Raw genomic sequence first — 72,089 nt, 5'->3', positions numbered from 1 at the left:
ATTCGAGCAGAGAGGAAAATGGCCCACATGTGGTCAAAATACAGTTTATAAGTCCAAAATGATTCATATTCCAGGCAAATTTAGGCTCAAAGTTACTTTGATTCAACAAAAAAGTATTTAATTTTACCAGAAATGATACTGGTATTTTCCAAAAGTTAAAGCTAGGGTTGGCGATTTTGGAAAGCAAGCATTAGTATGTAGCATCTCCCCAAGGCTCCACCTAGCTAGCTCCGCCCAGCTCCCACCCCATTGGAGGAACTCCCGTTGGGAGCGGAGACGTGGAGACGTTCGCGGCGCGCGTAGTGCGCGTGGCACTTCCGCGTCCAGTGCGTTCTGGCATAACCTGTCCTCAGCGCTTCGTTTCCTGATTTGCACTACACCAAGTTATGGCGCACTCAACGGTATAAAGGCTGGTCCATGCTTCAAATGTACGCGTTTCCGTGTCCGCTTTGGAAGCTCCGCGCACCACCGATGCGGACGCGATTTCTCCCAGACTACATTTTAAGCTCCGCTGTGCGCGTCTCATGCAGGCGCGGTGATCCACGCAGCCTCGAGAAGCTTTTCCAGCACTACAGACTGATTATCTGCTCCTTTATTACGGATTATTTAGAGAAAATTAAGCACATACATTGTCAGTACATTATCATTTAGTATTAAAGTTTATTTAGCCTTTTTTTTCCCTGTTTCTGAATCGCGGGGCGCCGCCGGAGCGATTAGTTGCTTTCACTTCTGTCTGCAGACCTTCTCCTCCCTCCAGACAGAGTCTGCTCTCTCTATGAGTTTTTCACTCTTTCCGTGTCTTTAAGTGGAGTCATCAGGCTGGAGCTCTGTCTACTTTCACTTTTACCGTCATGTTTTGTTCGCTGTGGTGCTCTGGCGCATGCGTACACTTCCACTACCTGCGCGCAATGTGCAACGCGGTCTCAAAATCTGGCTGCTGCGCGGACCCAAACATTCGTCTCCGCCATTCTGCAACGACGCTCCGTCCTACACGCGCACTGAACCAGGGTCAGTGCACGCCATTGACATGTACGCGCAGGGGGAAGGTCGAACGGTGAAGGGATTTGTTTGGTTTAAAAAAAGGTGTCCCCTCAAGACTATTGGTTGCTGTTTCTCCCGTTTTACTCCTGCTGTAGATAGCGGATATTTTCCACTCTACTTTAAAAACACGCTATGAATTGCTTCCCATCGGGTCATAAAGATCATTTTAATCAGTATTTAAAAAAATGTATCTCATTCAAATCGCCAACCCGAGCTTTAATAAGATTATGGACAAGAAGCACCATTGTGAAAAAAATATTTCTCAGCTTTTATTTACAATTGAATAAATAGTGTCACCTCCAGCATCATTCATATCCTTCTCAATAATCAATAGCACAGCCTTCATTAGCTATTACGGTGATCAACCTCTTCCTATGATCACTGAGCAGCTTGTTTCATGTCTGCACTGAGATTCTTGACCATTCGTTTCTGGCAAAAAGCTCCAACTCTTTTATTTTAAAGGGTCTTAAGGCAACTTTACAAAATTTACCTCAGTGCTGCCGCGATAGGCGCTGCGGGTAACTGCAGCCACCAGCCAAGGCGGCACGGGAGCGTGCACAAACATTTTACAGAAAGTCCGTCTTCACAGCACTGCAGCAGGGATGCTCCTGCTGTTTACTACGTCGTGGTTTACTGCAAGACCACAGGGTATATGTTATGTGATTTTTGTCAGCATCCGTTTTCACTCCCAAATGCAGCTGAAGTTCCTCCATGAATCAAACGCATATCCACTGATTATTCGGGTGCCTGCGGCTTAGGTCTTTTTTTTTTTGTTTTTTGACTCACGAGATAACGCTGAAGTCCTTTTTTTTCTCCGTGGTGTTTTTTTGTGGGCTTTGAGTGGCTGCAGTTATCCGATTGTATGGGGGGGGGCACTCATGACAGCCGAGGCTGACTCAAAGTGCTTCTCTGCTGGGGCGGGGGGGTGGCGCTCGTGCTTCGATTCACGGACCGGGAGCAAATATATAATATTACCGGGAGAGTGGACAAATGAAACTACAAATAGAACTACAGATGAACTTTCTCCTGTTGATTCTTGGTTTGTCAGCAAGTGAGCAGCGGCGTATTTGCTCACGTGCGATTCATTTCAAGTGTGGACGGAGTGGTGTGGGTCTCCTCTCTGCTCTGACTGCAGGGGGCGCTGCTGAGACTGGCCGCCTGTGAGTGCTTTGGGATGGGGAGGGGCTCACGCAGCACCCGCTGCTTGCTGAGGACAGCGGAGACGTCCTGTCACGTCTCCAGAGCACCAGAAAAACTCGCTAAATTTGTCGCTAGTCGCTTTTGACAAAAAAAGTTGAAAAGAGGCTTCGGAAAGTCGCCAAGTTGGCAACACTGCCCGCCCCTGATCCCAGCAGTGTTTGAGTCCGTGTCCACGGCGGCCATGTTCTTCCTGTTCGGCAACGCGCATACAGCGTCAATTTACGTCACATTTTCACGATTGTGCGGGAAATTCGACCCCGAACAGTAACAAATTATTTGGCACACAGCCTGTATAAGGCAACAGACAGATACGTGGATTGGCCTGTTATTTTAGGTTTTTAATGCTTCACGACCCATTAGCATTGAATAAAGTGGAAATGCATGTGTAGTTTTTCACAAATCCTGCCTTAAGTCCCTTTAAACATGTCCTCCATTTAGCCCTCACAGCCTGTCCCTCTGAAGAGACACCTGTCTCCAGGAGACACTACCAGGTGGATTTCAGGGTGTCTCCTCTTCAGACCTGAGCACAAAATGACCTGTATGGTTTTGTGACTGTTCAATAAAAAGTCTGTTTCTCCAGTCGTACTTTGTCATTTTAGTTTTCTCAAAAGTAAAGAGGAAATCTCGTCTTGTCTCATGATCTTGACACGATTATCGTCTCGTCTCGTATCGTGAGCCGAGTGTCACGTCACATCACGACTAATGACCAAACTCCGGTCTCAGAAAGAGGAGAAATCATTTAAACAGGTTGTTAATCTTTACAATGAAGAGCCGTTTAAATTAGTATTGAAGCTTGAGAATGGCACTAAGCTGCTGTGTGTGTGTGTGTGTGTGTGTGTGTGTGTGTGTGTGTGTGTGTGTGTGTGTGTTCTCGTATTTCTATCCTTGTTGGGGCCAAATGTCCCCACAAGGATAGCAAAACGTGGAACGACGTGCCTTGTGGGGACCTTTTTCCGGTCCTAAGTAGGAGAAACAGTGTTTTCTTGACCATGTTGTTGTTACTGAAAAAAGTAAAAGTGCAAAACCATTTCTTTAGGGTTAGGCTTTGTTGTGGTGTGGGTTAGGGTTAGGGTAAGGGTCAGGGTTAGGGGCTAGACATGAATGGGAGTCAATGGAAGGTCCCCACAAGGATAGAAATACGAGACTGTGTGTGTGTGTGTGTGTGTGTGTGTGTGTGTGTGTGTGTGTGTGTGTGTGTGTGTGTGTGTGTGTGTGTGTTCAGACTCACAGCAGAGTCTTCAGGATCCAGCTGGTTGTCTCTGAAGAGTGACAAATCCAAAGACGAGCCACCAGTCTTCAGTGCTGAACCTGGACCTTCAGACACAAAGTAAGAAACTCTTTTCTTTTCTTTTCATCACTTCCAGTGTGTCTTGGCTGTATTGAGGCTAAAATCTGTTCATTACACTTTTGAAACCGTTGACAGATTTGAATCCAGTAAGAATGGAGACACTTTCTGATTTTTAATCTAAAACTGGGAAAAGTGACGGAGTGGACTGACCACAGCTCCAGATCCATTTAAAGCAGTGGTTCTCAAACTGTGGGGCTGACCCTGGGGAACATGCTTTTTTTCCTCCTGGACTAAAATAAAGTGTAATTGCACGTCCACTCCAGTAGGTGGCAGTGGCGCTCTCATTGTCAGAGTGTGCAGCTCTATGGTGTAGGTTTTTTTTTTTTTTTTGCACAGAGCTGCGATGTGAAGCAGTAAACAAACCCTGAGACAACATGAAGACATTTTTAACAGGGATGAAAAGAAAGGCGGAGAGACAAAGACAGTGAGTCAAGAGAGAATTCTGGCTGAGTGTAGAGAGGCAGGATCCACTCTTCGGGCATTATCTATGGGCATTATAATTCCTTTTGCAACATCTCACCTTTGTGAAGCCAAACCTCGCTCTGAGAAGCTGTGCACTGCAGAACCTGCTCATTGTAGCCAATAATCCTGGCTTCCTCATTTTGATAAAAAAAAAAGGAAAAAAAATCAGCACAAATTGTTTTTTTCCCCCCATCAATCGATTTATTGAACTTTTTACATTTTATCAAACACGGGCTTCATATACAATTCCAAATGTATAGAATATCAAAAGGAACGTAGCGCTGCCCACAGAAAAAAAGAAAAAGGCCAGACAAAATCAAACAGAACCAGAACATAAATTATTCACATATACACCCATAGATGCATATACAGAGTATATACACACACATATATATAAACAAAACACAACCAAAAACAAAACAAAAAACAAAGACACACAAACAAAAAAAAAAAAAAAAAAAGGGAAGCGAGAAGATTACCTTGCGAAATACAAAAGCTGCGAGTGAGGTGATACTGGATCAGGAAGTTGTATCCTTAGTCAGGGTCAATAAGGAAGTTCAACTTCTTGGCATAAAGAAAGAAGGGATCCCAGATCAATGAGAACTTTTCGCTCGGACCCTTTAACAAATATCTGATCCTTTCTAGTTTGGCATAATGTCTTTGTCATCTCTGACCCAATGAAGATGACTTGGTGGTGGAGCTGATTTCCATCCCAGGAGGATCAAGCGTCTGGCTAGTAGGCTAGTAAAAGCTATAACTGACCTTTCTGCAGGTGACGCTTCTGAAGTGAAAAGAAGGTGATTTGAACTTGAAACATGAAACAAGGCATCATAGCTCAGAACGGAGCCGTCGGCCGCAGAGTCCTTCTAAACAACACGATGATCAGTGAACAACACACAAACAACAACAACAACAACACATAGAGAACAGGGAACAAGAAGGCAGAACCCAGAAACAAACCCTGGAGCAGCGTCCACAGTCCTTTCTGCTGCTTGTCTCCAAGCCGCTGCTACGATATGAAGGACATGTCCTCTCAGAAGTGGACTGTCCGTCACTGACAGCCTGTCCTGTTCTGTCTGGCGTCCCGCCCACTGATGCTGGAGCATCAACACTAGCTAACAGCTAAGCTAGCAGCTAAGCTAGCAGCTCACTGGTGTGCTAGCTAAGCTAACAGTGCTGCTTTTAGGGAGTGAGTCCCTGAAGGCATCACGGCTCGTAGAGCACAGCAGGTTCTTCTCTGACTCAGAGGGTTTCAAACAGGTCCTGGAGGCAGTTTGGGAGGAGCTGGACTCTGACAGGGTCCTGGACCCAGTTCCTGCCTCTGTCCAGCAGGAGCCTCATCTTCACTATCATCTGACGTTTGGCTCTGTGGGCCATGAGTTGCCTACCACCATTTGACTGACTGAGCTGACAGTGGGAAGGGGGGAGTCATGATACATGGTCTCAGCGACAGTAGCAGCTCAGACAGATTTGATGCAACAACTGATATTTCAGCACTTTGCGTTGTTTTTATAAATATGAAAAGTGCTATACAAATAAAGTTTGATTTGATTTGATTTGATATTTAACCACAGGAGCATCAGCAGAGTTAAGAGATAACGAGAGCAGAGAGACTGGTGGAGTCCATCACTGAGGGGAGTGTGTGTGTGTGTGTGTGTGTGTGTGTGTGTGTGTGTGTGTGTGTGTGTGTGTGTGTGTGTGTGTGTGTGTGTGTGTGTGTGTGTGTGTGTGTGTGTGTGTGTGTGTGTGTGTGTGTGTGTGTTCAGACTCACAGCAGAGTCTTCAGGATCCAGCAGGTTGTCTCTGAAGAGTGACTGGTCCAGACATCAACCACCAGACTTCAGTGCTGAACCTGGACCTTGAATGAATGAATGAATGAATGAATGAATGAATGAATGAATTTATTTGTTTCAAACATGCAAACCATAATTCAAAATTGAAAAGTCATCTAAATAGCGACTTTGTAAAGCAGACATCAATCAAAACAGACATCAATTCAAACAAAATATACCAAACATAGAGAACATAGATGCCATCCTGCATGTCTGAAAAGGAGTGGGAAGAACCTTCAGACTCAAAGTAAGAAAGTGTTTCTGAGATTTCATGGAGAACAGAATTAATTCTTAACTTTCACACACACCTCTGAAATCATGCAGATCCTCCTGTCCTCCTGTCCTCAGAGTGTGTTGGCTCTCTGACAGTTCTCCTCCACAGAGGACATGGCAGTGGAGGGTCCATCCTGTCCCTGCTTCACCAGACCCTGTCTTCTCTCCATGGTCCTGGGGGACATGAGGACCAGGCTTTATGGTTCTCCAGTGTTTTTAACACCATTCAGACAAGAATCCTGAGAGACTGACTGAGTGTGGAGCCTGATTTACCAAATGGAGAGAGCCCACTGTTGGGGTTTAACTTTATAAATTAGTATTAAGTTACTAGAGTATGGATTACTGAAGGTAATTGATCACTAAGTAATTTTATTCAATTATTAGTTTGAGTAAATTTTCATTTACTAATAATTTGTATTTAATCATTACAGATCATGAACTGTGAGTCACTAATAATCATTACAGAGTAAAAAAAAGTTAGACACAAAAGTAATTTATCTGAAGTCAATTATCAGAATAAATTGTTATTTATTCATGATTAATGTCAGACAATCAGGCATGTAGGAATGAGTAAATCACAGCAATTTCATCATGAAATGATTGATTTTTGAGGTGTTATTGATCAATCAGCAATGGCATAAAAGACTGATTTATAGAGCTGAGAGGAATTTAGAATTAGGAATTAAATAACGTTGTGATGTATTAATGAATAATTCTGGGCTCCACCTTGAAGACAAGGCCAATGACCAAACTCCAGTCTCAAAAAGAGGAGAAATAATTGATAATAACTAGTTGTTAATTTTTAGAATAAACAGATGTTTGGATCCTCTGAAGGGTTGGGGGGCTCTGCTGGTCTGGAGGTGTGTGTTAGTGATGGGGGGGTCTGCTGGTGAACTGCTGGAGAACAAAATGAGGAGGAGAATGAAGTCCATCCTCATGAACAGCAGCAAAACTCTTTTTCTCACCAGAGTCAGTCACACATCTGCAAGTTTAATCCCTCCTTCATGAATACAAGTAAAAATTCTCACTGACAACACTTTGATCACTGTTTCATATGAGTCCAGGATGAAGACACCAGTTTCTATCCAAGATGTTAAAGGTGCATTAAGGAGTTTTACAACCTTAAAAATACTTATTTTCCACCATAAATATGTTCCACATTTTTAATGATGTGTACAATGTGCCCTGACAGATTCATTACAAGTACCTCTAACAGCGCTAAATTGTCACTTGAAAGTCACAGTGCCGGTCCGGCACCAGCATTTTTTTGGGGAGAATTTGAAAGGAATGACGTAATGCGCACTCCGGCTGGTTAGGTTTCGATTTGTCCGCCATTACTCCGTCAGATGCTTAGTGAGCAACAACTGAGCAGGATCTTCCAGAAAGTAAGAACAGACTGGTTTCCAGCACTGCCACAGCTCCACACAGACTCCACCAGGTAGAAGAAACTTAAATCTTACTTGAGCGCTTCTAAACGAGCGAAGACAGAGTCCCCCTCTTCCATGCACGCGAGCCACAAGGACGAGTTTTTCACTGAGCTGCATTACGCCCAAGGCCTGCAGGGGGCGCTGTTTTGCACAAAACGTGCAAACTCCTTAAGGCACCTTTAAACATGTTCTGTTTCTGCTCGACATTTATACGTTGTTGATATGTTTGGCAAAGTTTATTTCATGTGTAAATGCAAATGATGACAGTCGTTTATATATGATTTCAGAGGAGTGTGTGAGAGTTAACATGAATTCATTCTAAAACCGATCCTCTAATTAGTTTTCTTTGATTTCCTCCAAACCAGAGTGAGAGATGTTGAGCTCCCTTTCAGATTCAGCTCCAGGATTGTGAAGCAGTGTGAGAGTTGAAGCTGGATCTTTGTGTTGTGTTGCTCAGAGTAAATGTTGCTTGGTGTCCACAGAAAGAGGAAGAGGACTGATGTGTGTGAGGAGCAGCCAGAAAGATCCAGAAGCGCCGCTGCACTAAGTAAGAGTGGACATGTGTCTGCTGAGGGACTGGTCTGTCTTCACTGGACTGGTTGTTGTGTTGTAGAGACATGAAAGCTTGTTGTTTGTGTGCAGTGTGATTGTTGTTGTTGTCTGTGAGCAGGTGTGGGTCTGCAGCAGCTTCTAGAAGAACATAAGAAGAGTGTGAGGAGGAGATGTGAACGTGTGACTGAAGGAAGTGATGAAGCAGGAGGAGGAAGCCTCCTCAACAGGATCTACACTGAGCTCCACATCACAGAGGGACTCAGTGAGGAGCTTCAGAGGGAACCTGAGCTGAAGCAGCTGGAGACAGCTTCCAGGAAGGAGAGCCTCCATCACACTGCCATCAGGGTTCAGGACATCTTCAAAGCCTGGGCCCAGCAGCACACACACATCCGAGTGGTTGTGACCAGCGGCGTGGCCGGCAGCGGAAAAACCTTCTCGGTGCACAAGTTCAGTCTGGACTGGGCCGAGGGCCTGGAGAACCAGGATGTCAGTGTGCTGGTGGTGCTCTCCTTCAGGGAGCTGAACCTGCTGGGAGAGCGGCCGTACAGTCTCCTCTCGCTGCTTGCTGTTTTCCATCCCACGCTCCAGAAGCTGACGGCAGAGGAGCTGGCCGTCTGCAAGCTGCTCTTCATCTTTGACGGCCTGGATGAAAGCAGACTTTCTCTGGACTTCGGCGGCGGCCGGCGGCTGCTGGACGTCTCCCGGCAGTCTTCGGTGGGCGAGCTGCTCACTAACCTCATCCGGGGGGATCTGCTGCCCTCGGCTCGGGTCTGGATCACTTCCCGACCGGCGGCGGCCCATCAGATCCCTCCAACATGTGTGGACAGACTGACAGAAGTGCGAGGCTTCACTGACGCCCAGAAGGAGGAGTACTTCAGGAGGAGGCTGAGTGATGAGGAGCTGAGCAGCAGAATCATCTCCCACATCCAGACCTCCAGGAGCCTCCGCATCATGTGTGGAATCCCAGTCTTCTGCTGGATCACTGCTACAGTTCTGGAGCACATGTTGAGCAGCGAGCAGAGAGGAGAGCTGCCCCAGACCCTGACTGACATGTACTCCCACTTTGTGCTGCTTCAGACACACAGGAAGAAGCTCAAGTACCATGAAGGACCTGAGACGGGTCCACAGGAGCTGACGGAGGCTGACAGGGAGCTTCTTCTGAAGCTGGGCAGGATGGCCTTGGAACATCTGGACAAAGGAAACATCCTGTTCTACCAAGAAGACCTGGAGCAGTGTGGTCTGGATGTGACTGAGGCCTCGCTGTACTCTGGAATCTGTACTCAGATCTTCAAGAGAGAGTCTGTGATCTTCCAGAAAGCCGTCTACAGCTTCGTCCATCTGACTGTTCAGGAGTTTCTGGCTGCAGTCTTCATGTTCCACTGTTTCACCAGCAGGAAGACAGACGAGCTGAAGACCTTCATTGGAAGGTCTTATAATACTTTCTCATCTCTTGACAACTTCCTGAAGATCGTCCTGCAGAAATCCCTCAGAAGTCCGAACGGCCACCTGGACCTGTTTGTCCGTTTCCTTCATGGCCTCTCTCTGGAATCCAACCAGAGACTCTTAGAAGGTCTGCTGGGTCCAACAGAGATCAGTCCAGGAACCATCCAGAGAGTCATCAAGAACCTGAAGGAGATCAGTAGGAGGGAAGTGTCTCCTGACAGAAGCATCAACATCTTCCACTGTCTGATGGAGATGAAGGACCTCTCAGTCCATCAGGACATCCAAGAGTTCCTGAAGTCAGAGAACAGATCAGAGAAGGAACTCTCTGAGATCCACTGCTCAGCTCTGGCCTACATGCTGCAGATGTCAGACCAGGTCCTGGAGGAGTTGGACCTGAAGAAGTACAAGACATCATTGGAGGGACGACGGAGACTGATCCCAGCTGTGAAGAACTGCAGGAAGGCTGAGTGAGTCCACATGTCCTCATGATCAATGTCTCAGTGATGTTTGTAGAAAGTAGTTCCTGTAGTTCCTCTGTGGAGATGATCCTCAATGATCTGTCCTGAAGAACCCATCAGTCCACTGTCTGATCCGCTGCCTCAGACTATGACTGATTATTATTCAGCTGTTAACGGCTCCATTCTGCTGCAGAGAGTCTCACTTCATTATTCAATCAATCAAAAAATGTACATTTTGATACTTTCAATATTAATATCATCAAACTCAAAAACAGTTCAAAGCAATTTAAATTGTTTTAAATTAATTAGATCTTACATCCCAAATCAGGCCGCCCTCCTGTACATGCATGCTATGATATTCTCACACATATCATACTGCATGACAGCCTGGGCCCAGGCCACTCCCTCAGCCACTAAACGCATAGGTTCATTATACAATCAAACTGTAAAATTCATGGACAAATAGCCAATTCGTACCCATCACTGCAATATCCTTTAGAAGTATAAATTGTTAAGCTTTGAAAGCTTTGCAAATTTGTGTTTACTCAAGCTAATATTTAAATGTATTAACAATCCAGCACCTGAGGCACTGAGTTCATTTATTCAGAAACAAAACAGCCAGAGGGTCACCAGAGGATCTCTAAATCACAACTGTCGCGTCCCACGTTGCAATACTTCATTTGGACAATCCATTTTCTCTTTTAAAAGTGTAAAGTTGTGGAATTCTTTACCGACCGAGCTGAAGACCACATCTGAGTTTCAAATTTTCACCTTTCGGCTTAAGTCTTGGCTTAAAAGTAATCAAGAGTGTACTCATTTGTAAATAGCACTGTGAGTGAATGAGAAAATGAGTGTGAGTGATTTAATGTTTTCTATGTTGTATGTAGTAGGCTTGTGTGTGGAGGGGGTGTATGTGTGTGTGTGTGTGTGTGTAATCGTGAGTTTTTAAGCATCTTTTAGATCTGCCTGTCCGAGGGTGGATCGATTATATGATTAGTGTTATTTTGTGTAGAAAAGCCCAACGAGGGATGGGAGTTGTGAATTAGCTTTGGCTATAAACTCTTATGCACCACATCAGCCGCAAGCATTGTTTTGCAACTAAGTCTGTCTGCAATTGTCCCTATCAAATAAATAAATAAATAAATAAATAAATAAACTTGCTGCTGTTCCTAAAAGTCTCCTCTACCCTCCAGAGAGACTCAGTTTTCAGAGTTGGTTCAAACTTAGACTGTCAGTCTTCCTTCATGTTCTGATTCACATTTCATCTCTTATTGTCTGTAATATTCTAATGAGACTGAAATGTTTCCAGTTGCCTCCTGGAATCCATCTGATCAGCCCTCATAGCAGCTGGAAATCAAATGTCCATGTTGTGGAAGTCAGCAGATCTTCTCTTGGTCTTCTTCACACTGTAAACATGTGATGAAAGAAGTGATGTGAGGCTCAGCAGCAACCAGACTAAAGCCTGAGAGGAAATGTGTTGAATGATGTTAAAGTGAGAGCAGAACTCTGAACTGGGTCCAGAATGAAGAGCTGCTCAACATTTCACTCAGTGTTGTTTTCACAGCTCAGCAGTCTGACCAAGCTGAGAGACAGCAACGCAACATGAGACAGTGAGGGCAACATGAGACAGTGAGGGGCAACATGAGACAGTGAGGGCAACATGAGACAGTGAGGGCAACATGAGGGGCAACATGAGACAGTGAGGGCAACATGAGACAGTGAGGGCAACATGAGACAGTGAGGGGCAACATGAGACAGTGAGGGGCAACATGAGATAGTGAGGGCAACATGAGACAGTGAGGGGCAACATGAGACAGTGAGGGCAACATGAGACAGTGAGGGGCAACATGAGGGGCAACATGAGACAGTGAGGGCAACATGAGACAGTCAATATAATCAATCAATCAATCAATTTATTTTTGTACAGCCCAGTATCACAACAACAGTTGCCTCAGAGGCTTCAACATGTTACATTGATTGGTAAAAATAAAAACAGTGAATGAGCATAATATTAATATGTCAAATTCACAGTAACGAGACAAAACGAAGCAACCACCGCCTCAGACCCTCACATCCGGCAAGAAAAAACTCCAAAAACCCAGTGGGAAAAGAAGAAATCTTGGGGAGAACCACAGTATGGAGGGATCCCTCTCCCAGGGACGGACAGCTTTGGCAACAGCTAGCATGAGACAATAAGAAGTAAAGCCTAGGACAATGTTGAGGACAGTCCGTTGGACGGTCCAGCACAGGAACTAAGGATCCCAGAAGTAGAACTGAAGCCAGTCCATGGGCAGGACCGACAGGAGTGTCCTCCCGGTCCAGACAGAGCTTGTTCGTAGGCCCTCGTGATAGTGGAGTCAGCAACTGAAACTGGAGAAGACTCCCCCTCGAAGGGGGGGACAACAGGTGAAAAGCAATGAACGGACTAAAGGGAAGAACATTCAGACATGAGAGGATAGGGCTCAGTGCACCGTACGTCCCACAGCATTCTAGCTCCCAGGGCAGCTTTGTGGATACTTTACTGTTTAAACTAGTATTTAGTTTAGTTTAGTTTAGTTTAGTTTAGTTTAATTTAGTTTAGAGTCCCGAGCTGACCTGATCATAGGCTGCATCGAAGAGAAACGTCTTGAGCCTAACCTTAAATGTGGAGACTGTGTCTGCCTCTTTGACACCACTTGGAAGCTGGTTCCATAAAAACGGTGCCTGATAGCTAAAGGCTCTTCCACCTAGTGTCCATTTAGAGACTCTAGGAGTCACCAGTAACCCTGCATTTTGAGAGCGAAGTGCTCTGATTGGTTGATAAGGCGTTAAAGCATCTTGGAGATAGGTCGGAGCCATCCCATTTAGGATTTTGTAAGTGAGGAGAAGGATTTTAAATCTAACTCTAAACTCGACAGGAAGCCAGTGAAGAGATTTTAGAACGGGAGTAATGTGTTCACGTCTTCTAGTTCCGGTTAATAATCTGGCGGCCGCATTTTGAACCAACTGAAAGTTTTTTAATACACTTTTTGGGCAGGCTGCAAGAAGGGAGTTGCAGTTGTCCAGTCTAGTGGAAACAAATGCATGGATGAGTTTTTCTGCATCGCTTCTAGGTAGAATGTTTCTTATTTTAGCTATGTTGCTCTAGTGGAAATATGCTGTTTTACAAGCCAGGTTGATGTGTGCTTTAAAGGAGATATCCTGATCAAATAAGACCCCGAGGTTCCTGACAGTAGAGGAGGAGGATACACTGACGTTATTTAAGGTCTATCTGTTCAGATAGACACTCTCTCAGTTTATGGGGGCCTAGTATAATGACCTCTGTTTTGCCAGGATTAAGACGGAGATAGTTCGTAGTCATCCAGGTTTTAATTTCTCTGATACAGTCACTGAGTCTGTCTATTTGATTAGTTTGATCAGGTTTCATAGATAAATACAATTGTGTGTCATCAGCATAGCAATGAAAATTGATATCGTGACTTCTAATTATGTTCCCTAAAGGAAGCATATATAACAGAAATAAAATTGGCCCAAGCACGGACCCTTGAGGAACCCCATAACTGACCTGGGAGCACGGTGAGGACTGTTGGTTAACGTGAACAAATTGGTACCTATTAGATAAATAGGATTTGAACCAGCAGAGGGCTTTTCCTCTGATGCCGACCTCACATTCTAACCTCTGCAGGAGAATATTGTGGTCGATTGTATCAAAAGCTGCACTGAGGTCTAGGAGAACCAGGATTGAGACTAGACCTGCGTCAGCCGCCAATAGCAAGTCATTAGTGACTTTAACTAACGCAGTCTCAGTGCTGTGATCAGCTCTATATCCTGACTGAAATTTCTCAAATAAACTATTGTCCTGTAGGTGGCGGTAAAGCTGTTTAACCACAACTTTTTCCAGGACTTTTAAAATAAAAGGCAGATTTGATACTGGTCTGTAGTTGGCTAAAATATCAGGATCAAGATTAGGTTTTTTCAGCAGTGGTTTGATTACTGCGAATTTAAATGACTGTGGCACATAGCCATTTTCTAGAGAGGTGTTTATTATAGTTATGATCGTATTTAAGATAACTGGAAGAATATCTTTGAAAAGCTTAGTTGGAATTGGATCTAGGAGACAGGTCGAGGTTTTAGAAGACATTACAAACGAAGTAATCTCAGCCACATTTACTGATGAGAAACTATCTAGTATTTCAGGTATTTCAGGTGGAGGCAGTGGCTGGATTCCCTGAGCTTGATCTGAGGAAAGTGCTTCATTGATTTTACCTCTGATGGTTAAGATTTTATCATTAAATAATTTAAGAAAGTCATGGCAGTTTAAAGATTCTGGGATTACTGGTTCCACTACAGTATGACTGTTTGTCAGTCTGGCTACAGTGTTGAATAGAAACCGAGGGTTATTTTTGTTTATTTCTATTAAACAAGAGTAATATAAGGTCTTGGCTTTAAAAAGAGTTTGTTTATAGCTTAGCAAGCTACATTTCCCAGCCTTCAGAGATTGTTCCGATTTAGATTTACGCCACAGTCTTTCTAATTGGCGAGTTTTTTGTTTGAGAACACTTGTTTCAGAATTAAACCATGGAGCAACGCGCCTGGGTCGATTGGTTTTCAGCTGCAATGGAGCCACTACGTCAAGGGCAGATTTTAGTGAGTGCATAGCACTGTCAACAAACTGATCACTATTATCAACACTGGTCAATAAGCTCATTTCTGTGAGTTCACAAGATAATGCAGCAAATGCAGGCTGGATCAATTCTTTGTACCGAGCCACAGATTTTTCAGATAATGTCCGTATCAGCTGAATTTTATCTTTTTGAGCAGAGTAGTCTTCAATCGAAACCTGAAAAGTAATTAAAAAATGGTCTGAGAGTATGGGGTTCTGAGGGAGAACATTTAGGTCGCTGACCTCTATCCCATAGGTTAAAACCAGATCCAGGGTGTGCTTGTGACTATGAGTTAGGGCTGGGCGATATGGCAAAAAAAAATGATCACAATTTTTTTTTTCATATCATTCGATCTCGATTATAATCACGATATGTTATATTGTTTTTAAACCAGTTTTAAAGCATCTGCACTGAAAACTAGAAGTATAGAATAGTTAAACATTTTATTAACAAACAAAGTAAATAGCAATGCAAATTAAATAATATAAACATAGAAAAATATGAACAATTTCACTTAACAGTGCAGTAAATGGAAAAAAAAAAAATCTAGCACCAAGATAATAAAATCTTGCGATGCACCGTTTTTTTTTTTCAGTAAAAGAGAAGAACTGAACGATCGTTAGTTACAGTGTGACAGTTTCCAGCCCTGAGGATTTTTGTTGCTATAAAAGATTAAAAAACTAAAGAAACCGCCTGGAGATAATGAAGGTGCTTTAGAATATAAACATTATTTTCAAGTTCTGATGCTAAATATGCTGCTGCCATCATTAATGCTTGCATCAAATGTACAAAATTTAAATAATCGAGATTGGACAGATTAGACTTAAAATGTAGCAGTACAAAACTACAATACACACAAAAAAAATAGACAAAAGTAACTGTTTTTATCCTCTTAGAATGTTGCTCATATGGTGCAGTGGCCTGAAAAGACAGCACTGGCTACGTTTACATGCCGTCAATATTCGTGTTAAGATAAATATTCTGGTTTCTGAAACATAATAACCCCAGGGTGATCCTCATTCAGACCACGGCCACAGACGACGCCATGACTGCATTTACACTTCATGCCACTAGGGGTGCTGTTTGCATGTTCAACCTTATTTTACACAGACACCACAGAAGAAGCAGGGCGCTGCAGCGCTGCAGGCTCTCTCTGCATGTTGTTAGAAGAAGAGCGTTAGCGGCAAGACGTGGAAATATGTTCAATGATGCGATGCTCCGTTTTTTCAGTAAAAGAGAAGAACTGAACGATCGTTAGTTAAACTGGATCACAAGTAGTTCCTACTAAAAAGACCAGATTCTTTGCGGATCGGTGAGCTAGCAGCGGTGCGGGTGGAGCAGCCTTTCCTGTCAGCAGCAGCCTCATCTTAAGAGGATAACGCCGAGGCATGGCTGACTTCATCTGCTTCGCTGCCCTCGGCTCCACGTTCAGCTCCATTTCTGGTTACTTCTCAGACAACTTTCAGGCGGAAGTTGAGCAGGAAAAAGCCGACTTTGATTGGCTGTGGTCACGCACATTTCTGCCTTGTCTGATCGAGAAAATGTGCTCACGGCTGATCACCGTGATCGACTGGAAATTAATCGCGATCAACAATCACGATCATATAATTGCCCAGGCCTACTATGAGTGGATTCATCAACATTTTGAGTGAAACCGATACTATCTAATACTGCAATAAACACATTACTCAAACTGTCACCAGAATCATCCACATGGATGTTAAAGTCACCTATTATATGGATCTTGTTTGTATTGCTTAAAAACTCTGAGAATTCAGTTAAAAAGTCAGAGTAAGGACCAGGAGGTCGATAAACAATAATTAATAGCACAGCCTTTTGATTCTTCCAATTTGGACAAGTAAGCGTTAGTATTAAGCTTTCAAAAGAGTTGAGTTTAACATTTGTTTTGGGTTTAAGAAGAAGACTCGAGTGCGATATCACTGCCACACCTCCACCTCGACCTGTTGATCTAGCTGTTTGGAAATTAACATAGGTTGGAGGGGTACATTCATTGAGCCTCACATAGTCATCTTGCTGGAGCCAAGTTTCTGTTAGAGCAAGGAGATCAATGTTATTGTCACCGATAAGGTCATTAACTAACAGAGATTTAGTGGAGATTGCTCTAATGTTTAGTAGACCACATTTTATGTATTTCCTACTGGAAAAGTTATTCTGTCTCGTACAGGTGTTAAGCTTTTTACCCATTGACTTTTTTCTAATGCTTTGAGCACTTTGGACAGACTCAGTCTCTGTTAGCCTAGGTAAACCTCCATGCTTGACTTGTAAAAATCCAGGAGCAGGATTAGTGACGGGATCAACAACATCAACAGAGGAGCGTTCTACACGACTGCTCTGCGCCCGGGGCTCATAGCTGGATTGTCAATTTAGGGTACGAAGCTGATCAGCCATATTGCGAGCGAAAAGGGCTGCACCATCCAAAGTTGGGTGGATGCCGTCCCTGCGGATGAGCCCAGGCTTTCCCCAGAAGGTGCACCAGTTGTTTAGAAAAACAACTCCGTTTTCCTCACTCCATCTAGACAACCAGCGATTGAATGATGAAAGTCGGCTATACATTTCATTATTGACCAAATTGGGCAGGGGACCAGAGAATATTACGGCATCAGACATCGACTTAGCCAATTCACACACCGAGGCTACTTGTAATTTGAGCACCTCTGATTGTCTCTGCCGGGCATCATTACCGCCTGCGTGAATCACGACTCGACGGAATCTCGTACCTTCCTGTTTTAAAAGCCTAAGGTTCCCCTCGATGTCCCCCACTCTGGCCCCCGGGTAACACCTCACCTTCAGTGAGGCAACATGAGACAGTGAGGGCAACATGAGACACTGAGGGGCAACATGAGACAGTGAGGGCAACATGAGACAGTGAGGGGCAACATGAGACAGTGAGGGGCAACATGAGACAGTGAGGGCAACATGAGACAGTGAGGGGCAACATGAGACAGTGAGGCAACATGAGACAGTGAGGGGCAACATGAGACAGTGAGGGCAACATGAGGGGCAACATGAGACAGTGAGGGGCAACATGAGGGCAACATGAGACAGTGAGGGGCAACATGAGACAGTGAGGCAACATGAGGGGCAACATGAGACAGTGAGGGCAACATGAGACAGTGAGGGCAACATGAGACAGTGAGGGGCAACATGAGACAGTGAGGGGCAACATGAGACAGTGAGGGGCAACATGAGACAGTGAGGGCAACATGAGGGGCAACATGAGACAGTGAGGGGCAACATGAGGGCAACATGAGACAGTGAGGGCAGCATGAGACAGTGAGGGCAACATGCGACAGTGAGGGGCAACATGAGGGCAACATGAGACAGTGAGGGCAACATGAGACAGTGAGGGCAACATGAGACAGTGAGGGCAACCTGAGACAGGGGCAACATGAGACAGTGAGGGCAACCTGAGACAGGGGCAACATGAGACAGTGAGGGCAACATGAGACAGTGAGGGCAACATGAGACAGTGAGGGGCAACATGAGACAGTGAGGGGCAACATGAGACAGTGAGGGGCAACATGAGGGGCAACATGAGACAGTGAGGGCAACATGAGGGGCAACATGAGACAGTAAGGGCAACATGAGGGGCAACATGAGACAGTGAGGGGCAACATGAGACAGTGAGGGGCAAGATGAGACAGTGAGGGCAACATGAGACAGTGAGGCAACATGAGGGGCAACATGAGACAGTGAGGGGCAACATGAGACAGTGAGGGCAACATGAGACAGTGAGGGCAACATGAGACAGTGAGGGGCAACATGAGACAGTGAGGGCAACATGAGGGGCAACATGAGACAGTGAGGGGCAACATGAGGGCAACATGAGACAGTGAGGGCAGCATGAGACAGCGAGGGGCAACATGAGACAGTGAGGGCAACATGAGGGGCAACATGAGACAGTGAGGGCAACATGAGGGCAACATGAGACAGTGAGGGCAACATGCGACAGTGAGGGGCAACATGAGGGCAACATGAGACAGTGAGGGCAACATGAGACAGTGAGGATCAACATGAGACAGTGAGGGGCAACATGAGACAGTGAGGGCAACATGAGACAGTGAGGGGCAACATGAGACAGTGAGGGCAACATGAGACAGTGAGGGGCAACATGAGGGGCAACATGACACAGTAAGGGCAACATGAGGGGCAACATGAGACAGTGAGGGCAACATGAGGGGCAACATGATACAGTGAGGGGCAATTTGTTATTTGTTCAGAGGGGCAGGTCAGGGTACCTGGATATTTAACTTCACTTCAACTTCTTGAAATGAGGAAATGAACTCAAGCATGTGGAAATCCAGGTTCTCTCCTCCAGGTCAACATGAAGCCAAAGTGAAGAAGTGAAGCTCTGATGTCCAACAGTCCATCAAAGTGTCCTCTCTCATAGCGTCCTGTCCTCTCTGGTCTCATTACAGTCTTTCTGGCTGTGGACTCTCTGATCCTCACTGTGAAGTGATCTCCTCAGCTCTGACCTCTGACCCCTCCCATCTGAAACATCTGGACCTGAGTGGGAACAAGCTGCAGGATTCCTCAGTGAAGATTGTGTGTTCTGGACTGGAGAGTCCAAACTGTAACCTGGAGACTCTGAGGTCAGTTCACTGTCTGAAGGGAGAATCTGTTGGAGGCAAAGGACTGAGAGGAGATCAGGAGGATTCCAGATGTAGTGTGGACAGAGAGTGGACTGAGCTCTGCAGCATGTTGATGAGAGCTCTTCTCCTCCTGGAGGCTTCAGCTGTTTGGACTTTACATTTCTAAACTCTTCCAGTCTGAACCTTCTTCAGCTCTCAGTCACTTCAACATCAAACTCTGTCCTCTAATCTCACTTCTTTCTCTCTTTATTCAGGTTGGAGTACTGCAGTTTGTCAGAGATCAGCTGTTCTTCTGTGGCCTCAGCTCTGAAGTCCAACCCCTCCCTCCAGAAACATCTGCAACATCTGGACCTGAGCTGGAACCCTCTGCAGGATTCAGGAGTTTCTCAGCTGTGTGGTTTTCTGCAGAGTCCACTCTGTGGTCTGCAGACTCTGAGGTCAGTTGACTGTCTGTTCCTGTTGTAGAAGGAGAAATGTTTGTCAGCAGCTTTGATCCGAGACTCTGATCCTGCAGTGAGAGAGTGGACTGAGCTCAGCAGCAGCTGACTGCTGTGTGTGGACATGAGGAGGAGTGTGAATGTTATGTGTGATGAAGATCCACAACAACAGAACAGCTCATTGATCAGGACTCAGTAATGTGGAGCTGCTCATTTCTCCATCAATACATCTGATTGGTTCCTCCTCATCGATTCTGCTGCTTTCTCTCTTTATTCAGGTTGAGCAGCTGCAGTTTGTCAGAGATCAGCTGTTCTTCTGTGGCCTCAGCTCTGAAGTCCAACCCCTCCCACCTGAAGGAGCTCCACCTGGATTGGAACCAGCTGCAGTCTCCAGATGTGCAGCAGCTGGTTGCTCTCCAGCAGAGTCCAGACTGCAGCCTGCAGACTCTGAGGTCAGTAGATGGTTGGAGTGAGTCCATGCTGCTTTCAGCAGGTTTGGACTAAACACAGTCAGTGTGAGAACAAAGATCCAGTGTTTGACTCTCAGTGAGGCTGTGAGCAGTGTTGCCAACTTAGCGACTTTGTCGCTATATTTAGCGGCTTTTCAGACCCCTCTAGCGACTTTTTTCAAAAAAGCGACGAGCGACAAATTTAGTGACTTTTTTCTGGTGCTCTGGAGACGTGACAGGACGTCTCGTTGCTGTCCTCAATGAGCAGCGGGTGCTGCCGTGAGCCCCTCCCCCGTCCCAAAGCACTCACAAGCGGTCAGTCTCAGCAGCGCTCCCTGCTGCAGTCAGAGCAGAGAGGAGACCCACGCCACTCCTCCACACTTCAAATGAATCGAGTGTACGCAAATCCGCCACTGCTCCCGTCTTGGGTCACAGAGCGGGATGAACATGTAAATGTTTCTTCACTGTCACACTTTTGTCAGTTCATTTGTAGTTCTAAACATATTTAGGGTGTTTTTAGCTCACTTTTTGCTTCTCCCACGACGTTATTCCTCTCTCCTACAGTATCCATTACAATTACATGCAAATTGTCAAATTATGCTAATTAGGTGATGACGTCATCTAGCGACTTCTAGCGACTTTTAGGACAGCCAATAGCAACTTTCCTTCCTGGGGAGTTGGCAACACTGGCTGTGAGAGGAGAATGCTGAACAGCTTCAGGATTGGGCAGCAGAGGACACACAGTCAGCCAATCAGAGGAGCCACAGGCTTGTTGTGTTGGTCTGACAGTGGTGGTCCTTCATGAGCTCTGAGCTGCTGACTGCTGCTCTGAACAGGACTGAAGTCCTCACTGCTTCACACACTCTGACCACCACCTCTCATCTCTCTGCAGCTACTGAGAGCAGAGAGGAGGCTGTGAGTCCTGAAGATCTACTGAGAGCAGAGCTTCTTCCAGCACTGAGTGACAGAGGAAGCAGCAGAAGAGCTGCTGAGTGTCAGTGGTGCAGTGTGAAGAGCTGTGAGAGTCCAGCATGGAACCATGGAGCATCAGTAGATCTTCAGCGTTCAGCCCTGCTGCTCTCCCTCATTTCACCATCCTGAAGGAGATTTATCCAAAGAACCACTCAGAAAACGTTTTCAGATCAACAACATCTGCTGCTTCTGTGAGACTGGTGTAGAAACAACTGTCCAGATGTTCTTCTCATGCTCTCAGATACAATCTGCTTTGATTTTCAAAGTGATTCCAGACTAAATCTCTTCATTTCTGAGTCATGTGACAGAAAACAGGAGAACTTTTGGACGGACTGCAGAAGAAAAATGATGAATTGTTCAGTCATGTAATTCTCTGCTTGGTGAAGTTTTTCATTCCTCTCAATCACATTTTAAATTCAATCCTCAACTTTCAATGATTTCTAATTGTTTAGCAGCTCAGTAAAAATGATCAAACTACTAAGACACAGATCTTAGACACAATCTTTGAAACAGTCCAGATTCATTTGTCCTCTTTGTTCATAAAAACTCTATTTTGATCAATATTTAGTTAGAAACAGCCGCAGTCAGCAGTTGTTTGGCGTCGCAGCAGTAAAGAGAGTTTTCCAGTTGTCATCAGGACTCCACAGGTGGAGCAGCAGTGAACCAACAGAGCAGGAAACAGAGTTTCCAGTCAGGCTAGTTTCTCTTTAGTTGATGGTTTATTTGTTGAGAAGCAGAGGATGAAAATCCGGCTCTTCCTGGACTCTCCTGGATCTTTTCTTGGTGGTCTGTCTGCTGCTCTGTTCCTACTTTCTTCCTGATCTGTTTCCTGCTCTGTTGACAGCTGTGTTGACAACAATTCAGCCTGGATTCAAATGACTGGAGCAGACAGCTGCTTCAGAGAAAGGCCTTGATTCTTTGTGGACATGAGACTTTTCTCTCTGCTGTCAGTCAGCTGACCTGCTGCTGCTCCTCCACAATCCTCTCCATGGCCTTTCTTAGCGCCCCCCTCTGGCCTCCTCCTGAAACACAACTAATACAGCAGTGTTATCATGAAGTCTGAGCAGCAGGACTCCTTCAGTCAGAGTGGAATGAAAAAGGCGGCAGCTGCTCTTTAAATGTCCAAACTCCATGACTGGGTGTCCTCCTGTCCCACAGGGTTCCTCACTTGAAGACTACAGTAATCCGATTACTTTCCTCTGGTGGACAGACTTCTTCTTTGACCAAACCTGAAAACCACTGGTAAGAGAGAGTAATGACAGTTGAAGGGCTCGTCCGGGAATTGAACCCAGGACCTCTCATACCCTAAGTGAGAATCATCCTCCTTGACCAACGAGCCGACACGCTCACAGAGTAAAAAGACTCAATATAGATCTCCATATTCATTGATCTTCTGGGAAATCCATCAGACCGAGCTGCAGGTTCACTGTAGCCTCCTTGTCAGTCAGAGTTGTTTGTTTCATAAAAACTCGAGTTTCATGTTGCGTTGCTATGACGACTCCACCCACACCAAGTCGGTACTCTGTATGATGGAAAGCGACCGGGGCCAAGGCCGAACAAAGAGAACCGAGTGGAGGAAGACTGAGAAGGAACCAGTGGAAAAGGACTGATAGAGCTGTCCATGGTGCTGAAGAATCTACTTAATACAGCTGAGAGGGACTTGGTGAGAATCACACACACACACACGCACACGCGATAAAATCATATCAAAGGGGTTTGTTGGGGTTAAACTTTGTTTCCACTATTGTCATGATGAGTAAAGGGAACAGTCATATCAACTGTTCATCAGGCCGTTCCCACCAAACATCTGAGGAAGACGTGGATCCAAGATTCAGACGTCAGTATTGGACCTCATTTAGACGTGACATTGACGTTCACATTTGTACCTGATCTGGACATCTGTGAAGGACCAAATCTTGACGTCAGCAGGACGTACAAAATAGGCCCAAGATTCAGACGTCATTATTGGACCTTTTTTGATGTCATAATGACCCAGCTGGCATTCAACCAACCTTAAACATTGACATTTAGTTGAAATAATGTCACTTGAAGGGAAATGTTAACTCAACGTCAAAACAACGTTGACACTAAATGGTTGAAGTTGTCGTAAACTCACTGTGGATTCAACATTGAAAATCAACATTTTTTAGATGTATATGTAATCGTCAGTATTTTAAAATCATGACTTCTAAAAATTTTGCGGAAATATGTCAGTTGAAATGTAACCCTTTTACCAGCCGGCTCGCTGTAGGGAAGTGACCTTCCCAACATAAATGCTACAGCAAAAGAGACATTTCAATGTAAAAAAAAACTTTGTCCAGGAGTCAATATGAAATAAACTATGCAACAGTGCAGTGCAAACTTCTCTTTGTATTGAAGCAAGACTCAAACACAAAATATAAAGATCCAAACAAAATAGTAATCAAGTTCACCAAGTTCAGTTCTGGAGTTTTTTTACAGGACACTCTGCGGGTTAATTGACGCAAGCTTGCGAGTTAACATTCGATGGCGCGCATTGGAGCTCTTATCCAGTGATTGTGTGGATTGTGTAATCCTACCAGTGGATTAGGAGAACCTCCTCCAGTCGGATTGAAGCCACGATGTGCAGGGGATCCCTCTTCTTTGCAATCTCTTACGCAGGTGAGTCCAGGCAATCAGTCAGCAGCGCGTCCCTCAGCTCCACTCTGGCTTAAAGCTCATGTCCGGAGTTTCCGTTCGTTTCCAATGTATGTATCATTTTTCAACAGAGCTTGATGAAATGACTGAAAGACTATTCCTGAGCCTCAGACTGCAAGCCCAGTGGTTAGAGGGTGGTCAATTTAATTTATAATTTTCTGCACTTTTGCTGCTATACTGCTCAGTTTAACTAAAACCAACTCTGCATTGGCGGTCGGTACGGCGTCAGATTCGGACCTCCATATGACGTCCAAAAAAGACGTAATAAAAACTTTCATCCTGCACCTACAGCAGATCTGATTTGGAGGTAAAAAAATTACATTAATTAGACGTTGTTTCAATGTCACATTGCGCAGTGGGGTGAGAAACTCACTTGAGGTTGACCGATAGTGGATTTTTAGAGGCTGATATAATAACGATAGTTCGGAGCAGGAAAAATTAGCTGATTAATTGGCTGATAGCCCAGCCCCCCCCCCACGGGAAAAAATTCAACACTGTTGGAAATTAACACTCTCTGACTTTATTAGCACTGCTGAACATTATCCAAGTGTATAAAATTGCAAAGAAAACATAAAAATCAATATATTTAATTGAAACATGTGTATTCAATATCTACTAAAATTGACATGGATAATTTTGTTACACTTTAATATGGGGGGTAAAATTTTAAGATTCATGGCAAACTAGGATGAGCTGACTTCACGGAGACAGCTTTCTTTTCGCGTGTTTTCAACGTTAGCTTAACAAGCATGTGTGGTTGTGTAAAACCTGGCTGTGGAAACGTCGCTGTTTATGCTAACATATGATGCACATTTCTGCTTGTTGAACAGGTGGAACTTATTTCCTCCACAAAGGAGGTTATGTATGTTGACTTTCAACTTGTGAAGGTTTTAATACACTTATGGTGCATTCACACCGGACGCGTCACAAGCGGCGCTTTTCTATGCAAAGTCTATGGTGGACGAGCGTCGTGGAGCGGCGGGGCGGCGCGTCAGGAGCGTCATGAGCGTCGCTTTGAGCGTTTCGAGCGTCGACGCCCACGACCCGCGTCCCCGGCGTCAGGAGCGTCGTGAGCGTTGCTTTTTGAGAGTTGGGAAAACTGAACTTTCGACGCGCTGCCGCTGAGCGTCAACCAATCAGAGACGATCCCTCCGCTGCTACGAGTGATCCAACGACCGATGCGGGCCAGCCAGTGTTGCTAACTTGATGACTTTCTCGTTAAATCTGGCGACTTTCCAAAGGCTCTTGGCGACAATTTTTTTGTCAAAAGCAACTAGTGACAAATCTAGCAACCTTCTCTGGTGTTCTGGAGACGTGACAGGACGTCTCGTTGCTATCGTCAATGAGCAGCGGGTGCTGCGTGAGCCCCTCCCCCGTCCCAAAGCTGTCACAGCGGTCAGTCTCAGCAGCGCTCCCCGCTGCAGTCAGAGCAGAGAGGAGCAGAGCAGCCAATAGCCACTTTTCCGACGTCGACGCGGTCTAGCTTTATTTAAAAAAATAAAGCCAAGCCGCTCTCCTGATGCGATCCGCCATAGCTGGAAACAGAAATCAGCCTCCCGCGCACCAATAAACTGACGCGTGTCAAGAGCGTTGCGAGCTTTGTGACCACCTGGTGTCAAGCGTCGTGCTTGAAGCGTCACAAGCGTCAGCTTCGAGGCGTCCCAAGCGTCGACGACGCTCGCGACGCGTCCGGTGTGAATGCACCATTACAGTGATGCTAATTGTCGTCTCCACGTCCCTCTCCTCTCTCTGCTGCCGCTGTGCTGCTCACTCCGTCTCGTGGGAAACAGAGCGTTTTAACGGGTGTGGGAGGGGCTGCCTCTCTGAGCAGCAGAAACACGAGCAAAGCTCAAACACACAGGAACGAAGGAAAAAAAAGGTTTGGGGGTGTTTTTGGTGAGTACATAGCTATATAACAAGGTTAAAACATACAAACAGTGAATTTTGCATGATACAGCCCCTTTAACATTACATGAGCCAAATCTGCTCCTGATTAGTTACAATTACTTGGAGTATCTCTTCCACTTTTACTCACTTTCTGATAACTTTTAGAGTTTACTGAACTTTAGTCAAACTACCTGAATGACTTTCAGAAATCAGAGACAAATGTTCTAAGATCCTCATGTGTTAACTGATATTTCTCTCTCTTCCTAGTTGGACCCCGGCGGCACTTTTTGGTTGAAGCGGGAGACGGGTCGGGTAACGTCATTGCTCAACGAGAGGAGGGGGATCCTGGTCCCCGGAATCCGAGGGCGGTGGCAGTGGTCACCCAGGCTGCAGTGGAAAGAGACATTCCAGTCGTCCTTCTGGATGTCGAAGGGGTGGAAAATGAGTTTGGCTCCATCTCAGACGAGGAAACCAGCTTCCTCCTATATGACTACGACGAGGATGATGTATACTCCCTGAAAAGTAGTTACTCTGATGAGGAACAAGAGTCACAGGGTGAAGATGAGGTTCAAGAGAACTCGGGGCTCGGCTCCAAACGGAAACGGGACGAAAGCTGCGACCATGAGCTGGAACCCCGGGAGACGAAGAGGCTGAGGTGTGACCTGGACAAACCTCTAGAAGGGTCACCATCCACCTCTGGCCTCACAGACACCTCAACCAGAGGCCACGATGAAGGCCCGGGCCCTGCTGCGCCCACCTACAGCCTCAGATCCACCAGGGCCAGAATCCACAACAAGAACTTGGTCCCGGCTCCGTCCTCCTCAGGGCGTCAATGTAAGAGGAAGTCTGAAGAGAGACGGAGGCCCGACAGAACCAAGAAGCTGAGGCGGGCTACGGTGTAAAACACACCCTGAAAAGCCCACAGGTGAGCTGCTGCTGGTGAAGGCAGAGGTTTGGGGTTTCTGAGGGGACTCTGCTGTTCTCCAGGGGCTGACGCTGCTGCTGCTCACTGCTGTCAGCACTGATACATGTAAAGGAGAGATAATTCATTCGTTGGGAATAAACACTCAAGTGTTTTGAAGCATGAACAAAGCTTAAAAACAATCCTCATTTCTTTCTCCCATTATCCTTTGCAGGCGTGGTGTGGAACCACGCTCACACTAGCTTTGCACCTATTTTCACATCTCTGGAGCTGCGGCGCTAAGTGGGCGCTAATTAGCGTAGCGAAGGCATTAATTATGTAAAGTGTCATCTTAATAGGGATGGCTAGTAGCTACGTCATCGAAGCTGAATACGTCACTTCCGTGTCCAAAGGCGCGATGGTGCAGTGCTGTGTCCCATGTTGTAACAACAGAAACGATGTCAACAAAACCATATCCTACTACTGCTTTCCTCCGATATTATATCATTATATTATTTTACTGATGTTACAAATAATGAGGCGGACTCACGTTATATAGATCAGATTTTTATTGTTTCATTTAATTATGTCGCAGAGCCAGACAGCAGCGGCACCGTAGCCAGGTCTCCTCCCCACAGCGGGACGGTCCCACCGAGACACACACCCAGCACCGGACCCGGTCCTGAGCAGGACCCCGGACCGAGCAGGACACAGGACGGAGCGGACCCGGGACTCAGTCCACGAGGGCGTGCCCCCCGCTCCCGGTGCTGCTTAAATTAAACACAATTTATAGAAGTCTAAATAAAATGTTTGGCTAAACATCCTCTGTCTGTATTTAATCTCCCTTTAGCTGATATTATTTTCTAGGCTGCTGGCATCACATCACTGATTAAATAAATCGTTTGCTAAACTTTAGAGTTTATTTACATGTCAGTCGCGGTTCTTCAGGTCCTGCTGGTTTCCACATCAGCTCCTCTCGTGGCGCCGGCGCATCAAAAGTAACTCTATCGGCCAGTACAATATTGTGTAAAACAGCACAGGACAAAATAAAGTCCCACATCTTTTCAGGGCTGAACTGCAGCGTTTCCCCCGCTGGATCTGAAGCTGCTCTGCAGCAGCTGTGTGTCTTCTCTCACTGTTTAAACTGCCTCCTCTCCGGCAGGACGGACCAGCGGAGTTATCCAAAGTTAATAATCCTTTATTAATCCCACAAGGCAGGATATTATTAGATATTCTGTAAGGGATTTATTATTATTGTTATTCTTTTACTTTTTAACCTGTACTGAATGTGTGCTGCTTCTGCTTTATGGCGTGTTTGAGGTTTGGTTTAAAATTATTTCCCTGGATGACACTTCTACAATAAACTGTAAGTTGTCCACAAACCGCAGACAGACAGAACCTGATTCTAACATAGATAATTAATAGTTAAGTTACACAGCTTGACGTGACGACTGACACCCTCGTGTTAATGCTAGCTAGCCACTTACTCACCCACCTCAACCTCGTGAATGTTGTTTTTCATTGAAGCCTGTGCTTTCCATTTCAGACTTGTCCACCTGTCACCACAGAAACATTTACAACTCGGTTTGAGTTGTAAGGGTTTAAGCCTCTCTTCACTGACTTTGGAAAGTCAGCAAAATTCACTGTTACCATGAAAAAAGTGACGGTTCTTTGGCAACAGCCATTGTGTTTACATTGCACGCTGGAAGCCTTGGACCCGGAAGTGACTTTTGACGTCACACTAGCCATTCCCATTAAACATCCCATGGGGGCAATTGGCGTGTCGGAGGGGCATTTGTAAGCACAGTGAGCTAACTGACAGATATCTGACGAGACGTATGACGGAAGATCTTTACCTGTTGTGTGAATTGTGACTTGCAAAGCAGAGAACAGAACAGGTGGACTTCCTTTAGCTAATTCCTTCTCCAGCTGGGTTTCAGCCTCCTCATCAAAAGCACGGTTACACCCATCAAATCACCAGGAATATGTTAAACAGCTTCCCACTGTTAGTAATCAGGCGCGGTAAGCTCTTGATCCCGGTGGATTATTGTCGGAGGCTTCTGTTCTGCCCACCACCACCACCACCCTGCTGGAAACGATATTGTGAAAAAACAGTTTGATTTAATCTAACGAAGAGCAGCTCGACTCCACGAGGTCAGAAGCAGCATTCTGACTGAGTGGAGATGACACTTCGGGAGGAAAAGGCTAATTCTGTTATCACGTTAGTTGGATGTTAGCATTAGCAAGTTGCAGCTACGCTACTTTGGAAAGTTATGCACAAACATCTGATTACTATTACAAATAAAATCCTAATCTGAAATAAAAAAAAAAAAAACTCCTTTGTGACAATTATTGCCTAAAAAACATACTAATTTCTAAAATGCCGTGCAAACTGTGTGACATAAATCTATCGTGTGCAACACACAGCGATCTTGTCCTGCCCCGTGTTTCCTGATTGCCGACATTTACCTTGAAGTCACAATAAAGCCGACGGTCTGGCCCTCGCTAGCACCGCGTCCAAGAGAGACGGCCGTCTGTTTGCTCAGAGCGGCGGCAGAGCCCAGAAAGTGCCGCCTCATCAAACGGGCAGCGGGGGGCGCCGATCAAAGTCACCCGGCCTTGTGGAGAGCGATCCAAGTCAAACTGTTTCCTGGAGCTTTTACTTGGCGATTTGTTCAGATCTGCCAGGATGAACTAACAAGAAAAAAAGCAGCAGCAGCATCCAGAACCGAGCTGCCGGTTACCCGTCACCTGCTGAATGATGGGAAAAGCCTGAGCTGATCGGTCAGTCTATTGTTCATAAGTTGAATGGTCGCTTGGTCGTTCAGCAGAAAGCTAAAACCAGACGACTGGTCAGCAAATCTTAATCTGGAGGAAACCATGTATAAACACTGCTTCTGCTGTATCTCCATCATAGAGGATTATCACCACTGTGTCTTTTTTGCAACAAGACCTTTAATTTAGTTGACTGAGCAATTTGTTGCGTTAAAGCCAGAGTTAAAACCAGACACTCCTCATTATTGGCTGCTCAGGAAAGCATCAGGTTCTGCCTTTCACCGCTGATTGACATTTGCTCGGGCCAAGGCCGAGAAGGAGGGTGATAAAAAAAAATAAATAAATAAATAAATAGCTAAAACAACAGTGTCATAAATCTTTGAAAACTACAGGACAAAAATAAGCTGCCATCTGAGGTTTGGCGCTCTGAGTTCTGCTGTTTCCTCGGGTGGCGTCTCCTGCACAGGCTGGATGTCCTCCTCATGTTCTCCACAGATGAACTTCTCAGTGATTCATTGAGGGATGGAAAAAAAATCATTTGTCTTGATTGAAAGGCGTCCATCTTGCTCTAAATGCACTTCATCACAGCACACAGCTGCTTTTCCCCGTCACGGGGAGTCAATCCTGCATCATGGATCGGATCGAGGGGGCCAGAAAAAACAAAAAAACAACAAAAAAAAAACCAAGGCAGCTCCACCCAGAGCCTTCATGCACACCTGACAGGTCGATACAGGACATTTACATTAAATTAAAGTCACGATGAATATCTTGGAGATATGAAACGCACCGCTGAACACGTCAAAGGAAAAAAAAAAAAAGAGTTCCATAAATTAATAAAGCTCATCAAACACCTGCTGATCATGAGGTGAACTGAATTTACATGAAGAAACAGATTCATTTCTGTCTTTTTTTTCCACTGGCACTTTCACTATCGCATTAATTATCTTCCATCAATTACACTCCGACCTTGTTTTACTGTTTTGATGCTATATTACCAATGATACCCTGTTTTAGTCTCGCTTACCCCACCAAAATAAAATGTTTTCGGTGAGCGAAGCGGCAGACCAAGAACTCCGTATCATGGAAAATAGGATCTGAACAGTAAAACTAGCTCAGCGATGCTCGTCATGTGGTGCAGTTTGGAAACAAACTCGCAGAACAGCTTCAGCTCTGATGAGGAAAACGCGACAGGTGTCCAACCGAGAAGGTTGAAACGGGAATGTTTTCATGTTTGTGAACTGCTATAAAAAAGACCAATACCTCCAACATCTTGAATTTGATGTGGAGCAGACTGGACACTGCACCAATGAGCCGTACATTCTATAGAATCAATGGCGTTCAAAGGGATTTTTAGGATTGCTTTCAGTGGAAATAAGCGTTTTAGCGTGCCTACTGCTGCACTTTCCCTCCACCAGGCTAACAGCTTCCATCCCAGTTTGTCAGCTCAAGTCTTGCGGTGGAACATGGCGGTGAACTGCTCCGAGATGCGCTTGAAGAGCTCCTGGAGGGCCGTGTTGTTCCCGATGCAGGTGGCGGACATCTTGAGGCCGCGTGGTGGGATGTCGCACACGGCCGTCTTCACGCTGTTGGGGATCCATTCTACCAAGTAGCTGCTGTTCTTGTTCTGCACATTCAGCAGCTGCTCGTCTACCTCCTTCATGGACACCCGCCCGCGGAACACGGCCTCCACGGTCAGGTAGCGGCCGTGGCGGGGGTCGCAGGCAGCCATCATGTTCCTGGTGTCGAAGAAGTTAGACATTCCATCTGTGACTTCTTTGATTGCAGCAGCGATAGTTCCTCTGCAGCTCAGAGTTGGTCGTGATAGATGCTCCATGCGCTCCAGATGCACTACTGTGGAGACCCACTGCAGTCGTGATGGTGTCATATCAAAGCGGTTTCTTGATCTCAAATTGTTTTGCTGTCATTTAATATTAGCTTTCTACCTAAATATTAGGGGTGTGCCATCTACGGCACCTCACGATTCGATTCAATTACGATTGAGGGTTCTACGATTCGATTATTCAACAATTATCACGATATTAATGATAAAAACGATCATCGCAATTTTTTGTGCATCTTTTTTTCCTTTCACTTCGTGCCCACTTCAATCTTTTAAACAATGTACAGCTATTCCTCAGTACACAGAAATCAAAGTAATCATTCATTCATTTTCTGCCGCTTTTATCCCTTTCAGGGTCGCGGCTGGCTGGAGCCGATCCCAGCTGCTGTGGGCGAAGGCGGGGTACACCCTGGACAGTTTGCCAGTCTGTCGCAGGGCTGACATATATAGACAAACAACCATTCACTCACACATTCATACCTAGGGTATTTAGGGTGATCAATTAACCTACCATGCATGTTTTTGGACCGTGGGAGGAAGCCGGAGTACCCGGAGGGAACCCACGCACACACGGGGAGAACATGCAAACTCCACACAGAAAGGCCCGAGCCCCGGCCGGTATTTGAACCCAAGACCTTCTTGCTGTGAGGCAAGAGCGCTAACCACTGCGCCAAAATCCAAAAAAAGTATTTTTTATTGATGTCAAGTGGTCCATCAGCAACCATGGCATAAACTTTGTGCCTGTAGCTGTGGCCTAAAAAGCCAATACAACAACAAGCTGCTCCTATTGACAGCAGATCAACAGTTACCTCCCTTAAGTGCAAACAACAGCAGATATGTCATATATGCAGATATATGTTCGATTTGAATGTACTACTTGGCGTTCACATGTATCTAGACACCTACATCTAGATATCTATGTCTATATGTCTAGGTGGTAGTGGGACGTCAGCGGGAGCTACGGGAGCTGCAGTGTTGTTGTGTGTGTTTTTTAGACTGCCGATGCTAACGCATGTTTCTGATCCCTGCTCTTGTAATAAACATCCTCACGCTGCCAAACGCCTCTGGACCTCTTTCAAGCTTATTACAGAGATAAATGTTTTAGTTGTTTCGTTGACCTCTAAACTGAAAACTTTGTTTACGGCTCCCGCGTGCCATGCGCAGTACAGCTCATTGTTTCCGGGGCTACTTGAGGCTACACACGGGGCATTTTTTTCCAGTGTAGTGTAAAATGGACGAATATTTGTCAGATGAAGATGTTGTGGACAAGAACTTCGAAGGATTTTCTCTTTAGCCAAAGCAGCACTAGTTTTAAATCCAGAAGAATGAATCTCACGCTCTGTGACTGTGGCTACAGAGCTAGCTCTCGCCATATTAACCAGTCCGTCACGACAGATGTCCGGGTGGAGTGTAGGAACAATACTTTGGTTCCGCAAGTGGCGTCCGTGCTGCTGGCGTTAAGTCATTATGAAAAATAATCGATTTTGAATATTTATGAATCGTAATCGAATCATTACGTGTCGCATCGCGATTAATCTAATAATCGATGTATCAGCACACCTAAATATACCTATAATATAAATATTTCCTAAATATATCCTGTCCTTTTATTCTGTGAAGTACATGTTGGCAAAGTTGTATTAACAGTGCTGCCTGACATTATCTTTTAGCAATTATAATGCAAAACACCTTCTGTATGTGTGATCCTCCTGCTTAACCACTAAACAAATACTTATCTGGATGACACACTAGTCAAATTTCTTTGGCTTTTTTCCTGCAGTGCACAGAAACACGACCACCTTGCCATGCATGTTTATGGGCTTCTCACCACAGCAAGCACATTGGAGGAGCTCGACCAAATGATGCAAAGTGCTGCTGTGGCGTTTTCTAGTCTATTCATGGCCGACAATGTTGAAAAACACTACAAAAATGAGCAAGCCTTTCTCACGAGGAAACAGATCCGGGTCGATGAATCGGTCACGAGCCACTCCAGTGAAGAGGACTGAACGGAAAATAACAGGCTGTGACTGAAGTACTACATTTACGTATTTACTTATACATTTCAGAAACAACTGAAGCACTGTTTGACTGCAGTAACAAAGTGATTACTATAAGTTTATTATTGTAGGACTGCATTCCTGTACACTTACTGTGTCTTCAAGGGCTGACCGTAATCCAGTGAATGTGACAAGGTCTGAGCTGAAACATGTTAGAATGTACAAAAAATTTACAAAAAATACAACCCACTGTTGCTAAAGTGTTTTCCACCATGTTTACGCCACTTCAAAGTCTCCAAACTCAACATGGAAAATATTTAATTCCAGGGAATCAAAGGCAACAATAACTTTAGGAAAAGATACGAAAAAAATCATTTCCAGAGTTGTCCTTGATGTCACTGGGGAGCCCAACATCTACTTCTCCAGGAGATTCACTCAGCACCTCAACAAGCGCCTACTTCCTCCTGCAGGATCATGGAGTGGGATCATGCTTGGTTAGTTTTGCATAAAAAAGCAAGCTCTTTGTGGCTATCTTCCAAAAGATGTTACCTGTTATACTTTTTCACAAGTGGCAGGTACTAACTTTTGTTTTATGAAAAAGGTGACCTTGGGAGACATGGAAAAGGCAAAGTGTGTGAGGACGACACCAAAACATTCAACCGACTGACGAACCTGCAAACAAGTAATTTTTAATATTATGTTATAAATTACATGTCTTTTTCAGGACACAAATTAATCACTGCTGTTATGTGTTTTACGTCACAGAACAGAACCAGGGACAACCACACCCAAGGCATGATGGAGAAGAGTCAGTGGGATCTGAAGCACATCCGATTCAGGTCCACCCAGCTGACCAGACTGGATGACTTTGTTATCAATACCAAAAAACACACACTGCTCTTCTCAGAGAGTCTGACGACTCCCAAAGAGTTGTGAGAGAAAAGATTTGCTCATTTTGTTAACTTATTCACAATGGGATCAAATAAGTACTCAGTATGTGGAGTGTCTGATGCTGTAGTTAAACACTAAAACAATAAGTATAACTAGAAAATTCCAGAAGAAATGTTGATTTTGTGCCTTTAAGCTGCGTGCGTGTGTGTGTGTGTGTGTGTTGTAGTATTTTAATGCCATCCTCATCATAAAGTGTAAAGTGTGTTCACTGAGCAGCCTCTGAGTCAAACAGCTGATAGAGTAGAGATAATGTCAGAGAGTCTGAGTCCATCACTGATCAATACTGATTCATCCTGTAGTGAGTGTTGAAGCTCCAGTGTTTTTCTAAACAGATACTGTGTAAATATCCAGCTTCAGTGTGTTCAGTGAAGATGAGGAAAGTGAAGAATACTGAAAACTGTCATGATCACCGAGTTCTGAGTGTGTCCACTAATCTTTCTTCTGTTTCATCATTGCAGAATGTCACTGAGAAGAACAATCAACCATCCCGACCCCAGCCGCCAGCCACCACCACTCAAGATCCTGGTGGTGGCTGCAAAGGAGCAGAAGAGAATCATCTCTTGGTTGAGTGTCGACAGCCCCGGGATCACTGCCGGAGTCGTGAAGACTAATATAATTACTGCTGTTACACCACGATCACCATCTTTGATCAATTCGCTCAGAGGATCAAAGTGGGGGAGACCTTCTTCATGACGGGCTGTGCCCTCAGGGGCCATTTCTCCTGAACATCACAGAGGGCACCAGGTTTTTACCACCTCTCCGCTGGCACCAGACAGTGCGGTCTTAGAGGCTGCTAAAGCCCTGCTCCACCCCCCCTCCAGGAAGACTGCACTGTCTGAGAGACAACACCAGACCGGGTTCCTGACGGTGGAGGGAGAGGTGGAGGAGGGACGTATTCCCTCAGCCAGCAGCTTCAACCTGACACCAGAAACACTATTCTGACTCTCCTCCTCTTGTTCCTCAGATCCTGGAACCACCATGACGAAGAGAGGAGGGAGAGGAGCCCCCCCTCTCCACAGGATCAGCCTGAAGGAGGTTAGTTACAGTTTGGTTCCTACTGACTGCTTCACTGTGGAACACTCACTCCCTCACTCAGAGGGACAGACAGAGACAACCTGACCCTGACACTGAGACACTGATGTCTCATCCACAGGATGGAACCACCATGCCGGTGGTCCTGTGGAGGGAGGCCGTCCTCCCCCCTCTGCAGCTGGGGGCCACCATCGTCATCACTCACCTCAAGATGGTGGTGAATGACTTCGGCCCCCAGCTGCATTCCTCCAGCCACACCAGCTTCCAGGTTCTTCTGTCCTCAGTCTTTCTGACTGTCTGCTGTTCCTTTCTGAGTGGAGACTGACTTCTGCTCTTTGTCTCACAGGAAATGGAGGGACGGAGCCTGGCCATCACGGTGGTGGGGGCCGTCCCCAAAGAGGACCAGGACGACATCGTGGAGCTCCTCAGTGACGACGGGGAGATCAGACAAGTCACTGAGGAGCTCTGGAGGCCCGACCAGGACTCCGTGGTGGCTGGGCCTGTCCAGCTGGTGGTCACCCTCCAAGGGAACACAGTCACTAAAATACATTAATCTAATCCATTTTAGTTGTTTTTTTCTCTTTTTATCTCAAGGAAATTGTTTTAGTGTGATCATCTCTCTCTCTGTACACTGCAAACAGGGTAGTTCAAATATAAGATATAACAAATATTAATATAAGATTTTTAACCTGAAAAAGACTGTCCAGGTAAGAATCCAAATGGGTTAAAATAACATGAATCATCCTGGTAGATAGAAAAATACTTGAAATCAGATTTTATACTTCCCAATAATAAGTGAAAAATACTAAATATAAGCAAATTATTCTTATTTGAATAAAAGTACTTTATTTCTTGCAAAGTCAAGTTTAAAATGAAGAAATCAATCAGTAAATTAATCCAAACCTACTGAGTATGAGCACAGTTCAATTCCACAGTCTTGACATAAGTTGATTAATGTAGAAATGAGCCCAGCAGCAGAATAACCTCGTATTCAAACCTCCTGTCAGTACTGTAAACATCCCATAATAGTTATTTTACTGCTACACATCCGTTAACTCTGCTTTATTGCTCTTTGCCACTGATTGTTAGATGATAAACTCAATTTTTCTGGCTTCTGACTTCATAAAAGTAGTTCCAAAAAATGTCCAGCAGGGGTCGCCCTGCGTGGATCTCCATGCTCGATGTATAATGTGGATGTGCTGAGAAAAAATGTCATGCGTTATTTATTAATAATGGCATAAGCACATAAACAATTTTTCTGACTGTGTTGTGTAACACGGGTTATTTAAGTCACTTTAAATGATGTGTGAAACAAAAATCATTTTCATGAAACAGCATCATTTCATCCATTTTCAGTGAAGTAAATAAAAGGTCGACATTCATAGAAGGAGTATGAACATGTTTTCTGTATTTTCAATAAATCCGCCCCCCCCCCCCCCCCCCCCCCCCCCCCCCCCCCCCCCCCCCCCCGAGGGTTTCCAGCTAACGAAAAAAGAAAATTTAATCTTTTTTAAAGGAATATTAATAAAATATTTATATTAATAACATATTACATAATTTTATTTTATTTAAATTAATATTAATATAATACTCTACATTTCTAACAAAATGATTAAAACCTTTTTCTACACTACATCAGCTCAAACACGCATGGGCGACTTCTTATTTCATTTCAAATACAGTATATATATCAGAGACAAAGACCAAGAGGTTTTCCACTCTGCCGACCAGATGAGAGCTGCTTTAATATGGCCCATAATCCTCTGCTGCCTGCTGAACCAATACTCTCTGACTCTCTCAGCCTGGTCTTCATGCAGGCTGGTGGCGGGATGGATTAAGCACCGAGCCCAGGAACCCGGTTGACTCTTAGCCAGCTAACAGCCACCTGGACAGTTCTGGAGTGCCCCCGAGCAACAGCTCTAACCACCTGCTGCACAAAAACAACTAACTGAAACAACAAAAGGCTCCATGTGGACATTAGTGGCCCTCATTGCTGGAACCTGCAGGAAGATGGTTCCCAATGGACTAACAGCCCTCAGCCAGTCAGCAGAGCAGGAAACAACCTCCTCAGCAGGACACACACCTACACAAGTCCTCCAGTCTGAGACAGGAACTGTGGGAAACACCGGCCTTTCACTCTGAACCTGCTCACACACAACACGGGGTCAGAGGGGCGGAGCCTATCCTTCACTGCTTCCAACCAGCCACACACACACAGTGCTGAGCTGCTAATGTGTTTGTTCATACACACATATCTAAATTATCTAGAGCAGCTCAACACACACCTGCTGCTTCACACACACGGTCCACCTGGCCTCAGCAGCCGGTCTGAAGCTCCTGATGGTCACACGCCTCCTGGGAGAGTGAAGCACATGGCATCAGGACCACAGCCAGCAGTGTCCTCAAAGAGAAGCTGAAGAACCAGCAGCTCTCTACCATGTGGCGACCCGGTGGAGCAGTGTGCTGCTCTGCTACAAGGCTCTGAGCAGCAGCTGCAGTCTGGGGGCCCTGCTCCAACCCCAAGTCCACACAAATGAGGAGGATGTGAGAGAAAGCGGCGGAGTGGAAATATTTGGGATTTGGAAGGAAAGACGGCTTCACAGACAAAACTCAGCCGTCAGCAAACAGAGCCAGTGGGAGTTAAAATACTCGGGAAACAACAAACTGAAGCAGCAGCAGGGACTCGACCCCCATGCTGGCTCCGACGTCACGCCAGCTTTAACCAGTTTCTCTCCAGAAACACTGAGCAGAGCCTCAGAAAGAGCAGTGAGGAGAACAGACGCCGTTTCAGATTTCATCTGTAAAGATATGAGAGCTCACAGTGTGGTCCAGAATGACGGCTTTCTCCAGCTGCTACATCCTCTGGACCGCCAGATAAAATCCCTCCAGACAGACGATGTGAAGAAGACATCAGCAGCTGAAGACTTGGTTCAACTCCTGGACCAGTGGAAAGAGCCACGACCATCATGTGAGGAAGAGCAGCCACAGTGTCTATGACTGCTCCTCTCACAGCTCAGTGATTGGAGCGCTGCATGATCTCAGAGGAAGACTCCGGTTCAGTCAGAGAGATGAAGCAGACCATGTCCCAGGAGCTCCAGCAGCCATATGTCCTGCAGAGAGCCTCTGCCTCAGACACCAGCTTCAAGAAGCTGCCGTTCCTCAGTGATGAGGAGAGAGATCAACTTTCCAGAGTGTCCAACACGAGGCTGAGAGCTGTGGGACCAGACACTAAGATCACATTCTGCTTCAGTATCTGTGGTAGAAACACTGTTGTTCATGAAGAACAGATCAGCTGCTGCTTTATTATTAAAATAGTGACATTTGTTTTAATGACCTGCAGAAGGGCCCAGAGCCACAGCTTCAGAACCACCTCTTCACTCTTCTGCTGATCAGCCTGACCTGGTGACGGCGTCTCAGGTTCAAACCCTGGACCAGGTGTGTGTTTCCCTTCTGTGGGAAGTGTGTGATTCAGTGTTAGAGAGCAGTGAATCAGTTCATGAACAATCAGCTGATCAGTGTGAGGACTGAGTCTCCCTCCTGGCTAAACCTGGTCCCAGTGGACCCTCTGAGCCTGGATTCAGCACCAGGAGACACTGTGCCTTCAGAGCAGAGTTTTGTCTCCTCAACATGTTGATCAGCTGCTTTTTGGAAGAAAAACCTTTCAGAGAAGAAAACTACAAGACAGCTGTAGAGTAAAAGCCAAAGAGCTGCTGATCATCACCTGCAAAGGATCTGCTGAAGGATTTACCTTTGTTCAACTTGTTCTCAGCTGAAATGTCTCACTTTGTTTGGACTGAGAACTAAATCAAAAGTTTCTCCAGAAGAAGAGGCTCCTGGATCTAGTAGCTCTGATGCAGGATGAGTGAACTGCATCTGGAAGAACAGGGTGAGGAGGGATCTCCGCTCACTTCTCTCAACACTCTTCTGTTTGACACACTAAAACATGAGTGAAGGTTTCCACTAAAATCCTGCTTTCATTGATGGAAAGACGACTGAAAGCTCATCAAAGCTTTGACTTCACAGCAGCTGAGCAGCCAGACTTCATTTCCACCAGGACTCTGGCCCTGAACAAAGCTGCTGCTTTCCTCTAGAAGCACTAGAAGCTCAGCCGGGGCTGGATTCACTCTCAACTCTACAAAACCCACAGAGCTCTGATATGGACAGAGGACCCAGACCTGATCCTCCAGAAAAAATGAGAGCTGCTGATCAGAAGAAGACAGGAACCAGGTAGAGACTCCCTGCTTCCTCCTGGACGCTCTTTCTATTGAGGAGGCTGATCTGAACAGTTGGTGAGAGCATCAAGTTCCTACCAGCACCCTGGATCCCAGCAGGACGGAGGAGACCAAGGGGCTGGAGGACATGAAGACCAGGATGGAGGCAGTGGAGATCCAGGGCCTGAGGAGAGGAGGATGATGATGAAGAGCAGGAGTGACTGGAGGAACAGTCTCAACAAGATTCACTCCCTGCTCCACATCTACTGATTCACTCTCACATTTCTCTCCACACCAACATATGAAGCTCATATCAAACCATTTCACATTTTAACAGCATTTCTTCACATTTCTCTTCATCCTGACTGAATCTAGTCTGTAGATCCTGATAAAGCAGTTTACTGAGGCCAGCAGCAGCATCAACACACTAAATATACAACACTGCTTCACTTTAAACTCCCTGCAGCCTGATTTAAGGCTGGAAACAGCTTCACCAGGTCACTGCTTTCATTCTCAAGGTCAACACGTGCTAATTAGCTGTTAGCATGCAGCTAGCTCACCGGAAACCCTCCAGAAACGTGGCTTTGAAGGAGCTGCAGCTCCGTGGCTGTGGTTCAGCTTCTCCAGCAGCTTCCAGCAATATTTCCACCTTATCAGGACTTATTTTCTCCTCCAATCCAAGAGCTTCACTTTCTTCCTCTGGCAGCAGGACGCTGCTCGCGGGGGTTTCGGATTAACTGGTCTCCGTGTTAACTGGTGCCCCACTTCCTGTAGCGTCTCTGCTGCTGCTAAAAGCAGATGTTAAAAACCGACAGGAATCAATCCGGAGCTTCCTGGAAAACTCACTTTAACCGCACTGAACACAAAGTTTAAAGAGTTGGACCTTTACTGAGTCTGGATCCTTGTTGGACCAGCACGTGTCAGACCAGGACTGGCATCAACTGCAGCTGCAGCTTCTTCTTCTACTGACTTCCGGCAGGCTGGACGCTGGATCAGCGTAATGCTGCCCCCACCTGGTCACTGTTCATACTGAGAGGTTGGGGGAAGAAGAAACTTCACAACTGCCTGATCTAATGGCGAGTTCAGCCCAGACAGAAATATCCTCTTTAAAGAAAATGAATGAAGCCGAGGCCTGAAAGCTCTTTAAAGTCCCGCTCCAGTCCTCTTTTGGAGCTGTTTTAAAGTGTCCTCAGGAGTCTTTACATTGTGATGAGGAAGTTTTTAGCCAACATCACTAAACCTGGGTCATCTTCCAGGCCTCTGTATCTGCAGAGCTCCAGAGATCATTAACAATTTGCTGCTGGGTGAAGACCGGCTGTGGGTGGACTGTCCCCCAGTGTCCAGACTGAAGGCTGTGGGTGGACTGTCCCCCAGTGTCCAGACTGAAGTCATTGTTGACCTGGGTTCGTGCTTCCTGAGAACCAGAATGAAGACTGATCTTCTCCAGAGCTCTGCTGCTGAATGACTGTCAGTGGAGAGCTGGAAGAGTTGATGCTGAGCTGGAGTGAGTTCCTCTGCTGATGTTTTACAGTCATTCACTGACATAAAGCTTGGAGATACTGGGGATTGATCCCAGGACCTCATACATGCTAAGCATGTGCTCTACCACTGAGCTACATCCCCGGTAGCTTATAGACAGACCACCAAGCTGGACTGTTGTGACTGAGAATTGTAATGAGAAAACTCTCAAAGCTCTTTCCAGAGAAAAATACCTCATTTAAACACAAAATAAAAATAAAACAATAAATTTTGTCTGAGAGACGAACTGGGAGAATTGAAGTGATCTCACAGCAGGGAGTTCTCTTTGTTGTTGGGCGTCAGTTTGTTTTGAAAAGTGGGGGGGACAACTACTGGCAAAACGCACTTTGGAGCTGTGTGCATGCGTATGTGTGTAAAAAGACTGACAATAAGTATGTGCTTTCACTCGCCAAAGCTGAGGACTCACTTTAAAAGAAAGGCGCAAGGCGGTTCTTCTTTTGGATAAACTTTTCAATGACTTTCATTCATTTTGATTTCCGATTGTTAGCTTTAGCTTTCGCTTTAGCGGCCCTGAACTGTCGCGCTCCCTGTCAATCACTAATCAGGACCCGCCTACATCGGCGGCAGCCAATCAGCTCTCAGTTTGGAGATGACGCTGCAGTCTGAGCCCCACCTGTGGAAAAAAACTGCTCGGTCTCTTTGAAGCAGCACAGATATTTCAGTTAATCTTAAAGAAATTATAACATTTTGCCTACAGTCCTTTCTGGTGCCTCCTGGTGGCGCTGTGCTCCACCTGCCCCTTATGACCAGTCACCACTGCTTTAGAGAGGTGCTTGAGATGATGACTGTAACTGATTTTACTTTAGGTATGGCTATCTTAAGATGCTGAGAATTATTTCACACTGTAGGCAATTGTCATGTTTTGAATAAAATCCTCTGGCCTGAAACTTTCATATGAATGAATTACACATGAATTGAACTTCATGGTTAAATCAGCTACATGTCAGTTATATCATCTACTTGTCAACAGGATTTACAGCTCAAGTACAGGACATAAACAAACCACTGAACTCTATTCATCACAAATAGGAATGAGGTTCAAGCATTTAGAATAAAAGACTAAACCTCAGGTCACTAGAGGGTAGTTGGAGTTACATTAGAACACAGGCTGTTACCAGAACATATAATATCTGTGACTGGATGAATCTTTATTTCAACCATAACCATCCATTTCCACTCAAATCGAACATTTTAACACGTAGCAACTCCGAGAGTAAATGGAAAAATTACAAAAAAACACGCAGTCCACAACAAAAACACCACAGTGATCAGTCTGATGAAGCCTTGTCAAGTTTACCACAAAAACCTGGTGAATCAGCAGAGGAAGTACAACATGAAGCCTTATTATCTTACCTTTGTTGTTGGGAGGCTGGAAACATTTATTACGATTATTATTAGCTTTAATTATTGGAGCCAAACTCTGACGTGACCTCTTCCTCTCCTGCTCTCTGGTGTTTCATGGAAGGGTTGATTCTGCTGTGCTGCGTTCACTGCCTCCTGTACAACCTGCGTACAGGCAGTCATTCTGTCTCCTTCTCTCGTTAATAAGATCTGAGGAAAGACCTGATCACAAATCAACATGTCAAAAAGAAAAGCAACCAACATCAGAGGAGACAGTCTGTTAATCCACAGAATCACCATCAGACGCCTTCAGATTACTTTAGACTGATCAAGCTAATGCACCAAATCTACATATACTGACAAATCTCTGTCCTGGTAAAGATGCTCTGGCACCATTAAAGAAATATCGACACAAGAACAAACATTACTGAACATCCAGGGCGTGTCAGACACAGAGAACCATCAATCTCAGGAGGGTTTTCCATTATTTTATTTTTCCAGGAGCAGAGATCAACAGAAATAAACACAGAGCTGCAGAACAGGTGAATGAAGAGGCGACGTCTGCACAAAGAAAGAAAGAAATAAGAAAATCGGAGTTGGTGAGGTCATCTCCCAGGTTACAGATTACTAGTTACAATGGAAGTGTAATGTGTACTTATTTAATCAGGAGACCCTGGTTCTTGCTGGTGGTCCAGTGTTCTCTTGTGAAGCAGAGAGACGCCTCAGGCTCTGTGGCGTCTGAAGACGAGGCTCTGCTCCAGGATGTCCCAGGAGAGGCTCAGCAGTGTGACTGTCTGCCATGTCCACAGAGACCAGCTGGGAGGACGGACAAGGAGGACAGATGTCATGTCTTCATTAGCGCTTCAGAACGGCAGGACAATGGTTTTGGGCACTTTTATAAAAGAAGATTTTACCTTGTAGCCTAGAAATCTGGACCTGTAGGACACAGCAGACAGTGTCTGAGTATGTTTAGCTCTGTTTTCTATGTCCACTGTTAAATGACCAGTGAGATGTGAACCAAGGGGCAGGCATCTTTATATAAAGGTCTGCAATAAAGTGTGCACATCTTATCTTAAACTTATCTTAAAATAAATAGTGTTTCCTTAATGAATTAAAGCATCTTTGATGCATTCTTCCTCATTATAGTTCAAATATAAAAATATAAAATTCATCCCTATTCACATATCTTTCAATAAAACTCGCATTTTTTTTTTACTCAAAAGCAGCAGGTCCCCCAGGGACGATCAGTCTGTTAATGATGATGAACACTAGCTAAGGTTCTGCTAGAATGATCCCAAACTGCCTCAAAATGTTGCTGTTAGCACGTTGAGAGTAAAGTTCTTCAGGTCATATCCACTTTTCAAAACAAACTACCGCCTCTTGCAGATGTTTATAACATGGGATAATCACAGGGTTAGATGAGCAACCAAGTCTTCAAACTCACCACAGGTGCTGCAGAAGAAAGAGCTGCTCTGGGCGGAGCTTCCACTGGGCTGGACGCACATTTAGAGCAGCAGAACTTTTTAAAAAAAAATCCTCGTGAACGTCTGTTTGCGTCTCTGCCGCTAGCGGATGGTGCGTTCAGGAGCGTCGGAGTGTTCTAAACTACTGAAAATAACCGGGGTTACAATGGCTACACGTGACGGATTTGTGTGTGGTGGAGAAAAAAAAATACCCCTGGCAAAAAGTGGGAGGGACACGTCCCCCCCGTCCCTCCCTAAACTGACGCCTGTGGTTGTCGGCCATTGCTTCTTCCCAGGGCCGGCCCGGGCTTCAGAGGCGCCCTAGGCGAGCCCGAGACGAGCGCCCCTTGGGAGCGTGTTTTTCGAGCGGTCCCGACATTTGTTGAGCGGGGGGGGGAGGGGGGGGGGGGTGCGCTGAGGAGCGATGCCGAACAATACCGATCAGTGCCGGGCAGCGCCGAGGACGAGGAGCGCGGTGCGTCGGACCGCTGCACAGCGGGGCACACGGAACACAGAGCGTCGTGGCGCGCTGGCGCCCCTTGTACGACCGCGGCGCCCCCCTCGGGACGTGGCGCCCTAGGCGGCCGCCTACTTCGCCTATGCCTAGAGCCGGCCCTGCTTCTTCCCTCCCAGAGCAGAGTTTCGCATGGCGTCATGTTGGTAAACTTCATCACCACGAAAGGTAAGTGGATGTGAAACACTGATTGCTCCAAGAAGGAGGATCTCTCCCCTCCCCGGGTGGACTTGAATCACCAACCTTTCAAGTAACAGCCAGATGCCCTGACCAATGGCACCCATTTGGAGTTACAGGAGAATCCCTTCCAGGTCCAGAGGGATTGATTTTAAAAAAAGAAAAAAAACATCATTAAAGTTCAATATGAACATAATTGCATTTAGGATCAGATTTATGATTTGTTGAAATTATAATAATATCAACATTGAGACACCTCTTGCACTCAGTGTGGTCCACTGAGAATCACAAACATCTGTAACATCTGTAAAAATCCTTCTGGAGCTGCACAGAGATGATTGGATGATGAAGAAACTGATGCTGCTCCTCAAAGTCACTTCCTCAAACAGTGTTTCCAGGAGTTGCTCTATTTTACATGATTTTAAAATAAAGTATTCTGGATCATCTGCTGCCACTGCTCCACATGTCAGCAACGCCCTCTTGTGGCCATATTTATTTACACAGGAGCTCATGAAATGGAGTTTTCTAAAAGTTTGACAGGAGATTGATGAGAGTTCAATGATTTTTACTGACTTTCATAAATTGCTGTACTAAAGTAGGTTAACCTAACATCTGGAGTCTTGTGGTTTTGAAAGAACAAAAGAGAAGTTTACCACAAACAACAAGTGACTCTAACAAGTGGTTTACTGCTGAAGCCCAAAGTTCAAACCTGCCATCATGTCAACAAATCAGCATCATCATTGTCTTTTTCTTACATTGGTGTTTGACCCTAACTGAAGACAGACCATGTCATAACACAGATATTATTCATGTTCAGGGTTGATTGTCTGCAGTATGTCTCCATATGTCCATTGTGTCACGTTGCTATGATGACTCCACCCACACCAAGTCGGTACTCTGTATAATGGAAAGCGACCGGGGCCAAGGCCGAACAAAGAGAACCGAGTGGAGTAAAGGCCTCAGTATACTCTCCCGTCGCCGCCACGGCGTACGGGCTACGCCGGGGCTTGACGTGCGCCTCCCGAAAAAAGTGACTTCACGTCGAGGCGACGTGTCGAGGGCTGTGATTGGTCCATTTTCGCGTTGTTGTTGAATAAAGTAGAACTCACACAGAATGCTTTTCTGATCTGAACAGTGCTTCAGGAGAAATTTAGATCCAAAATTGAGCGGCGCACATCCCTATACTGTTAGCAGTGTTAGCACTGTTAGCAGACGGGGCTATGTGTATAGCTGCTCCTAAAACGGCTTTAATCGTCCAAAAGCTCATTAGTTTCACCAATATTTTATCATGCTCCGCTCACACCACTCCTCCATGACAGCCCGGTGTCGCCAGATATGTCATATATGCAGATATATGTTCGGTGTCTAGATACGTATGTCTAGAAATCTATGTCTATAGATCTATGTCTAGGTAAAGCCGGAGCTACGGAAGCCGCATTGTTGTTGTGACTGCTCGCGGCTTGGCAGAGGAGGGTGTTCTCTTGACGCAGAAGCAAGACATGTTCAGTAGCGGCGTAGGGTTGCCGGCGTAGGAACGCCGTGGCAGCGACGGAGGAGCATACTGAGGCCTTAAGACTGAGAAAGAACCAGTGGAAAAGGACTGATAGAGCTGTCCATGGTGCTGAAGAATCAACTTGTGTGTGAATCATTCTGGACGTGCCACTTTTTGTTTGATGTAAATTAAAGCTGAGAAATATTTTTCCATGACACTGCTTCTTGTACATCGTCTTATTAAACTTATGGCAGAAACCTGTAGCATTTCTGATCAAAAAAAGTCAGTCAGTCAGACAAGGCTCCACTTTCTCAGGCATGGTGGACAGGAAAGCTGTCTGCTCTGTCTCACTCATAAGTGAGAGGTATACAGACACAACAGACCCTTTTTGAGGCCTGGGTAGCTCAGATGGTAGAGCATCAGACTTTTAATCTGAGGGTCCAGGGTTCAAATCTCTGTCCAGGTGCTCTAAGGATAGATCCTTCATTTGGTCTGAATACTCATAGTAGAGGGTCACAGTGCTTTAAGTAATCTGTGGGCAAAACTCATGTCCTGGTCAGATGCTGTGCTTCATCTTGATGTTGTCAAGTATGAGAACTCTCTGAGGTTCTGTTGACATTGAGAGAATCTTCCTCGATGACTTCTTTCACTCCCATGAGCTGGATGTGATGTTCCTGACAGAGACGTGGCTGAGTGAAGGTGGACTGGTCTCCTGCTGGAACTCAGTCCCCAGGACTGTGGCTTCTTCAGCTCTCCCAGCATGCCGTTGGGCTCACTTAACACTCATTTATGTCCAGGAGGACTTTTTGAAGTGGTTGAGGTCAAACTGACCATTATTCAGGTCATTAATGACTGATGTTTTCATTTCCTTCAGTCAGGATGTGGTCAGGAGTGTTGATCAGCTGACTGATTCAAGACAATCAGTTGAATCTTTTTAATTCAGAGACATGTCGGCTCGTTGGTCTAGGAGTATGATTCTCACTTTGGGTGTGAGCGGTCCTGGGTTCAGTTCCTGGATGAGCCCTTAGAATGATGATTACACTCTCCAACAAAGCTTTCAGCTTTGCTCATCAACCAGGATCCCTTTGAGTTAAACTCCAGAAGCTTCTCTGACTTTGTGTTGGAGGTTTGTCTGATCTCATGTTCATGACCAGCAGCAGCATTTCCACTGTCAACAAGGAGACGGAGCCTGAGAGCTCTCAGAAAGTTCCACCTCGGAGCAGTTTCTAAAAAGTAGTGTTTTCAGTGTCTCCAGCACTGTTGTGGTGTAAACAGACACCAAAACACAGTGAAAGTTCAGTGTTTCCTCTTGAAGCCTCTGCAGTGTAAACGGCCTTATTTTCAGGCAGCAGACCAAAACAGTGTTGTCAGACAGAAGAGCTGGAGGACATGGTTTGGCCCACGGACCAGATGTTAGACAGAGCTGAGCACAATGAGAGAAAAGCTGAAGGAAAGCCTCCCTCCTGATTGGACGTGACAGAGAGAGGACAAAGGAGGACCTGAGGACGCTCAGCGAGGACCAGCTGAGGAAACACACTCAGGCAGCGACCTGAAGACTGTCCAGGCTGTCAGGAGGCTTCATCACCTGCCTGGTTTATGATGACCTATGTGTCAGCTCTTTGGTCCATTAGTATGATTCTCATCTTGGGTGTGGGAGGTCCCGGGTTCAATTCCCGGACAAGCCCTTCAATTGTCACTTTTGTTTTCAGGTTTTGTCAAAGAAGAAGTCTGTCCACCAGAGGAGAATAATGTGATTAGTTTGATATATTCCAGTTAAAAGTGAGGGTAACGAGTGTGGAAACCCTCCTCAGATTCAGAGTGATGATCTGGTTGGTGGAGGAGCGACCGGCCCCCAGTGACGTGGAGGGAAACCAGGTAGCGTCAGCACAGGTTCAGACTGCTGAACGAAGCCACACCTGGCTTTACCAACGTGACACAGCTGCTGAAGGAGCTCCGGCTCCATGCTGCTCACTCAGAGGAGGAGGAACCAGATGTTGGACTCTGCAGGCCAGGGGCCTCGTTGATCACACACTGTGGAGGATCCACACTAAAAGTCTACCAGCACCAAAAGCAGAAACAGCATCTGATTTATAAACCATGCAGCTCTTTCCCTTTATAAATCCAGTCCAGCTGGAAGGCTGTGCAGGTGGATTCACCTCATGTCACCCTCCACACACACACTTTCTACCATGAATGGTCACAGTACCTCAGGAAGATTCGGATCTCAATCAGCTGCTGATCGCTGGAGTTTTACTCTCAGTCATGGCAGAGACGACAAGGAGAAGGGATTTCAACAACTTCTACATTGATTTGTTGAATATGATTTTTTCAGAAATTCTTTATGACAACAACAGAAGGATTTCCCCAACAGTTTCGCTGGCAGCAGTTCTATGTTCTATTTGGCTGGAAGGATCTTCCGGGATGTTCAGAGCTCTTTGCTTCGAGATGGATTTTAACACTCAGCCTCTATTCATTTGCCCGATGATATTGATGTCAGACATAAAGCCTGGAGATGCTGGGGATTGAACCCAGGACCTCCTACATGCAAAGCAGGCGCTCTACCACTGAGCTACATCCCCTGTTTCCTCCACCAGCTCTGCCGGTTCAGACTGAAGTGAATCAGCTCAGTGAGTCCAGGAGGAAAACTCTTGAGAAGCCTGTTCCTCTCTCAGCAGGACAGTCTGGACTGTGGAGTGTGGCTGGTTGCTGGAGGTCAGTATTGATGGAAGTGGATCCATCACTGGTCCAGGTCAGGTGTTTTCTGTTCATGGGGGTTTGATGGTTGATGGTCCATCTGACAGCCAGGTAGTGCAGCACTAAAACCATGCTGAAGGAGGCGCTGTGGCTCAGCTGCTCAAAGAGCCTGTCTCATCAACAGGAGGTCCTGGCTTCAAACATCATCAGTCAGTCTCTACATTTGTTTGTCCACAAAGAGCTCCATGGCTCCAGATGCTCCTGATCCTCCTCTGCTGGGATGTCCTGCTTTATCTGCTCTCTGGCTGACAGCTGCTGCTGCTCCAGAGGGCAGAGGAAAGCCTGCAGAGGGGGTTGGACATCAGTCGCTGATGATCCATTGATCTAATGAGACAACCTGGACTCAACGGGTGAAAACAGTTTCTGACTGGGCATCAATCAAAACCGCTGATCCATTGATTGATTGAGACAACCCGGACCCAGTGGGTGCAAGAGGTTTACTTAACCCCGAGCTCCACCATGTGGAACAAGCTCCCAGTTCTGCTCCACTTCTCTCCTTTCTTTCATGTAATGTTTCATAACTACGTGTCATTGACCATTGTTTCTCCTGTAGTCTATGTTCTCTACTTATATATGAAATGTATAATTTATACGTACATGTATGTTGTATTGAAATACCCTGATGATATCATTTAATACCCAGCAGATCTGAGCCACATGTCCTGTTATGACCCCAGATATTTTTAAAGGGTGTTTGTGTATCTGCCCCCCTCCTCTCTGTGTCTCTGTGTTCCCCCTCCCTCCTGGGTCAGGGTTCTCTGCTCATGTTCTGTGTGAAGCAGGAGGTTCAGGCTGGCCACGGATTGGACGGAGGCTGATGGGACTGTCTATAAGGGGAAGACCAATCCAAGGCCGGGGCTCCACTTCTCTCTCTGGCTCCCAGCTGAACTCAGGCAGTGTGAAAATTCTGGTCTGGATGTTTTTTCTCAAAATGAGGATAAATGACATGATCCTGATGAGACGCAGTTTCACTGTCAGTCAGTCTGTCAGAGTCTAAACAGTCTGGATCTGTGAACAAAGTCAGAGTTTAATGTGTCTGAAGCTGAAACATGAAGTTTAACAGTCTCTTTGTAGAGTGTCTGTTACACATCAGTCACTACTTGGACATTAAAATTCTGCTTTTGAGTTGAACAGGTGAAGCTGCTGCAGCTTTAATATCAATGATGTTTCAGGATTCAGTGACTTTCTTTCCTTGCAGACATTAGAAAAGCCTCAGAGCCAGGGGAACGGCCACTCTGTGGAAAAGTCCTGCTGTGTGTCACCAAACACTGGATGGAGATCCAGACACTCCAGAATGTTTGTTTGTTTGTTTATTTTGTTTCGAGCTTAATTTCATTCACAGTGCTCAGCAGTAAGCAAAAATTACATAACAATAAACAAAACTCATTACAATCAATACAACACAATACAATAACAAAACACATTTATATTAGCTCGAAAAGGAGTGGGATGAAGTAACACTTATTATCTCCCACCCCTCTTTACTTTAACTCTTTAATTCAAGATATTACAACCTTCATTATTACACAATTGTGTTCACAGTACAGTTAATAACACTTCCTTTTTTATGAACAAAAATCATTCCCCTTAATATATTTTTCAAAAGTAATTTCTTTAAGTTTCTTTTTAAATAACTTCATATTTGGACATTCCTTGAGCTGCCTACCCAGGTTGTTCCACAATTTTACCCCTTGAACTGAAGGACAAAGTCTTTTCCGTTTATTATTCGCCCATCTGACTTTAAAATTCTGTGTATGACGTAAATTGTACCCTACTCCTACTCTTTTAGAAAATAAAAGTTGGATGTTTTTTGGAAGATTGTCCTTACTTAGAATGCCAAGGAGAGAGGGACGGTGAACAACATGGGGGAGGGGAGAGTCCTCCTGGGGGGAGGACAGTGTCTGCTGCTGCTCTGCAATGCCCCGGTATTGAATCTAGAGAAACAGCTGAGGACAAGAACAGCTGCAGTGGAAGAGTCGGAGGAGGAGAGCTGGAGAGAGCGGAGTGAGACGCTGACTTCTTCACTCATCAAACACACATTTAGTCTTCAAGTGAGGAACCCTGTGGGTTTACAGTCAGGTCGGCACCACTCCAAGTCGGCCCCGGCCAACTCGGCACCGCCCCGGGATACAGTCAACTCGGCATCAAGCCAACTCGGCATCAAGCCAAGTCGGCATCAAGCCAAGTCGGCCTCACGGGCGGGGGGGCTCTCGAGTGGCCGAGTTGGTCGGTGCGGACTTGACTGTAAGCTGCTTACCAACTCGGCCAAAAGCGTCTTTCTTTTTTTTTAATCACGATGGTGGATAATGTACCTGGGAGCTTCATGTTTGACGTCCGAGTAGCTTAGCTACAAGCGCGCAGCGCTTAGCGGCTGTCTGGTCATGTGACCGGTCCCAAGGCATTCTGGGAATCGTAGTGCAGCGATGCCGGCTGCGCCGCGACGATTTGCAGTTTTTTTCGTGCCGGCAGCGCCGCTTCTCCTCACGTAGCAGGCAGGGGACTGGAGGACAAACTGTGTGGTTATGGTGACTGACAGGTTAGAGGTGGAGAATGGACCTGGAGCTTCCTGTTGACATCTTGTTTGAACGAGTAGCTTAGCTACGAGCGCACAGCGCGAGCGGCTGTCTGGTCATGTGACCAGATCATGTGACCGGCATGTGATCCGCGAACGCTGCATGATCAAACCAGTCGCCTGCATTATAATTTTATTGTAATGTTCTCCACCCCTGAAGTTTGGTCAGCCAGTACAATTAATTTATTTTTACCCAATCAGTGGAAACCTAGGAAGACCGAAGCTGCATGACGAACTCGATCATACTTGTTGTATTTCATCCCAACCACAACATAATACCTGTATTGCATTATGCTTATGCTGATTTGTTCATTTCTGATCAACATTGTTAGTTTATCAGTCATTATTCTTTTCTTTAACAAACATTGTCATTTGCAAAAGCATGTATTTTGTTGTAAATGTTGTTTGCCCGCCATCTAGTGTGCGTCAACAGTAATAGCAACTGGGACTGTAATATCAAACGATTACCAGTCGTACATGTTAAGCTGTTCATATGGTTTCTTGGCGTTCATAAGCTCATAAACGTAGCCCTCCGGTAAAATATTATATACATTTCATTTCACTGAAATGACGGTCGTCATGTTTACATTTAAATCACGTGTCAAACTCCAGTCCTCAGGAGCGGTGACCCTACATGTTTTAGATCTAATTGTAAATCTAACTGTACTGGCTGACCAAACTTCAGGGGTGGAGAACATTACAATAAAATTATAATGCAGGCGACTGGTTTGATCATGCAGCGTTCGCGGATCACATGCCGGTCACATGATCTGGTCACATGACCAGACAGCCGCTCGCGCTGTGCGCTCGTAGCTAAGCTACTCGGTTCAAACAGGACGTCAACCATGAAGCTCCAGGTCCATTCTCCACCTCTAACCTGTCAGTCACCATAACCACACAGTTTGTCCTCCAGTCCCCTGCCTGCTACGTGAGGAGAAGCGGCGCTGCCGGCACGAAAAAAACTGCAAATCGTCGCGGCGCAGCCGGCATCGCTGCACTACGATTCCCAGAATGCCTTGGGACCGGTCACATGACCAGACAGCCGCTAAGCGCTGCGCGCTTGTAGCTAAGCTACTCGGACGTCAAACATGAAGCTCCCAGGTACATTATCCACCATCGTGATTAAAAAAAAAAAGAAAGACGCTTTTGGCCGAGTTGGTAAGCAGCTTACAGTCAAGTCCGCACCGACCAACTCGGCCACTCGAGAGCCCCCCCGCCCGTGAGGCCGACTTGGCGAGATGCCGACTTGGCTTGATGCCGACTTGGCTTGATGCCGAGTTGACTGTATCCCGGGGCGGTGCCGAGTTGGCCGGGGCCGACTTGGAGTGGTGCCGACCTGACTGTATCCCACCCTGTGGGACAGGAGGACACCCAGTCATGGAGTTTGGACATTTAAAGAGCAGCTGCAGCCTTTTTCATAGTTCCATGCTGGACTCTGACAGCTCTTCACACTGCACCACTGACACTCAGCAGCTCTTCTGCTGCTTCCTCTGTCACTCAGTGCTGGAAGAAGCTCTGCTCTCAGTAGATCTTCAGGACTCACAGCCTCCTCTCTGCTCTCAGCTCCTCTTCCAGCTGCAGAGAGATGAGAGGTGGTGGTCAGAGTGTGTGAAGCAGTGAGGACTTCAGTCCTGTTCAGAGCAGCAGTCAGCAGCTCAGAGCTCATGAAGGACCACCACTGTCAGACCAACACAACAAGCCTGTGGCTCCTCTGATTGGCTGACTGTGTGTCCTCTGCTGTCCAATCCTGAAGCTGCTCAGCGTTCTCCTCTCACAGCCTCACTGAGAGTCAAACACTGGATCTTTGTTCTCACACTGACTGTGTTTAGTCCAAACCTGCTGAAAGCAGCATGGACTCACTCCAACCATCTACTGACCTCAGAGTCTGCAGGCTGCAGTCTGGACTCTGCTGGAGAGCAACCAGCTGCTGCACAGCTGGAGCCTGCAGCTTGTTGTTATTCAGGTGGGAGGGGTTGGACTTCAGAGCTGAGGCCAGAGAAGAACAGCTGATCTCTGACAAACTGCAGCTCCTCAACCTGAATAAAGAGAGAAAGCAGCAGAATCAATGAGGAGGAACCAATCAGATGTATTGATGGAGAAATGAGCAGCTCCACATTACTGAGTCCTGATCAATGAGCTGTTCTGTTGTTGTGGATCTTCATCACACACAACATTCACACTCCTCCTCATGTCCACACACAGCAGTCAGCTGCTGCTGAGCTCAGTCCACTCTCTCACTGCAGGATCAGAGTCTCAGATCACAGCTGCTGACAAACATTTCTCCTTCTACAACAGGAACAGACAGTCAACTGACCTCAGAGTCTGCAGACCACAGAGTGGACTCTGCAGAAAACCACACAGCTGAGAAACTCCTGAATCCTGCAGAGGGTTCCTGCTCAGGTCCAGATGTTCCAGATGTTTCTGGAGGGAGGGGTTGGACTTCAGAGCTGAGACCACAGAAGAACAGCTGATCTCTGACAAACTGCAGTCCTTCAACCTGAATAAAGAGAGAAAGAAGTGAGATTAGAGGACAGAGTTTGCACACACACACACACACACACACACACACACACACACACACACACACACACACACACACACACACACACACACACAGTCTCGTATTTCTATCCTTGTGGGGACCTTCCATTGACTCCCATTCATGTCTAGCCCCTAACCCTGACCCTTACCCTAACCCACACCACAACAAAGCCTAACCCTAAAGAAATGTTTTTGCACTTTTACTTTTTTCAGTAACAACAACATGGTCAAGAAAACACTGTTTCTCCTACTTAGGACCGGAAAAAGGTCCCCACAAGGCACGTCGTTCCACGTTTTGCTATCCTTGTGGGGACATTTGGCCCCAACAAGGATAGAAATACGAGAACACACACACACACACACACACACACACACACACACACACACACACACACACACACACACACACGTCACACAACAGTATGACTTGTGACATCCCATAATGAGCTGACATGTTAATGCTACCAAGCTAATGTGCTGACATGCTTAAGCCAACATACTATTGTGCTGAAAAGCTAATGCTAACATCCTGACAGAGTTATGCTAACATGCTAATATCCTGACATGCTTTTGCTAACAATTTACAATTCTACAGTTTCATTCAGCAGATGCTTTTGTCCAAAGCGACGTACAACACAAGCAAGAATACAGACATTAGAAAGAAAGAAACCATTAGTAAATGCTTCAATTGCTTCAAGTGCAATTGGTCAAGGGAGTTGCCATCAAGTTGCAGAAGAGGAGCCACTACCCCCCCCCCCCCCCCTTTTTTTTTTGAGTGTGTAAATTTAGTCAGTGATACATAAGTGCTGGGTTTTAGAACACCTGACCTATTCTTCCCCAAACATGGGGTCGGATTAAGTCCCTAGGTCAGGGGTGGGGAATCCTGGTCCTGGAGGGCCGCAAACCTGCATGTTTTCCATGTCTCCCTGCTTCAACACACCTGAATCGAATCAAGATTCATGGCCAAGTCCAGCAGAAAGCCAGATAACGAGCCTCATTGCAATCAGCTGTGTTGAAGCAGGGAGACATGGAAAACATGCAGGGCTGCGGCCCTCCAGGACCAGGGTTCCCCACCCCTGCCCTTGGTGTTCTCTGAACAATTGAGTCTTCAATTGTCTCTTGAAAGTAGAAAGAGACTCGGCGGAACACACAGAGTTAGGTAGTTCGTTCCACCATTTGGGAAGAACAGAGAAGAAGAGTCTGGCTGGAGGTTTAGAGCCGTGCTGGGCTGGAAGCACCAGACGTCTCTCACATGCAGAGCGAAGAGGGCGTGAAGGAGAGTAGACCTGGATCAGGGAATCCAGGTAGGCCGGAGCTGTTCTTGTAAGTGTTTTGTAAGCCAGGAGGAGAGTTTTGAATTTGATCCTGGCTGCAACAGGAAGCCAATGAAGGGAGATGAACAGAGGAGTGACATGAGCTCTTTTGGGCTGGTTGAAGACCAGATGTGCTGCTGCATTCTGGATCATCTGTAGAGGTTTGACTGCACCCGCCAGAAGAGAGTTGCAGTAGTCAATGCGTGATATCACGAGAGCCTGAACCAGAAGCTGTGTGGCCGGTTGGGTCAGGAAGGTTCTGATCTTCCTGATGTTGTAGAGGGCATAACGACAAGACCGAGAAACTGAGGCCACGTGAACCTTAAAGGTCAGCTGGTCATCAATCATGACACCCAGGTTTCTGGCTGAGTTTGTGGGCACAAGTAGGCTCGAGTGAAGTTGGACACTGATCTGAGGCTGGACAGATGGACAAGCTGGAAAGACCATGAGTTCAGTCTTAGACAGATTTAGCTGAAGGTGGCGTTCCTTCATCCAGGTGGAGATATCAGCCAGACATGCTGATATTCGAGCTGAGACTGTCATGTCGTCAGGTGGAAAAGAGAGGAAGAGCTGAGTGTCATCAGCATAACAGTGGTAGGAGAAGCCATGGGAGCGAATCACTGCACCAAGTGAAGTGGTGTACAGAGAGAAGAGTAAGGGACCAAGCACAGACCCCTGAGGGACCCCTGTTGATAGGCCATGTGACCTTGACACCTCCCCTCGCCATGACACTCTGAAAGATCTGCCTGTGAGGTAGGACTTGAACCACAACAGGACGGAACCTGAGATGCCAAGGTCAGAGAGTGAGGAGAGGAGGATTTGATGGTTCACGGTGTCAAAGGCAGCAGACAAGTCCAGCAGCAGGAGGACAGAGGACTGACCAGCAGCTCTTGCCAGCCGCAGAGATTCTGTGACTGAAAGAAGTGCAGTCTCGGCGGAGTGGTCGCATCTGAAGCCTGACTGAAAAGGGTCAAGTAGGTTGTTGTTCCGCAGGTGTTCAGAGACTTGGTTAAATGCTGAGCCTCCAGTATTTTCGACAGGAATGGTAGAAGTGAGACTGGCCTGTAGTTTTCAACCTGGGCTGGGTTGAGATGAAGCTTTTTTAGTAGTGGGGTGACGCGGGCTTGTTTAAAAGTGACAGGAAAAATGCAGGTTTCCAGGGAGGAATTGGCAATGTGCGTGACTGCAGGTTTGATTATGGGCAAGATGGACTGCAGAATGCTGGTGGGTATTGGATCGAGAGGACATGTTGTCGGTTTTGAGCTCAGAAGAAGTCTGGAGACCTCATCCTCACTCAGAGGAGCAAACGAGCAGAGAGAAGGCGCAGTAGTGGGTTTGAGCTGACTGGGCTGGTCAGGCTCAGAGAACTGGTTGCTGATTGCAGCCACCTTTTCAGTGAAAAAGGAGGCGAACATATCAGGAGTCAGCTCAGTGGACGGCTGAGCAGCTGGAAGAGAAAGCAGGGAGTTGAACGCCATAAACATTTTTCTGGAATCAGAAGCTGCACAGATCTTGTTCTGATAAAAAGCTTTCTTTGCGGACTGCAAGCGGGAGGTAAAGGAAGCAAGTTTCTGTTTGTATGAGGACAAATCAGCGAACATGTTGACATGCCAATTCTAACATGCTAATGCTAACATGCTCATGTGTTTACATGCTAATGCTGACATTCTAATCCTGCCATGCTAATTTGCCAACATACTGATGCAAACATGCTAATATCCTAACAAAGTTATGCAAACATACTAATGTGCTGACACGCCAATGATAGCATGGTAATGTCCCAACATGCTCATTCTGACATGCTCATATGCTAACATGTGCCCACATGTTCATGTCCTGACATGCTAATGCTAACATGCTAATGTCCAGACATACTCATGATAACATGCTAATGTTCTACTATGCTAATGCTAACATGCTAATGTGCTCACATGCCTATGTTAACATACCAAAGTCTTATGGTAATGCGCTGTTACACTAATACGAATATGCTGACATGCTAATACTAACACATTACTCTCCTGATATGCTCATGCTAACATGCTAATGTGCCCACATGGTAATGTCACTATGCTAATATGCTGACATGCTAATGCTAACAAGTTACTCTCCTGATATGCTCATGCTAACATGCTAATGTACTGATATACTAATGCTAAAATTACAATGTGCCCACGTGTTAATGTCACTATACTAATGGGCTGATATGCTAATGCTGATTTACTAATTTGCTAACATACTTATGCTAACATGCAAATGCACTGATGTGCATAAGCTAACATGCTAATACCCTGACACTCTGATGCGAACATGCTGATTCCTTGACACACTAATGCAAAGACATGTTGATGCTACCATGCTAATATGCTGACACTCTGATGTGCTGACACGCTAATGCTGACACAAACATACTAATAGGCTGATATACTAATGCTGACATGCTAATGCTAATGCTAACGCAACCATGCTAATAGGCTGACATACTAATGCTAACATGCTAATTTGCTGACATGCTAATGCTAAAATGCTCATGTACTGACATGCTAATATCTACATGCTAAAGTGATGATATGCTAATTTGCTGACGAGCTAATGTGTTAACATGGCGTCAATGTGTTTTGAGGCCATTTGTCTGTCAGCTGTTAGCTTGGCGTTAGCTTAGCTTCATGCTGACTTGAACTTTCTCAGGGGAATAGTTTGGTCCGTGCAGCCAGGTGTTCTGCAATGAGATCAAATTCCTGATGGCGAGCTCCCAATCAAGGCCAGGAGCCTGAGAACAAGTGCTGCCCCCACATGGTCTGGTTGAAGCTCTGCAGCCTGTTCACTCTCCTCCTCCTCTGACTGAACTCTGAAACCACATCCCATCCAGACCTCACTGGACTGACTGGACACTTTCACAACTCTTCATCCTCCAATCCACACTGGAACCCTGTGAAGCTCAGTCAGCTGTTTAGTTCTGCCATGGAGGAGTGAAGAGCCCAGCCGCTACGCTGCTTTGAAAGCTGAAGGTCAACATGGAGCGTGTCAGAGGTTCACAGTCAATGATCCACTGCAGCTCCTTTCTTCTTCTAGCAAGCTTTGAAATGTGGAGCTGCACACGGCTCTGCCACAGTCACAGGACTAAAGAGCAGAGAAGAAGCTCCGTTTCTCCTGGAGATCACTCTCAGATCAGCCTGATGTCTGACCTTTAGTGTCAACACTACTTTACTGAAACACACTCAAACATGGAGTCTGACCTCAGAGTCTGCAGACCACAGAGTGGACTCTGCAGAAAACCACACAGCTGAGAAACTCCTGAATCCTGCAGACGGTTACTGCTCAGGTCCAGATGTTCCAGATGTTTCTGGAGGGAGGGGTTGGACTTCAGAGCTGAGGCCAGAGAAGAACAGCTGATCTCTGACAACCTGCAGTCCTCCAACCTGAATAAAGAGAGAAAGCAGCAGAATCAATGAGGAGGAACCAATCAGATGTATTGATGGAGAAATGAGCAGCTCCACATTACTGAGTCCTGATCAATGAGCTGTTCTGTTGTTGTGGATCTTCATCCCACACAACATTCACACTCCTCCTCATGTCCACACACACCAGTTAGACTTCTAGTCAAGACCACATAGACCAAGACCAAGAGACTTCCATTTCATAGAGTATCAAGACCAGCTGAGCTCCAGACCAGAACAAGTTTTTATCCATCTTGCGTAATAAAAATGTCTGAGCTTCATTTTCTACAAATCATCTGCAGTCAGAGAGCAGATCAACAGCTGATGGTTCTGGAACAGTTCCCTGGAGGAGGCGGGGCTTAGCAGAGATTCACCAATCACTGATTAACCATGTAAATGAATGACATGAAATCAAACCAACCAGCGTCAGTTAATGACTGAAGGTTTAGGGAGAGTTGAAGGTCAACCATCAGCCATAGAGCTCTGATCACTAGAGCAGATAGAGATATAGCCATAGAGCTCTGATTGTTCAAAGATCATTTTTAAATAGAAGTTCAGACATCTGTGGACAAACATCTATTGACATCCATCTATGTCAGTAGATGTAGAAATGCTATCTACAGTTAGTAATGACCTTTTCTGGTGTCTTGTCTCATATTATCACACAGAAATGTTTGAATGATTTATATTAATGCAGTGTTTCCTGTTTGTCATTTATTCTGTCAAGTGTCCATTTATTTCCTTCATCATGAATTCAGTTTTATAATGAACATGCATGTTAACGTTCCGTTAAGAGGGGATCCAGATTCTTTAACATCTGTAAACACATTTGTTTTTTAAAGTAATGCAATAGTTACTTTGCACAGTAATTATATTTAAAATATTGTAACTCTGTTACTTTTTGAAGAAGTAACTGGTAACTACAACTAACTAATTTTTGAAAGTAACTTTCCAAACCCTGGAGATGAATACACATGATATCAGAGTGAGAGATGTGGACAGTTCTATACATTTGAAGTTATTTCTTTTGCCCAGTTGTAAAAAGGAAAAACAACATGGTTCAAATATGTTTTATATTCTATCAGGTTCACAAACTCCACATTTTCTTCCTCTGTCATTTATTTATTTCTGTAAACGCTGGAATTTCCAATAGTCTTGAAGGCCTCACTGAGGTCCAGCTGCCATCAACCTTCCTGGAGAGCAGCAGCACAGCAGCACAGCAGAGGCTGGTTGAGGAGAGGAGCAACCAGGGAGAAAGGTTTCCGCTGAAATGTTGGCAACTTGGCCTGAAAATCAAACTTTAGTTGAAAAGACGATCCTGCTGGTCGTCCTGCTGGAAGAGCTGCAACATGAACACTGAAACTGAAGAATGATGAAGCCCAGCTGAGAAATTTACCACCAGCCAGAGACAAATCCCTTCCAGACCGCTCAGCCAGTCCCAGACACTGCCAGACCCAGAGACCCCAGACCACAGACTGTCCAGACCCAGACCACAGAAAGCTGGTTTGGAGACCAAGAACGGTCTGGAGAACCACAAGTCTGACAGCAGTCAGCTGCTGCTGAGCTCAGTCCACTCTCTCACTGCAGGATCAGAGTCTCAGATCACAGCTGCTGACAAACATTTCTCCTTCTACAACAGGAACAGACAGTCAACTGACCTCAGAGTCTGCAGACCACAGAGTGGACTCTGCAGAAAACCACACAGCTGAGAAACTGCTGAATCCTGCAGATCGTTATAGCTCAGGTCCAGATGTTCCAGATGTTTCTGGAGGGAGGGGTTGGACTTCAGAGCTGAGGCCACAGAAGAACAGCTGATCTCTGACAACCTGCAGCCCTCCAACCTGAATAAAGAGAGAAAGAAGTGAGATTAGAGGACAGAGTTTGATGTTGAAGTGACAGAGAGCTGAAGAAGGTTCAGACTGGAAGAGTTTAGAAATGTAAAGTCCAAACAGCTGAAGCCTCCAGGAGGAGAAGAGCTCTCATCAACATGCTGCAGAGCTCAGTCCACTCTCTGTCCACACTACATCTGGAATCCTCCTGATCTCCTCTCAGTCCTTTGCCTCCAACAGATTCTCCCTTCAGACAGTGAACTGACCTCAGAGTCTCCAGGTTACAGTTTGGACTCTCCAGTCCAGAACACACAATCTTCACTGAGGAATCCTGCAGGATGTTCTCACTCAGGTCCAGATGTTTCAGATGGGAGGGGTCAGAGGTCAGAGCTGAGGAGATCACTTCACAGTGAGGATCAGAGAGTCCACAGCCAGAAAGACTGTAATGAGACCAGAGAGGACAGGACGCTATGAGAGAGGACACTTTGATGGACTGTTGGACATCAGAGCTTCACTTCTTCACTTTGGCTTCATGTTGACCTGGAGGAGAACCTGGAGGAGAACCTGGAGGAGAACCTGGAGGAGAACCTGGAGGAGAACCTGGAGGAGAACCTGGAGGAGAACCTGGAGGCAGGGCCGGCTCTAGGCATAGGTGAACTAGGTGGCCGCCTAGGGCGCCATATACGCCGGGGGGCGCCACGGCTGTGGAAGGGGCGCCACGACGTTCTGTGTTCCATGCAGTGCAGTGTGCTTCAACGCACCGCACTGCTCTCTGTTCGGCACTGCTCGGCAACATTTGGCATCGCTCCTCAGCACCCCCCGCTCAACAACTTTCGGGACCGCACGACAACACGCTCCCAAGGGGCGCTCGTCTCGGGCTCGCCTGGGGCGCCTCCGAAGCTCGGGCCACCCCTGCCTGGAGGAGAGAACCTGAAGGACAGATCCTGGAGTTCCACATGCTGAGTTTAGTTCCTAATTTTAAGAAGATGAAGTGAAGTTTAATATCCAGGTACCCCGACCTGCCCCTCTGAACAAATACCAAATTACCCACTCACTGTCTCATGTTGCCCTCACTGTCTCATGTTGCCCTCACTGTCTCATGTTGCCCTCACTGTCTCATGTTGCCCCTCACTGTCTCATGTTGCCCCTCACTGTCTCATGTTGCCCCTCACTGTCTCATGTTGCCCCTCATGTTGCCCTCACTGTCTCATGTTGCCCCTCACTGTCTCATGTTGCCCTCACTGTCTCATGTTGCCCTCACTGTCTCATGTTGCCCTCACTGTCTCATGTTGCCCCTCACTGTCTCATGTTGCCCTCACTGTCTCATGTTGCCCCTCACTGTCTCATGTTGCCCTCACTGTCTCATGTTGCCCTCAATGTCTCATGTTGCCCCTCATGTTGCCCTCACTGTCTCATGTTGCCCCTCACTGTCTCATGTTGCCCCTCACTGTCTCATGTTGCCCCTCACTGTCTCATGTTGCCCCTCATGTTGCCCTCACTGTCTCATGTTGCCCCTCACTGTCTCATGTTGCCCCTCACTGTCTCATGTTGCCCTCACTGTCTCATGTTGCCCCTCACTGTCTCATGTTGCCCCTCACTGTCTCATGTTGCCCCTCACTGTCTCATGTTGCCCCTCACTGTCTCATGTTGCCCTCAATGTCTCATGTTGCCCCTCATGTTGCCCTCACTGTCTCATGTTGCCCCTCACTGTCTCATGTTGCCCTCACTGTCTCATGTTGCCCCTCACTGTCTCATGTTGCCCCTCACTGTCTCATGTTGCCCCTCACTGTCTCATGTTGCCCTCAATGTCTCATGTTGCCCCTCATGTTGCCCTCACTGTCTCATGTTGCCCCTCACTGTCTCATGTTGCCCTCACTGTCTCATGTTGCCCCTCACTGTCTCATGTTGCCCTCAATGTCTCATGTTGCCCCTCATGTTGCCCTCACTGTCTCATGTTGCCCCTCACTGTCTCATGTTGCCCTCACTGTCTCATGTTGCCCCTCACTGTCTCATGTTGCCCTCACTGTCTCATGTTGCCCCTCACTGTCTCATGTTGCCCCTCACTGTCTCATGTTGCCCTCACTGTCTCATGTTGCCCCTCATGTTGCCCTCACTGTCTCATGTTGCCCCTCACTGTCTCATGTTGCCCTCACTGTCTCATGTTGCCCTCACTGTCTCATGTTGCCCCTCATGTTGCCCTCACTGTCTCATGTTGCCCCTCACTGTCTCATGTTGCCCCTCACTGTCTCATGTTGCCCCTCACTGTCTCATGTTGCCCCTCACTGTCTCATGTTGCCCTCAATGTCTCATGTTGCCCCTCATGTTGCCCTCACTGTCTCATGTTGCCCCTCATGTTGCCCTCACTGTCTCATGTTGCCCCTCACTGTCTCATGTTGCCCTCACTGTCTCATGTTGCCCTCACTGTCTCATGTTGCCCCTCATGTTGCCCTCACTGTCTCATGTTGCCCCTCACTGTCTCATGTTGCCCCTCACTGTCTCATGTTGCCCCTCACTGTCTCATGTTGCCCCTCACTGTCTCATGTTGCCCTCAATGTCTCATGTTGCCCCTCATGTTGCCCTCACTGTCTCATGTTGCCCCTCACTGTCTCATGTTGCCCTCACTGTCTCATGTTGCCCCTCACTGTCTCATGTTGCCCTCAATGTCTCATGTTGCCCCTCACTGTCTCATGTTGCCCTCACTGTCTCATGTTGCCCTCACTGTCTCATGTTGCCCCTCACTGTCTCATGTTGCCCCTCACTGTCTCATGTTGCCCCTCACTGTCTCATGTTGCCCTCACTGTCTCATGTTGCCCTCACTGTCTCATGTTGCCCTCACTGTCTCATGTTGCCCTCACTGTCTCATGTTGCCCTCACTGTCTCATGTTGCCCCTCACTGTCTCATGTTGCCCTCACTGTCTCATGTTGCCCTCACTGTCTCATGTTGCGTTGCTGTCTCTCAGCTTGGTCAGACTGCTGAGCTGTGAAAACAACACTGAGTGAAATGTTGAGCAGCTCTTCATTCTGGACCCAGTTCAGAGTTCTGCTCTCACTTTAACATCATTCAACACATTTCCTCTCAGGCTTTAGTCTGGTTGCTGCTGAGCCTCACATCACTTCTTTCATCACGTTTACAGTGTGAAGAATCCAAGAGAAGATCTGCTGACTTCCACAACATGGACATTTGATTTCCAGCTGCTATGAGGGCTGATCAGATGGATTCCAGGAGGCAGCTGGAAACCTTTCAGTCTCATTAGAATATTACAGACAAGAAGAGATGAAATGTGAATCAGAACATGAAGGAAGACTGACAGTCCAAGTTTGAACCAACTCTGAAAACTGAGTCTCTCTGGAGGGTAGAGGAGACTTTTAGGAACAGCAGCAGGTTTGATGATATTAATATTGAAAATAAAATGTACATTTTTTGATTGATTGAATAATGCATACATGGCAACAGGAAATTCTGATTTCAGCTGAAGGTGGACGGGGGTGGGGGTGGGGGGCGCTGCTGCTGCTGCTGCTGTATTTTGGGCAGCTGGCTTCAGCCGCTTGACAGAAATGAAACTTTGGTCAGTTGTCAGTGATAAATATAAGGTGTATGTGAAGTGCAATCTTGAATAAATACTTGAAGTGAACATTAAAAGTATTACTCTACTGTAATTAACTCAAATTTAGTTAACAATATCATCAGAACAATTGACAAAAATAAAACAATGCATTGGGACAGTTATTGAAATTTTTTTGATGGTTTTCTGTATCATTAAATGCAAGTTATATTACTTTTCTACTTATTTTTCTTTATATGAACATATTATTTATTTACCATCCACACCAACAACTTCTGCAACTTTTTTTTCACGCCTCATCCTTTCTTTGGTTGACCTTATAAAAGGCATGTGACGGGTCATGAAGTATTTTTTGATTTTGCACCTCCACAATCAAACGTCCTCCTCCATGGTGAATTGGCCGACGCTGAACCTTTGACAGCAGGTCTGTCTCCGCCCTGATGACGTTTTCCAGGTACAGCGCTTTTCCGTTGTTGAGATGGTTTATTTTATTTTGAAACATCTCAGGATGTTTTATTTTGCATTTGTGCTCCACTTCCTGTCCCGCACGATATTCTGTGTGCTGAATTGCTGCGCCGTGGTCCGGCATCCGGCGAAAATAGAAGCTCTGCGCAAGGGCGTCAGTTTGTTTTGAAAAGTGGGGGGGGGACAACTCGCTACTGGCAAAAAGTGACTTTGGAGCTGTGTGTGTGCACGTGTGTGAGCGTGCGTGTGTGTGCGCACATATAAAAAGACTGACAATATATGCGTTCACTCACCAAAGCTGAGGACTCGCTTTAAAAGAAAGGAGCACCGTGGTTCTTCTTCTGGACAAACTTTTCAATGACTTTCATTCATTTTGATTTCCGATTGTTAGCTTAAGCTTTAGCTTTAGCTTAAGCTTTAGCTTTAGCTTTAGCTTTAGCTTTAGCAGCGCCGAACTGTCACGTCTCCCTGTCAGTCTCTAATCAGGACCCGCCCACATCGGCAGCAGCCAATCAATAATAGATAAATAAAAATTGCTCGGTCTCATTGAACGCAGCACAGATATTTCAGATCGTCTTAAAGAATGTATAACATTTTACCTGCAGTCCTTTATGTTGACTCCTGGTGGCGCTGTGCTCCACCTGCCTCTAATGACCAGTCACCACTGCTTTTGAGTAGTGCTTGAGATAGTGACTTTAACTGACTTTATTTTGGTATGGCTGCTGAGAATTATTTCACATTGTAGGCAATTGTCATGTTTTGAAAAAAAAGCCTCTGGCCTGAAACTTTAACCCAACTATGTTGAACTTCATGTTGAAATCAGCTCCATGTCAGATACATCAGCTACCTGTCAACAGGATTTACAGCTCAGAGACAACACAGAAACAAACCACTGAACTCTATCATCACTAATAGGAACAAGGTTAAAGCATTTCCAGAATAAAAGAATAAACCTCAGCTCACTGGAGGACAGCTGGAGTTACATTAGAACACAGGCTGTTACCAGAACATGTTATATCTGTGACTGGAAGAATTTTGACTTCAAGCCTCACCATCCATCCCACTCAAATAGAACATTTTACTCAGAGTAAATGGAAAATTTACAAAAACAGTCAGGCAGCCACAACAGAAACACCACAATGATCAGTCTGATGACTCTTTGTCAACTTTGCCACAAAAACCTGGTGAATCAGCAGAAGATGAACAGCAACATGAAGCCTTATTGTCTTACCTTTGTTTTTGAGAGGTTGGAAACATTTATTATCATTATTATTAGCTTAATTATTGGAGCAAAACTATGACATGACCTCTTACTGTTATGCTCTCTGGTGTTTCATGGAAGGTTTGATTCTGCTGTGCTGCGTTCACTGCCTCCTGTTTCCTTCTCTCATTAATAAAATCTGAGGAAAGATCTGATCACAAATCAACATGTCAGAAAGAAAAAAGCAGCCGACATCAAAGGAGACAGTCTGTTAATCCACAGAATCACCATCAGACGTCCTCAGATTACTTTAGACTGATCAAGCGAATGAACCAACTCTACACACACTGACATGTCTTCGTCCTGGTAAAGATGCTCCAGAACCATTAAAGAAATATATCAAAATATTAACTGAACCATCGACACAAGAACAAACACTACTGAACATTCAGGGCGTGTCAGACACAGAGAACCATCAGTCTCAGGAGGGTTTTCCATTTTTTTATTTGTCCAGGAGCAGAGATCAACAGAAATGAACACAGAGCTGCAGAACAGGTGACTGAAGAGGCGACGTCTGCACAAAGAAAGAATAAAATCACAGTTAGTGAGGTTATCTCCCAGGTTACAGATTACTAGTTACAACAGAAGTGCAGTGTGTATTTATCTGATCAGGAGACCCTGGTTCTTGCTGGAGGTTCCAGTGGAGACCCTGTTCAGACCCTGGTCCGGCTCTAGCTGGTGGTTCAGTGTTCTCTTGTGAAGCAGAGAGATGCCTCAGGCTCTGCGGCGTCTGAAGACGAGGCTCTGCTCCACAATGTCCCAGGAGCAGGGCCGGCTCTAGGCATAGGCGAACTAGGCGGCCGCCTCGGGCGCCACGTCCCGAGGGGGGCGCCGCGGTCGTACAAGGGGCGCCACGACGCTCTGTGTTCCGTGTGCCCCGCTGTGCAGCGGCCCGACGCACTGCGCTCCTCGTCCTCGGCCCTGCCCGGCACTGATCGGTATTGTTCAGCATCGCTCCTCAGCGCACCCCCCCCGCTCAACAAATGTCGGGACCACTCGAAAAACACGCTCCCAAGGGGCGCTCGTCTCGGGCTCGCCTAGGGCGCCTCTGAAGCCCGGGCCGGCCCTGCCCAGGAGAGGCTCAGCAGTGTGGCTGTCTGCCATGTCCACGGAGACAAGCTGGGAGGACGGACAAGGAGGACAGATGTCATGTCTTCATTAGTGCTTCAGAATGGCAGGACAATGGTTTTGGGCACTTTTAAAAATGATGATGTTACCTTGTAGCCTAGAACTCTGGACCTGTAGGACCTCCAGTCCTCACAGCTGCAGTTCTATTGGGGACAAAAGACAGAGTCTGAGTATGTTCAGCTCTGTTTTCTATGTTCAATATGAAATGTCCAGCGAGCTGGGAACCAAGGGGCAGTCATCTCTAAATATTAAAAATAAAGTCCTCACTAAAGTGTGCACATTTAAACCTATCTTAAAATAACTTGTTTCCTTAATTAATTAAAGCATCTTCGATGCATTCTTCTTCATTACAGTTCAATATAAAAATATAAAATTCATCCCTATTCAAATCTTCAATAAAACTCGCATTTCTTTTTAATCAAAAGCAGCAGGTCCGACAGGGACGATCAGTATATTCCTGATGATGAACACTAGCTGAGGTTCTATCAGAATGAGTCCAAACAGCCTCAAAATGTTGCTGTTAGCATGTTGACAGTAAAGTTCTTCAGGACATATCCACTTTTCAAAACAAACTACCGCCTCTTGCGTTTCTCACCTGGGATAATCACAGGGTTAAACGAACAACCAAGTATTCAAACTCACCACAGGTTCTGCAGAAGAAAGAGCTGCTCTGGGTCGGAGCTTCCACTGGAACAGACGCACATTTAGAGCAGCGGCACTTTTTTTTTTATTCATCGTGAGTCTCTGCTGCCACCGGATGGTGCGTTCAGGAGCGTCGGAATGTTCTAAACTACTGAAAATAACCGGGGTTACAATGGCTACACGTGAAGGATTTGTGTGTGGTGGAGAAAAAAAATACCCCTGGCAAAAAGTGGGAGGGACACGTCCCCCCCGCCCCCCCCCCCCCCTAAACTGACGCCTATGGCTCTGCGTATCTCCGCCGTATGCCGGAGGCCGGTGGAGCAGAGACGTGGCCGTGCCGCAGTCAGTGGGAGAACATGCATTGCTTTAAATGGGAACGTATTGGCTCCGCTGCCGGAGCGGAGACGGAACGGACACATTTAGCCTCAATTTAGCCTTGAGGGAGCGGCGTGCGGGCGGCACTGCTTCATCAGGCGGTGGTGGGAGTTTTCGGCGGAGCGAGCGTGGTGGTGAGACGCCGGAGGCACGCTCCGCACCGCTCCGCGAGGTGGCCGCGGCCGGGGGCTGCTGCGTGTCAGGGAGCGCGGGCACCACCGCGTAGATAACAAACTCACCTCACTCTCGCAACATGTTAATGACGTTAACATCAGCGACAACCCCCCCCCCCCCCCCCCCCCCCCCCAAAAAAAAATGTTCTCACCGGATCTAGACGATTCACATAAATGATCCCATTTGAAATTAAATTGGCGGAAATCCGCGGATCGGCGGAAAATTGCCATGTATGATAATGAAGTGAGACTCTCTGCAGCAGAATGGAGCCGTTAACAGCTGAATAATAATCAGTCATAGTCTGAGGCAGCGGATCAGACAGTGGACTGATGGGTTCTTCAGGACAGATCATTGAGGATCATCTCCACAGAGGAACTGCAGGAACTACTTTCTACAAACATCACTGAGACATTGATCATGAGGACATGTGGACTCACTCAGCCTTCCTGCAGTTCTTCACAGCTGGGATCAGTCTCCGTCGTCCCTCCTCTGATGTCTTGTACTTCTTCAGGTCCAACTCCTCCAGGACCTGGTCTGACATCTGCAGCATGTAGGCCAGAGCTGAGCAGTGGATCTCAGAGAGTCTCTTCTCTGATCTGTTCTCTGACTTCAGGAACTCTTGGATGTCCTGATGGACTGAGAGGTCCTTCATCTCCGTCAGACAGTGGAAGATGTTGATGCTTCTGTCAGGAGACACTCCTCTACTGCTGATCTCCTTCAGGTTCTGGATGACTCTCTGGATGGTTCCTGGACGGCTCACTCTCCGACCCAACAGACCTTCTAAGAGTCTCTGGTTGGATTCCAGAGAGAGGCCATGAAGGAAGCGGACAAACAGGTCGAGGTGGCCGTTCTGACTGTTGAGGGATTTCTGCAGGACGGCCTTCAGGAAGTTGTCCAGAGATGGGAAAACATCATGTTTTCTGAAAAACTTCGACACTTTTTCAGTAAAAGACTTTGGTCTTAAATCCGTGTCTTCCCAGTTCTCCCCAATAAAGGTCTCCAGCACGTCTGTCTTCCTGTTGGTGAAACAGTGGAACATGAAGACTGCAGCCAGAAACTCCTGAACACTCAGATGGACGAAGCTGTAGACGGCTTTCTGGAAGATCACAGACTCTCTCTTGAAGATCTGAGTACAGATTCCAGAGTACAGCGAGGCCTCAGTCACATCCAGACCACACTGCTCCAGGTCTTCTTGGTAGAACAGGATGTTTCCTTTGTCCAGATGTTCCAAGGCCATCCTGCCCAGCTTCAGAAGAAGCTCCCTGTCAGCCTCCGTCAGCTCCTGTGAACCCGTCTCAGGTCCTTCATGGTACTTGAGCTTCTTCCTGTGTGTCTGAACCAGCACAAAGTGGGAGTACATGTCAGTCAGGGTCTGGGGCAGCTCTCCTCTCTGCTCGCTGCTCAACATGTGCTCCAGAACTGTAGCAGTGATCCAGCAGAAGACTGGGATTCCACACATGATGTGGAGGCTCCTGGAGGTCTGGATGTGGGAGATGATTCTGCTGCTCAGCTCCTCATCACTCAGCCTCCTCCTGAAGTACTCCTCCTTCTGGGCGTCAGTGAAGCCTCGCACTTCTGTCAGTCTGTCCACACATGTTGGAGGGATCTGATGGGCCGCCGCCGGTCGGGAAGTGATCCAGACCCGAGCCGAGGGCAGCAGATCCCCCCGGATGAGGTTAGTGAGCAGCTCGCCCACCGAAGACTGCCGGGAGACGTCGAGCAGCCGCCGGCCGCCGCCGAAGTCCAGAGAAAGTCTGCTTTCATCCAGGCCGTCAAAGATGAAGAGCAGCTTGCAGACGGCCAGCTCCTCTGCCGTCAGCTTCTGGAGCGTGGGATGGAAAACAGCCAGCAGCGAGAGGAGACTGTACGGCCGCTCTCCCAGCAGGTTCAGCTCCCTGAAGGAGAGCACCACCAGCACACTGACATCCTGGTTCTCCAGGCCCTCGGCCCAGTCCAGACTGAACTTGTGCACCGAGAAGGTTTTTCCGCTGCCGGCCACGCCGCTGGTCACAACCACTCGGATGTGTGTGTGCTGCTGGGCCCAGGCTTTGAAGATGTCCTGAACCCTGATGGCAGTGTGATGGAGGCTCTCCTTCCTGGAAGCTGTCTCCAGCTGCTTCAGCTCAGGTTCCCTCTGAAGCTCCTCACTGAGTCCCTCTGTGATGTGGAGCTCAGTGTAGATCCTGTTGAGGAGGCTTCCTCCTCCTGCTTCATCACTTCCTTCAGTCACACGTTCACATCTCCTCCTCACACTCTTCTTATGTTCTTCTAGAAGCTGCTGCAGACCCACACCTGCTCACAGACAACAACAACAATCACACTGCACACAAACAACAAGCTTTCATGTCTCTACAACACAACAACCAGTCCAGTGAAGACAGACCAGTCCCTCAGCAGACACATGTCCACTCTTACTTAGTGCAGCGGCGCTTCTGGATCTTTCTGGCTGCTCCTCACACACATCAGTCCTCTTCTTCTCTCTGTGGACACCAAGCAACATTTACTCTGAGCAACACAACACAAAGATCCAGCTTCAACTCTCACACTGCTTCACAATCCTGGAGCTGAATCTGAAAGGGAGCTCAACATCTCTCACTCTGGTTTGGAGGAAATCAAAGAAACTAAGAGTTTCTTACTTTGTGTCTGAAGGTCCAGGTTCAACACTGAAGTGTGGTGGAAGACGTCTGGACCCGTCACTCTTCAGAGACAAACTACTGGATCCTGAAGACTCTGCTGTGTGTCTGCACACGCACACGCACACGCACACACACACACACACACACACACACACACACAGGTTGGCAGCAGATGGGAAAGAAATATTAGAGCTGGTTGAACAAAACATCAGATCTGCTCTCAGTCCTGAATCTCTGAGCTCAGTAACAGAATATCCCTCTGGTTTCTCTCTGCTGTCAACGACACAGATCTGATTTTGGTAACGCTTCCTTTTACAGTACGGTAATTACCATGTATTAACATGGTAATTGCAGGGTAAGTACCATGTAATAAGGAGAAGTTATTGTAGAATTACCATGTAATTACAGGGTAACTATGTTGCTAATTACCTAGTACTTTTAGAGCAATTACCAAGCCAATTCTAGGCAAATACCAAGTAACTACCTGGTAGTAAGTATTAATTACTGCGTAATTATAATGTATATAGCAACTATGTCGGTAATTGCCAAGTACTTACTAAGTAATTGCTAAGTAATTACCATGTAATCATTGGGAAATGTAGACTTTTTACTAGGTATTACTAGGTACTGCTAGGTGTGTACGCTATGTATTTCCCTATAAGTCAAGTGTTTTTTACTACTTACCTGGTAACTTCTTAGTATTTCCCAGTAACTACAACATTTACCTGGTAATTACGGTTGAACTGTAGACTACTGCAAAAGGAAGTGAGGCCTGTTTCCACACTATTACCTGGTAACTACTTATTCGTTACCCAGGAACTGCAAAAATACCTACCTGGAAATTACATAGTTATTAAAGTGGATTTGTACTGTAAAAGGAAGTGAGGTCTGTTTCCATGTTATTACATGGTAATTGCTTATTTGTTACCTAGTAAATAGAAAAATATCTACCTGGAAATTACATAGTTATTAAAGTGGATTTGTACTGTAAAAGGAAGTGAGGTCTGTTTCCACGTTATTACCTGGTAATTACTCATTTATTACCCAGTAAATAGAAAAATATTTACCTGGAAATTACATAGTTATTAAAGTGGATTTGTACTGTAAAAGGAAGTGAGGTCTGTTTCCATGTTATTACCTGGTAATTACTCATTTATTACCCAGTAAATAGAAAAATATTTACCTGGAAATTACATAGTTATTAAAGTGGATTTGTACTGTAAAAGGAAGTGAGGTCTGTTTCCACGTTATTACATGGTAATTACTCATTTATTACCCAGTAAATAGAAAAAAATTTACCTGGAAATTACATAGTTATTAAAGTGGATTTGTACTGTAAAAGGAAGTGAGGTCTGTTTCCATGTTATTACCTGGTAATTACTCAGTATTTAGCCTGTTACTCGGAAACTTTCACATACCCCACACACTTGCACCAAAAATGCAGCAAACACAA

General features: G+C 46.2%; 1 protein-coding gene, 2 long non-coding RNA genes and 3 other non-coding genes across 6 annotated transcripts; 2 read left to right on the top strand and 4 right to left on the bottom strand.

The window, feature by feature from the left end:
- The first annotated feature begins 19,692 nt into the window (after positions 1 to 19,692).
- On the top strand, positions 19,693 to 21,128 carry LOC115384176 (uncharacterized). The gene is made up of 4 exons (XR_003930841.1): positions 19,693 to 19,733; positions 19,859 to 19,863; positions 20,017 to 20,181; positions 21,071 to 21,128. It is a non-coding gene; the product is annotated as an uncharacterized LOC115384176 (long non-coding RNA).
- Positions 21,129 to 30,833: 9,705 nt separating this feature from the next.
- Positions 30,834 to 31,148, bottom strand: LOC115384267 (tubulin beta chain-like). The gene has a single exon (XM_030086599.1). It carries the CDS (start codon positions 31,146 to 31,148, stop codon positions 30,834 to 30,836), a length of 315 nt encoding a protein of 104 aa, XP_029942459.1.
- A 9,823-nt stretch (positions 31,149 to 40,971) lies between these two features.
- trnaa-agc (transfer RNA alanine (anticodon AGC)) lies at positions 40,972 to 41,043 on the bottom strand. Its single transcript has one exon. It is a non-coding gene; the product is annotated as a tRNA-Ala (tRNA).
- Positions 41,044 to 46,339: 5,296 nt separating this feature from the next.
- trnak-uuu (transfer RNA lysine (anticodon UUU)) lies at positions 46,340 to 46,412 on the top strand. Its single transcript has one exon. It is a non-coding gene; the product is annotated as a tRNA-Lys (tRNA).
- A 2,041-nt stretch (positions 46,413 to 48,453) lies between these two features.
- On the bottom strand, positions 48,454 to 48,525 carry trnaa-ugc (transfer RNA alanine (anticodon UGC)). The gene has a single exon. It is a non-coding gene; the product is annotated as a tRNA-Ala (tRNA).
- A 4,724-nt stretch (positions 48,526 to 53,249) lies between these two features.
- On the bottom strand, positions 53,250 to 68,473 carry LOC115384166 (uncharacterized). The gene is made up of 3 exons (XR_003930829.1): positions 68,438 to 68,473; positions 60,659 to 60,832; positions 53,250 to 53,308 (listed from the first exon to the last, which is right to left on the bottom strand). It is a non-coding gene; the product is annotated as an uncharacterized LOC115384166 (long non-coding RNA).
- Positions 68,474 to 72,089: the final 3,616 nt, after the last annotated feature.

The sequence above is a fragment of the Salarias fasciatus genome, assembly GCF_902148845.1.
Source record: "Salarias fasciatus chromosome 23 unlocalized genomic scaffold, fSalaFa1.1 super_scaffold_20, whole genome shotgun sequence".
Classification (NCBI taxonomy): Eukaryota; Metazoa; Chordata; class Actinopteri; order Blenniiformes; family Blenniidae; genus Salarias; species Salarias fasciatus.
This window is presented reverse-complemented; position numbering and strand designations above follow the sequence as displayed.

Excerpts from the sequence above, each read along its gene's own strand:
- LOC115384267 (XM_030086599.1), bottom strand. The coding sequence starts at position 31,148 with ATGTCTAACTTCTTCGACACCAGGAACATGATGGCTGCCTGCGACCCC.